The sequence below is a fragment of the Hippoglossus hippoglossus genome, chromosome 1 (assembly GCF_009819705.1).
Source record: "Hippoglossus hippoglossus isolate fHipHip1 chromosome 1, fHipHip1.pri, whole genome shotgun sequence".
Lineage (NCBI taxonomy): Eukaryota > Metazoa > Chordata > Actinopteri > Pleuronectiformes > Pleuronectidae > Hippoglossus > Hippoglossus hippoglossus.
Window position 1 is genome coordinate 18678743 of NC_047151.1, and position 68664 is coordinate 18747406.

At 41.5% G+C, this 68664-nt stretch overlaps 8 protein-coding genes and 2 long non-coding RNA genes across 12 annotated transcripts in view; 1 reads left to right on the forward strand and 9 right to left on the reverse strand.

The window, feature by feature from the left end:
* Nucleotides 1-10950, reverse strand: part of tacr3a (tachykinin receptor 3a) — a 20950-nt gene extending 10000 nt beyond the window's left edge. Inside the window, exons 1-3 of the mRNA XM_034595777.1 lie at nucleotides 10281-10950; nucleotides 3524-3712; nucleotides 2704-2854 (exon numbers count right to left, since the gene is read on the reverse strand). Of these exons, the coding sequence (XP_034451668.1) occupies nucleotides 2704-2854; nucleotides 3524-3712; nucleotides 10281-10648 (708 nt within the window). The 5' untranslated portion in view covers nucleotides 10649-10950. The remainder of the gene's footprint in view (nucleotides 1-2703; nucleotides 2855-3523; nucleotides 3713-10280) is intronic.
* Nucleotides 10951-26830: 15880 nt separating this feature from the next.
* Nucleotides 26831-31151, reverse strand: cnga1a (cyclic nucleotide gated channel subunit alpha 1a). Its single transcript, XM_034587285.1, has 7 exons — nucleotides 31066-31151; nucleotides 30878-30940; nucleotides 30481-30620; nucleotides 30215-30317; nucleotides 29823-29929; nucleotides 27930-28540; nucleotides 26831-27845 (listed from the first exon to the last, which is right to left on the reverse strand). The coding sequence occupies exons 1-7, from the start codon at nucleotides 31149-31151 to the stop codon at nucleotides 26919-26921; spliced, it is 2037 nt and encodes a 678-aa protein (XP_034443176.1). The 3' UTR covers nucleotides 26831-26918.
* Nucleotides 31152-33050: 1899 nt separating this feature from the next.
* On the reverse strand, nucleotides 33051-36564 carry enam (enamelin). 3 transcript variants are annotated; one of them, XM_034595436.1, is made up of 7 exons: nucleotides 36475-36564; nucleotides 36165-36232; nucleotides 36001-36024; nucleotides 35751-35813; nucleotides 35573-35614; nucleotides 35361-35444; nucleotides 33051-33792 (listed from the first exon to the last, which is right to left on the reverse strand). In XM_034595436.1, exons 2-7 carry the CDS (start codon nucleotides 36219-36221, stop codon nucleotides 33319-33321), a joined length of 744 nt encoding a protein of 247 aa, XP_034451327.1. In that variant the 5' UTR covers nucleotides 36222-36232; nucleotides 36475-36564; the 3' UTR covers nucleotides 33051-33318. The 3 variants fall into 3 exon arrangements, with proteins under 3 accessions (XP_034451327.1, XP_034451322.1, XP_034451332.1); XM_034595431.1 differs by having other exon boundaries at nucleotides 35751-35816; XM_034595441.1 differs by lacking the exons at nucleotides 35573-35614; nucleotides 35751-35813.
* Nucleotides 36565-40375: 3811 nt separating this feature from the next.
* On the reverse strand, nucleotides 40376-42969 carry scpp5 (secretory calcium-binding phosphoprotein 5). The gene is made up of 11 exons (XM_034586920.1): nucleotides 42888-42969; nucleotides 42707-42780; nucleotides 42546-42605; nucleotides 41942-42010; nucleotides 41768-41818; nucleotides 41613-41675; nucleotides 41473-41502; nucleotides 41345-41383; nucleotides 41169-41228; nucleotides 41004-41084; nucleotides 40376-40866 (listed from the first exon to the last, which is right to left on the reverse strand). Exons 2-11 carry the CDS (start codon nucleotides 42758-42760, stop codon nucleotides 40849-40851), a joined length of 525 nt encoding a protein of 174 aa, XP_034442811.1. The 5' UTR covers nucleotides 42761-42780; nucleotides 42888-42969; the 3' UTR covers nucleotides 40376-40848.
* Nucleotides 42970-44315: 1346 nt separating this feature from the next.
* On the reverse strand, nucleotides 44316-46487 carry scpp7 (secretory calcium-binding phosphoprotein 7). The gene is made up of 7 exons (XM_034595853.1): nucleotides 46431-46487; nucleotides 46269-46333; nucleotides 45925-45969; nucleotides 45700-45747; nucleotides 45218-45259; nucleotides 44933-44992; nucleotides 44316-44841 (listed from the first exon to the last, which is right to left on the reverse strand). Exons 2-7 carry the CDS (start codon nucleotides 46320-46322, stop codon nucleotides 44563-44565), a joined length of 528 nt encoding a protein of 175 aa, XP_034451744.1. The 5' UTR covers nucleotides 46323-46333; nucleotides 46431-46487; the 3' UTR covers nucleotides 44316-44562.
* A 1610-nt stretch (nucleotides 46488-48097) lies between these two features.
* LOC117762761 (pollen-specific leucine-rich repeat extensin-like protein 2) lies at nucleotides 48098-50497 on the reverse strand. The gene is made up of 7 exons (XM_034587357.1): nucleotides 50254-50497; nucleotides 49879-50163; nucleotides 49694-49750; nucleotides 49086-49244; nucleotides 48916-48951; nucleotides 48777-48815; nucleotides 48098-48654 (listed from the first exon to the last, which is right to left on the reverse strand). Exons 1-7 carry the CDS (start codon nucleotides 50305-50307, stop codon nucleotides 48331-48333), a joined length of 954 nt encoding a protein of 317 aa, XP_034443248.1. The 5' UTR covers nucleotides 50308-50497; the 3' UTR covers nucleotides 48098-48330.
* An 828-nt stretch (nucleotides 50498-51325) lies between these two features.
* LOC117762667 (sulfated surface glycoprotein 185-like) lies at nucleotides 51326-53222 on the reverse strand. Its single transcript, XM_034587173.1, has 3 exons — nucleotides 52961-53222; nucleotides 52788-52868; nucleotides 51326-52671 (listed from the first exon to the last, which is right to left on the reverse strand). The coding sequence occupies exons 1-3, from the start codon at nucleotides 53006-53008 to the stop codon at nucleotides 52438-52440; spliced, it is 363 nt and encodes a 120-aa protein (XP_034443064.1). The 5' UTR covers nucleotides 53009-53222; the 3' UTR covers nucleotides 51326-52437.
* Nucleotides 53223-56201: 2979 nt separating this feature from the next.
* On the reverse strand, nucleotides 56202-56922 carry LOC117768295. The gene is made up of 4 exons (XR_004615039.1): nucleotides 56794-56922; nucleotides 56653-56718; nucleotides 56526-56567; nucleotides 56202-56383 (listed from the first exon to the last, which is right to left on the reverse strand). It is a non-coding gene; the product is annotated as an uncharacterized LOC117768295 (long non-coding RNA).
* A 3068-nt stretch (nucleotides 56923-59990) lies between these two features.
* On the reverse strand, nucleotides 59991-62334 carry LOC117768302 (integumentary mucin C.1-like). The gene is made up of 5 exons (XM_034596541.1): nucleotides 62224-62334; nucleotides 60726-60807; nucleotides 60543-60616; nucleotides 60407-60460; nucleotides 59991-60311 (listed from the first exon to the last, which is right to left on the reverse strand). The coding sequence occupies exons 3-5, from the start codon at nucleotides 60612-60614 to the stop codon at nucleotides 60123-60125; spliced, it is 315 nt and encodes a 104-aa protein (XP_034452432.1). The 5' UTR covers nucleotides 60615-60616; nucleotides 60726-60807; nucleotides 62224-62334; the 3' UTR covers nucleotides 59991-60122.
* Nucleotides 62335-67939: 5605 nt separating this feature from the next.
* LOC117768324 overlaps nucleotides 67940-68664 on the forward strand; it is a 1478-nt gene continuing 753 nt past the window's right edge. The window contains exons 1-2 of the long non-coding RNA XR_004615041.1: nucleotides 67940-68034; nucleotides 68161-68228. This is a non-coding gene — a long non-coding RNA (uncharacterized LOC117768324). The remainder of the gene's footprint in view (nucleotides 68035-68160; nucleotides 68229-68664) is intronic.

Sequence of the window (68664 nt, forward strand, 5' to 3'; positions counted from 1 at the left end):
AGAGCATACGAGCACTCAACTCTCCACCCTCATGACATTCATCCCCAGGACAGACACACTGCACGATGCAACCACAACACGACATACTCAAACAAACATATACACAAAATGTAAACTACTTTTTTTTATCAAGGGACTAAAATATAGAAAATAACACTGAAAATAAAGAGAAGAATAAAAACATGGGTTCTCCTGTGCACAGAGAGCAGCACACAAACATATATATTCACTTACTGATCTGTGCAGCTGCTCTGGATCTCACCTCCCCAAAGGTTCACTTTCCAGCTGGAAGACTCAGAAATAACAACCCGAGGCGTGTGAAGCCGATACTGATGCTCAGGAAAGGTAGAGCTCAAGCAGAGACAAGCGAAGGAGACGTGGACCCTGTGGTTGCTCTGGAGCATTCGGCAGTTGTGGAGCACTCACAACATTACACGAATGACGAGATTAGAAGCAAAGTAATGTTTTCCAGTGAAGATATGTAGTGAAAAGGAAAGAATGTCAACGCAGAGTTTTGTCTGGGAGCTGCACTTGTGTCTGTTCCTATTTTTATGATTTTTTTAGTGATGCAGAAAAGTACCTTACAGCTTTTGACCACTCACTGGTTTGATACTGTAGAAGATGTAGCAGTGATTGGTCAGTGGACACCTGAGGTGCGTGAGCGTCTGGATACAATCTGTTTATAAATGCTTCACTTTCTCACTTGTTTAAATAACTGTCAGCCTGCAAGTGTTTGTTCATTAAATGTTTTCTTTGGTATTGACTCCCCTCAGCTTTTCACATTTGGTTATCTTTTCTTATTATGGTGATGTTGTGGCTTTTGAGTGGTTTATGGGGTTTATACACAGTATGCGTTTCATATCAGTCGGGTGTTTATTGCTACGTTCATTCATCACATAGTTGACCAAACAGGGGGAGTTGTACGAGAGCAGCGGGCGTCTGGGGATGCCTGCGGTATCTGTAAAGACTGAGTAGATGTGCAACTCATTTCAGAAAATAGAAAATGTAAATTGGTTCAATAAACTAAGCCACTCTCGTAGATACCAGTCCCTCAAAAGATTACTTTTTTTTTCATTCTGATGTATGAATTATTCCCTGAGAAATTGATAAAAAAAATGTAGGAAGAAATAAACAATGGGGTGTTAAAGAAAGTGATTAAATAAATTACCGGGGTGAAAATATAACTTCATTGGTGGAGGTATAATTAAAGTAAAATAAAAACCAAATTTCCTCTTGTTCGCTTGAAAATTACCATGGCTGCTTGAGGTTGCCTAGCAATAAAAGCCGAATGAAGATTTCTTGCGCATGCCCCCGAAGCTACGTGCACGATTCCAGCCTTCTCTAAGCTCCAGCAGCCTGATCTCTCTTTTCATCCAATCACAACCAGACACCTCCATCCCTGCACCACCTCAACTGTGGATACCAGGTCAAATCCCTTTAACCTTCCAATCAGAAGCCCTCCATCAGACGTTTCAACTTCCTGCTTCAGTCCTCATCATCACCACCAGCTTCCAGGCTCCGGGGGAAGTCTCCTTCATATCCTACAAAGCTTCCCCCTTGGGACTTAGTACCAAAGTCTATTCCTCTGTTCACAATTGAATTGATGTTTCTAACATAAGAAAGTCAATAATATTTCCATAAAACATACAGTAGAGTATTATTTGTCTTAAGCCGTTTTCAGGCTTGACCTGCGGGTGAAATCTGGAGAATTGGCTACGGAGTTTATCCAGAGTTTTCCTTTCACACATGCACACGTTTTCTGCACAGACGTGTTCACAACAGCAACAAATTAATCAGGGGAGAGGTGGAGCAGCCGGGTGCAGCAGTCAGAGGCAGGAAGTGACGCGTTAACTCCGCTGCGGAGATCACATTATCATGTTTACATCACGATGACACCGGTAAGAAGTGTCATCAACGCCCCCACTCGCTAGCGGTGACTCAAGCGGGGGCGGGGGGGGGGGATCCCCTGCTGTGTTCACACAACGAATTATCCTATATTTACACAGACTTCATACTAGGAGGCCAGGCAGAGAAAGTCCACAGAAACTGGGGAGCATCTCAGTTAATATGGAGGAACTTTTTATTTTAATTCTTAATCTGCTACAAAAAGTGGGTTTCTCTTATTTGTCCATTCATCACAGCACCAGAACACATTGTTTAAAAAAAACTTTCTTGAATATGCTCCAGACTCCTGGGACATAAAGGGCATGGGTTCAGATGTTTCGACAAACAACGCCTCAAGACAGGGTTGGTTTTCAGAACTGCAGTCTGTCGGGACACATGGACAAGCAGCTGACTAAAGACAAGTGACAACCTCAAAGGTTGTGTTGAGTGGAATCAAGGTTTTCTCTGCTGAAATGTTCTCGGCGCAGCACGTCTACCTGCCGCACACGCTCGACAAACAAATTAACGTTAACAGAGGAATTAGGCTGAAGTCCTGAAGGTAAAGTGGATCAATGAGTTAAAACCACCACTTTACAGGCAAATACGCTTCATCTTCCCTCAAATTTCTCCTATTTAAATTCCGATCATGAAAAAGATGAAGCGAGGTGATAACTACGTGGAGCTGCTCACAGGCAGAAAATGACAGATATTCCCGGGTCTTTGACCTTTGGCGTGTTGACAGTTACTAATTAGACCGCCCCGAGTCATATCTGCATCCTCGAAGGTATGGATCTCTATTTGCACCTGGAGCGCTCTTACCTTCCTTTTAGCCCGAAGCTGCCCGTGATAGTTATCACACGAGTCTCCTGGGATCTCCCCTCCCCACAGCGTCACCCCCACGATGGTGTAAGTGATGGCCATCACCACTAAGGGCAGCACGTAGACCAGAACTGTCACTATGATGTGATACCTGGGAAGAAGAAGGAGGAAAAAGAAGTCAGTGTTTAGGAAATATTCACATGATGATATTTCCTTACACAGATTGTATCTTCTGTTTGCGCCTCATGCTCTGTGGCACCAAATGAAAGTTGATTGGAACTGTCATGTTTAATATACTGTTATTTGAACACAGTTTTACCAAGGACGAGGAGGATGATGCTGCACCACACGTCACACTGTTTGGTGATAAGCTACAAAAACACTGACTCAAGGTCTCTGGGAAAAAAACTCCATCTGTGAATTTCCCATCACACGCAGGTCATATCCTCCTTTATTAGAAATAGCAGTCACAGTCCAGCTAAGTACAGAGTGTGAATGTCACCGTCAAAGTAAATGGAAGGGCTTATTGTGAGTCACACACAATGTGCTTAAAGTGGAAATATATAAAACAAAACATTTCTTTAGCTCTTTCAACATGAGTTCCTTTCCTTTTCTGAATGAACCTACTGTGACAACAGTTAACATGCAATGACTCAATGTTTGCACTGAAATGTAGATTGTAACTTTAAAACAGTAATTCAATTCTAATTAACCTACATGGAGCGACGAGTTCAAACAAGAGGCAGTGGTTGTGGAGCGCTGGTATCAAAGGAAACTGAAATGTTTCTTGTTAAAGAGAGTTTATCTAAGTATTCCTCACATGAAGGGGTCGTCGGCCATGTGGGGCCAGGCCACGTAGCAGAGCGTCCTGCGGGGCAGCGTTCGGACTCTGGAGAAGTAGCAGAGGGGGAAGGCGAGGACCACGGCCAGACTCCAGATACAGACGATGACTCCTGTGGTGGCCTTGGCTGAGAGACGAGGCTTCAGAGGGTGGATGATGGCCATGTACCTGCAGGTCAAAGGTCATGAGGTTAAAAATACACAACTGACTCAACAACATGGCAATCATTGACTGATTATCGATTTAATAATTAAATGTGTCATTCTTCATTTTCTGGAACAAATCCTGTAAACCTGGGGTTCTGGTGGATTACTCATTTCAAAAACACCGTGAGGAGATTTTGTTTGAACGACACCGTGATACACTCCAAACCGACAGGAGATCGTAGCTCTGATCCTGAAGGACGCTACATGACTTTCAATGGCTGATCACAAAGGCTGGAGCTTATCCTGTCACCTCAGTGACTGGAACCCTCCGAGGGACATCAACAAAGATGCCCCGTCTATTCACTAATTGATTGGCTTTTATTCTGAGAGGCACGCTGGCCCTTATGGACGTCAGCATGTCAGAGGAGCTGGCCAATCAAGTATAAGCCAGTGGATTCACGGTTATTTGAGCTTCAACAAGCTTGCACAAAAGTGGCTGATCTACAGGACACCAAACCAATGAACAATAAGAGGGCAACGTCAGTAACACACTTCGATTTTAGTAAGGACATTCATTGGCATTATGCTTTGCCTTGCCTGTTACCCTAACCTTCATCATCACTAATTTTAAGATTTACCATAACCTGAATTTAATGCTTATCGTCAGCCTAAACCTAATTCTGATCTTCACCCTAGACCTGACATCATTGTAATCTTCACCCAAATCTTAATTTAAACCTATATCAAATCCTTACCCCAAACCTAATTCTAATCTTATTTGTAATGTTCACCATAACCCTCATTCTTATCTTCACCCTAATCATAATCTTCACCCTAATCATAATTCTAATATTCACCCTAATCATAATTCTCATCCTCATCCTCATCCTCATCCTCATCCTCACCCCAATCCCAACCTAACTCCAATCTTCACCTTAGTCATAAACACACACACACACACACACACACACACACACACACACACACACACACACACACACACACACACACACACACACACACACTCGCAGAGGCATTAGCATCCAGGGGGCTCAATCACAGAGACATTACAGCAACAGAATAATAAATCATGTCATGTTTTTGTTCCACCTGGGAGTCTGTCATAACTTCAGCTGCACAGGGAAGCTCTCCTACAACGTACTGTTTGGAAGCCGTGTCACTGTGGTTTGACAATACCAAGTAAACACACCATTTATCAACGTCTGGTGTTTAACTGGCAGAGAAGACTCAAGGCAAGTAGCCAAATATTATGCACACAACTAAATGTCAAGTGTCCTGAGATGAGAGAGAGATGTTTAATGTTCTGCCACCCTCACTGAGCAGTGTCACAAAAATACTTAAGAACGCTTAACGATAGAGGCATCTGGCCATGCAGACTGTTTGCTTTGGTACCTCCAACAAAGAGGTTTATGTTTTCATCCCTGTCTGGAAGGCTACATAAAAACTACTGAACAGATTGATTTCGAAACTAGGTGGAAGGATCAATGTTTTTTCTCCCCATCTTTATTCAAAGGCATGGCCTTTAACTTACTTATTGACTTTCAACGTCACTCAAAAATCTGCACTCAAACTCAAATAGCCCATCCTTGAGATTAGATTTTCTCTTTTCTTTCAAACTGTGTACTTGCACTCATATTTTTTGCGATCCAGCTCTTCTCTTCTGTTTCTATGCTCCTACGAAACCTCTGCTACTCCACTTTTTTTTTCTGCACACTTTGTGCATTACAAGTCTGTCAAAATTCCCAAACCAATAGAATGCCAGGTTTAGTGTTGACAAAAGAAAAGGTTGCGCCCTTATTGTGGATGAACTTTACTTGAAATTTACTTTGAAATTTAATTCAAGGGGCAACAAAATATCTGAGTGCAAGCACACAGTTTGCGCACAAGCAGAGCAAATTAGAGCACAAACGGAGCTGAATGTGAAATCAATAGGTCCTGCTCTCATGAATAAACTGAAAGACCACGCTCTTGAATAAAGAGAGGAAGAAACCCATAGGAGGACGCCACATCATGTTCAAGAAAAATATTAACATACTTCGTGAAGACTCCTTGACCTTGACCTTTGCAACCAAAATCAAATCAGAGTCCAAGTGAAGGTTTGTGCTCTATTGAGTGCCAGTTTCTCCCAGTTTGGACATATAACCTTTTACGATTTCTGCTGTCACCACAACACAATAAAGGTGACTGGATTTTGTTTGTGGTGATGGCAGCATTGACACATTATTCATTAATAATTCAGTGACAACAACAACATTGTGACCTAATACACTGGATAGACCACTGACCTTACTGTCAAGAGTTTTCAATGAGACTTTTCTTCTAGCCCTTTACAGAGTCAGGCTAAGACCTCAGAATATTATATGAAGAGAGTGGCGACAGTGGAGAAAGAAAAAAACTCCCTTTATAACTAAAGAAACATCTCAGAGTGGGCGGCCATCTGCCTGCACCGGTTGATCACTGCTGGTGATTTTCCAACGCTGTTTGGGCAACAAACAAAATTCCATTAAGCCTCATTATATTCAGTGGAGGTAGAAATCTCACAGATCGATATCTAGAGACCTGGACAAATGAAATCTCAAAGTAAACGCACAAGTTTAGTTAAATGACTTTTTTAAGAAACTGTGATGTTACCCAGGTGAGAATACATCAGGAAAATGTCGAGTGGGCGTGTTGATGTTTCTAACAAACGACACACACTAAAGTGAACATGTTTTAATACAAATATCTCAGGATGAAGAAGAGGTGTCACACACTTCAAAGATGCCGACAAAGATTTGTCAACTTGGAGAGACAGAGATTTGAGAGCTTTTGGTGATTAGGATTATGTGATGGTTGTATTCACGGCTATTAATTAAGATAAATGGTAAAATTCGCTGCCTCGCCTCACTCATTACATGGATTCTATTTAAGTTTATTGCTTCACCCTGCACACTGACATCATTATCACCGGTTTTGTTATTTTATCTCCGGTAACGTTAAGCTAACGAAACACAACCAGTCTTTTAAGTTGTGAAATCTCATTGATTGCTACCTTTTTGACACTGCAATGTATTCTACAAGAGGCGCGGACATTTAGTTTACTTCGTTTAGTCCTAATTAGTTGTATTCATTCATTTTTCATTGCTGTTGAGTTACTTTGTGTTTGCGACATTAGACCTCCTTCCTGGTTTGGCCGAAAGGTGAGGCTGAGGGTGGAGCCTGCGTAAATGCAAAGGCCTGGTAAATGGACCAGACCAAGTGCTGCATCAGTAAAAGGGGGATAAAAATAAATGTCAAGAAAAGTAATTATGCGCTTGTATGTCCTTAATGAGGGGAACCTTTGCCTCAATCAGTGAGGAGGCGAATAAAACATCCACTTCCTGTGTCAGGCAATCTGAAGGATGGCTTTGTGTGTAGTTCAACTTCGGTGAACTTTAACCCCGGATATTGGCTTCACATTCACATATGTGTGACCGTGTCCTTTCAGCTGCTCGGCCCTTGACCGTCCGACGCTGGTGTCGATGTACACACAAAAAAAGAAAGTGATTTCCCCAGCTGAATGTCATGTCCTGCCTCCTGCTGGTCTACACAGGCACCACTCCTCACCTTAATGTTCCGCACATTGTCCTGTGGTCATGAACACATCTGACCTGGACACCCTCCTGCTGCGTTCTTCATATATGACTCACAAACTATAGAAAATATTTTGAAAACAGTATTGTTGGTAGGGCTGTTTAGTTGCCAATTGTTGCAGTAAAGCAATAGTAGCACACACAGTAGCTTCATATGTTATGAATGGTCAACAAAAGATATTACGTGCATATGAAATGTTCATATACGAGATGTACTTGAAAGAAAAATACAGATTGTAAATATATTCAGTGCATAATGTGAATGTTTTACTGGTTGTTTTGCGGGGCGGCTGTGGCTGAGGGGTAGAGTGGTCGTCCTCCAACCAGAAGGTTGGCAGTTCAGTCTTCCCCATCTGCATGCCAAAGTGTCCTTGGGCAAGATACTGAAGATACTAATAGATGTTGAATGCACTAATTGTAAGTAGCTTTGGATAAAAGCGTCTGCCAAAGGACATGTAATGTAATGTAATGTAATGGTTGTGGCCCTAATGAGTGACTCCAGACAGTGATTGTGTGACAGTGACAGTGTCAGTGTGTAGGGATGTATTCTCATTATCACATGCAGTACACAATTGCACGTGCAGTAACACTGTACATAAGTTGTTTAACACAATGCTGCTGCAACCACACATCCTGAAACAAATATATATCATGAACTGTAGAAGTTTATACGCTACTACTTCACTGTTTTCAGTCGTAATGATGTGACTTCATTCTACACATTCAGCAGTGTGACAAATGAAAAAGTCACAAGCTGTGATACTATGAAAAGCTTTAAGGCTTCGCCAGTTACCTTTCACACACACACACACACACACACACAGACACACACAAACATGCACTGGACCGGAGTTTATCTTTTGCTGCAGTGCCCAAAGAAAAACGGCACAGGGAGTCAGCAGGAAGGACAAATTCACAGATGATCACGAACTGTGGCCTCATGCCATTTCAAGACATCAGGGGAGAGACAGCACCATACTGGGGTTACGAAAAGCATGACCAGGGGGTTGCAGCTACGTCGCGTGGGTCACGGTGATGTTCTGTTTCTCAGCGCACACTTGACAGAATGGAAAGGACACAGCGAACCAAAAATACAAACGCATGGAAGTTGCTGTGGAAGAGCTCGGCCTGAGGAAACACACTGTTCCCTGTGTCAAGGAGAAGTACCGGAGGAGAAAAACACCTCGCACAATATTACAACACACTGTGACACTTGCACACAAGCCGCACACACACACAGACACTCAGCGTGTGTGTGTGAGAGTGTGTGTCTACAGCTTCTACATGATCTTTGTTTTCATTACACTGAGCCTGTGGCCGCTTCCTTCATCGGCCTAATCCCTTTATTCAAACATTATGACGTCTGACGGTCCACTGATCAGTGTCAAAGCCCGGCTGATAGTGACGACTGCATGGCCACATTTACTGGAAAACTACAGGGGGAAAGAAAAGAGAGAGTGATGGAGGGAACAAAGAAGGAAGGAGAGACGGAAAGGGTGTGGGAAAGCAAAAGGAGATGAATAATATGAGTGCATGTGACGGAAAGGATGAGAGTCAGGGAGCATGAAAGCATGGAAGGGTGATCTTCTCAAGGGTGTTAGTGCACACGCACACACGCACACACACACACACACACACACACACACACACACACACACACACACACACACACACACACACACCCGTGGAGACTCTTCTCGAGACAACAGCCACAGTCTGTGATTGAGTGGCTGTGAAACATAAAAATAAATGTTTGGAAAAGACCCTACGGAGTGAGAGAGAGCAGCCCCCTCTGCTATGCAGCCGCCTTTCCACTACAATAATGCAAAGCACAAATAAATAATAACCCACTTCCCCACTGGGGACTGAAATAAATGTTTGCGTAAGTCAGCAGGGAGCATGTACTCTGATTAAATAATGGGGGGTCACGAGGCCATCAGAGGAATTTTCAATTGAACCAATGGAGACTCCATATGCATGAGCTCTTCTTTTTTTTTTAAGCATGAGGGCACAAGTTAGGATATGAATTAATTCCATTGTAGGGCTCATTGCAGCGTGGAGGGCATCGCGTCCTCAAAAAAGACTTAACATGAATCTGAGTTGTTTTTCTTTTTCTTGTCATAAGCACAGGATTCAATTTTCCACCACTGCTGGTCGAAGGGATCATAGTCAAGTGGAATAATGGGAAAGGAGATGTCGAACAATCATGCGTGAAACCCTCGAGATGAAAGTGTTGGGGTGACGAGGATATTCTTTCATCCTGTGTAGCTTTAATTCTGTTGCCGCATGTGCTCGGGACATTTCATTGCTCATGTAATGATTTGATGGTGCACTGGGCATATAGGTATATTCTACACCCTTGGCTGGAGATGCACTTCCATATATACATCATTACCTTATATTGTGTATCTCTTCAATACGTACACTGATATTTTCTGTTCATCTATTCCAGTGCACATACGATTTACAGAGACACCCATCAAATTATTTAGATGTTAATATATAATAAATATATTTAAATCTTATTATTCTCACTTTATATTGTATTGTACACATGTGCTGTATGTGTGACTGTGGTTGTATTGGTGGGGAGCATCGATATGTATTTTCTATCTTGTTGTATTGAATGTTTTATATGTTTTACTGTAAAGCACGTTAAGTCTATACCACTGTATGAAATGTGGTGTACAGATTAAATTTTAGTGATTGATTAATTACTGTGGACTACGACACTATATCTAATTCTTTTTAAATCTTTATTGTTTTTAACTGTGATATTTTGTTTTAACTGTATTTATGTATTATTGGATTTTTACGCACCAACCAGGAGTAGCGTGCTTTGTACAATATACGATAATAAAGGATTTCTATTCTATTCTATTCCTCTCCCTCTTCTATAAAAAAGAGAGAGAGAGAGAGAGCATCAGTCATTCATGACATATTGTGCCTCCATCTCACCTGTCCACAGCTATCGCGGTCATGGAGTAGATGCTGGCGAACACGGACGTGACGGGGAAGAAGTTGTGGAATTTGCAGTACGCTTCTCCAAAGTACCACTCCCCGTGCGCGGCGTAGATAAAGTTTATCAAAGTGTTGAACGCGGCCATGGACGCGTCCGAAAACGCCAAGTTGAGCAGAAAGTAGTTGGTCACGGTCCTCATGCGTTTGTGCGCCAGGATGATCCAGATCACGATCAGGTTCCCGAACACGGCCACGGCCAGCACCACGCTGTAGGCGATGGACCAGAGCGCGACGCGCCACGGCGGCTGCACGAACTGGTTGGTGTAGTTGGACGTGATGTTGGATCCGTTGTGCGGAGCCGCCATCCTCTCCTCTCGTCTCCTTCCCTCTGAATGCTTGTTTCACTCGGATCTACCTAATGAGGTGCGGAGCTGTGGAGTGTCGTGGGAGAGGGTTTGAGTACCAGCAGGCACCATTGCGCGCGAAGCATCACCACTCGCTAAAAAGCAGACAACTCCCAACAAAGGTTCCCTCAGTGTGGTCTCCACACGTCATAAAGTAACCCAAATGAAACGCGGTGAAAGTGAAAACCTAAAGTGTCCCTCAGTGCCTGTTGAATGTGAGTGAGCGCACAGCCTCTCGTCCTCCAGCAGCAGCAGCGGGCAGGGCGCAGTGCGCACTCAGTGACGCACAAGTGGCACAAGCGGTGAAAGAGATTGATTGATACTTGTAGCTGCTGGTTTAAACTTCATGAATAACAGATGGGCCAGGCTCTCTCTCTCTCTCTCTCGCTCTCTCTCTCTGTAAGATGTAATCATTCAGTGTACAGAGTGTATACCTTTATCTTCCCTGACCCCTCAGATGATCTGCAGCATGTCACAAACAGGATATTAGAATATTGCAGAAAGTGTTTCTGTGCTAGTCCAATTATGCAGAAGTGCTATATGTCCCTGACACCAATATGCAGTCAAATTGATTTCATCTTTATTATAATACAACATTTTTTTAAATATAGTTATTACCTGGCTTGGCCTGCATTGTCAATGCGGATTGTTCATAAAGTCCTGTAGCCCTATATCTGTTTTTAGAGGACTACTCCTTGTAAGGGTGTAGGTGGCAGTGACTCAATTCAGTGGTCGCATTTAAAGATCGATTGTGTCACAGCGGCTTGACATTTCGAAGGTTCTGTCAAATGTGGCCGACAAAAGTGTCCTTTCATCCCCGATTAACAAAGGCTCCAACGAATGGATCCTTCCCGGCTTCAGTGACAAACTGTTTTTCAAAGAGGTAATGGGGCAAGCAAGCAACGAGATGTCCAACGCTTGAGTATCACATTTCAACTCCACCTAACAGCTAACGGTATACACATGTTAAGAAAAAACATGGGGCTTTAGAACTTTCTCATCATGTCAAACTTCAGCTCTGTTGCTAGGCAACAGCAATAAGGGCAGGACATGCTGGTGATGTCGAAGTGGAAAGCCTCTGTAGACGAGAACGTTACATTTCGGTTCGGCCTTTGCGGTCTACATGTCTACATGTCTCTGCATCCTTTAAGGTTTTACTGATGGGAGAGGTACATGAGTCATTCCAGTTTTTCTATATTAGCCTCCCTGTCATTAAGTTTGTTGCTAGCTTGTTAAAAGTGATGATTTTGTCTAAATAAATGGAGATCGCCTCCAAAGACATTCAGGGTCTGACCTATTCAGCAAATAACTCACAATGCAGACATTGCTAGACGTTACACTGTGCTCTTAAAATATTTGATGCAGTTCCACATGTTGAACTCTCCACTGCTGTAAAATGTTGACTCCTGATCTTCAGCTGGATCAGCCACCGCCTTTTTGCTTCTCTTATTGTCCTGGATCATCCTCGTTCTTTCCCAGAGAGAAAAGAAATGTTCAGTGCTGAGCCAATGTGCTCGGGTGGTCGTGGCTCTCTCCTTTTCTGTCACACCAACATTCACAGCTAACAGGCTGAAGTCCCCTCCAGTCATCCAACTGTTCACATCGGATAAACCTCCTTCATCTGCTCGCATAGCCTTTAGTGCTATGGTAACCTCTGCATGGGTTACAGTGTCTTCTTCCATGGATGATCAACTCCAATCAATTCAGTGAACATTTCCAACAAACAGCCACCATGACTCATTTTTTATCATCTGAAGCAACACATCTCCAGTTGATATGGAAAGACTCCAGTTTAGAGTCAAGTGGATTTTCCCCAAAACTTATATTTTCACCTCGTTTTTCATCAGCACTCTAAACTTAAAGGGAGTTTAAATGAAAACATGAGCGATGGTACATATACATTTAGATATGAGAGTTCAGTTCATACCCCAATCGGTGTGTTGGTGGTTTGTGTTGTTGGTTTGTCAGCAGGATCATGCAAAAACTACTGAACTGATTTCTGTGAGACATTGGTAAAGACAGAAACCGTGACATTTTGGCAGAGATTTGGATAAAGGGACAACTAAGAGATTTCTTTACTTTCATTAACATTGCAAGTATATTTCCCAAGTTCTGTTAAAGTACTGTATGTTTGAAAATTCAATGTGATGATGTTGCTGAAAAGTTTGTACGAGTAAACCCTCATTAAGAACTGAATCATTACAAGATGACATAAAAAAAAGCAATGTAAACGTACCATATGTAACTGCAGCCACTATGGGTCCCTCAATCCAAACAATAATAAAAGACCTAGTTTGATGACATCTTGAAGTTTTGTGGGATCATGGGATGTGTTGTCTTCACTACTACTGCCAATGAAAATCTCTGTCGCTCAGGCATGAATCATTTTCACGAATGAGGTCATGTGTTAAAGCTTTTTTCGTGTTGCAGCAGCTAAAACCAATGGAATCCTGTTACCCTGGATAAAACTGGATTTCTCTGGGTATAAACATTGTCAGAAACATTTTAATGGTGTGAGTGCACAAGTCAACAAAATATATGACACTGGTCTCGACATTTAAATGAAGAATTGATACATATATCTTTAAAAGGTCTATGGCTCTAGTCCCTGCTGCCCATATATCTTATATTCTTACTTTCATTACATCATATGTATGTGTTTGAATATGTACAGAACTGTTTATTTTATTTTGATATACACTTTGTCATGCAAAACACATGGAGGTGATTGTGTATGAAATGTGCTGGACAAATACAAAATAAATCATATGACTTTTTATTCTGCCCTATTGTCCTGCATGTTGATGCAGATTGAAATTCAGATCTTGATTTTGAAGTTTTTTCCCCAGGGATATGTAAATGCTGCCAAAAGTGTCATGGAGCAATTCACAATAAATTGATTAGATAATTTAATAATATCAATTTAATAATAAGACAATGTTTGCTGTATGAACATAGGGCATACATATTCATTAATTCATTAATTGATATGAATTCATGGATATTCGTATGAATATGAGTATTGATGTTATGTAAAAATGGTGTTTTTCCTATGAGAAAACCTAAGAGAGTTCCTACATTCACAGAAAAGGGCAGAATCTCTATATATAAGGTGCCATTTATATTGAGGTAACCACTGACAGAGAGCATGGAAATCATCTCTGTGGCTTTCACACAAGTCTTTGATCACTATTAAAAACCCTGAGGGGCTCTCCAGGCGTCCACTGTACGATCTGAGCAACCTTTATTTAAGAGAAGTGGAAGCCAGGCTTTTATGTTGTGATTGAAATAATGCACACGACGATATGTGATATATATTCAAAGATTAACTTGTGGGAAACTAGATCCACCCAAATGTACATTTTAGATTGCAGGTGTACGGTTGTAGCATCGGGGAGTTGCATGCAAACCATTCACAGATGAATAAATTATTTTAAAAGCTTCCTTTGGTTTTCATAAAAGGATTAGAAAAATTAAAGACCACATTTTCAGGTCTTTCAAGTCGTTTTGTATGTCCCATGTTTTGTAGCTCCTGAGCTGTACAGCTCCCAGGAATCGATGGAGGTGCTCTGATGGGAATAGTAAGCTCTGCTCTCTGAGGAACACTGTGGAAATATATTTACAGTTTGATAAATACTCAAGGGAATGAAGAGAATTTGACTGTTTATGATGACCAAGACTGATATTGACAAGAACAGGTCGAGTATGAATTAATTTTGAAAAGCTTATTTAATGTATAATGGTTACAACAACAGAGGAAATTTGAATTTTATGATCTGTATTGACAGACTAGAAACTACAGAATACACAAATACATATATATATATATATATACATATGTGTTGTTGATATATAAATATATATATATATATAAACTCTCAACACAAAAACCCCTTTGCATGTGTTGCACAGAGTCCAGCTGTGACCCTGATCTGTTCTTTACCTAATGAGCTGCTGTGAGCTCATTGTCTGCCTGTAGCTTTGTCATGTGCATGTTGCAAAAGAGAGACTTGATTGTCATTAGGTAACAACATGTTTTGACATGAACGCTCGTCTCTTTCTATACCTTGTTAAATAAATATCAGGGCAGCAGTCACATAGCTTCAGTTGTCACGTTTGGCAGCTCTTTTCATAGCTGCCTCTGTGTGTGTGATTCAGAACCTGTGTCAGGGCTCGGGGCTATTTTCTCTAATCAATTCAAAATGTATAACCAGGGACAGCAGTTTCTTTGCTAATGAAAGAGAATGGCTCCTCAATTATTTCCTGATTAGTCTTCACCTCAGTCATTAACAGCTGAACATTACGTTCCTGAGAAAAGGATCATCACGTGAGAGCTTCATGCTTTTAGTGTTTGTGTGCAAAGCAAGTGGGACTGTGACCAACAACAGACTCTCACACACTAATCAATTAGAGGATATGAGAGGTCATGTTTGTGCTGCTACAACATGTTGACACAGATTCAGAATCGTAGTTTTATCAAGGAAGCCTCGCTTAACATGAGCAGTGATATATTTTACTTGCAGAAGGACAAGCTTTTTGTTCAGCTCCTTAATGTGCATGCAAAACAACACTACAGAGAAATTGTCATTGAATATTGACTGTTCCTCTGAAAATCTTTCTTGGTCCAGATAATGATCTTACTGATAACTACAACGGTAAATCTTAGAGTTCATACCTCCACCAAGGCCCAGCAGGTCCTTCAAATTCACTAGATCCGGAGTTTTATCTGGATCTGCACTAAATTGCACAGACTCATATTCCATGAAGTTCCATGAATTATTTCTCACAATATAAAAAAAAATCTTTGGAACTGACCCCTGATCTACACCAAAATGTAATAGGTTCTTCCCTGACCCATACTGCATCCTTCCACCAGGTTTATGGTAATCTGTTCAGTAGTTTCATTATAATCCTGTAAACTGCCAAACAAACTTCTTAATGCAAGAACCTCCTTTGTGGAGGTAATTATAGATTTAGTATGTGTTAAATTTTACACAAGTGATAAATGTTCTTTCCCTTTGTTCACTAATTTCTAAAACTCTGTGCCTCTGCTGTACAGACATGTGCTGCACTTTCACACTGTGAAACCATGACTTCCACCACACAATACTTGTGCTCCCCACATGTCACATTAGTGTGACCTGAAAGGCCTGAGGGAAAGCATGCTCAGCAGGGTATTGGCAGAATAAGTCAATATTGCTCCATTAAACGAGGGACAGGACTGAAGCTTTAAGGTTATGGCTGTAGTTTTAAACACTGGGTGGACAATATGTTTTAAAATAACTTTAAGCCCTCAGAGACGAACAGTGGTGGAGGAAGGACTGAAGTAGATCCTTTATCCCCATGCACATGTTCCTCAGTTATGTCTCATACTTTTACTGATTCATAAACATATCAGCAGCAGTTAAATTTAGCAGCGTGAACTATTTAAGTAATTCCATATTCCAACATATCCTTGTTAGGATCGGAGCTAAAAGTAGATGTCACTTAGAACAATACCAAAGCAGAAGACACTTTAGATCTCAGAGCTTTCTGTCCATAGACTGTTTATAAAGATGGCCGACTTCCTCCCTCTATGCAGGAATGAATCTGAAATATCATGGATCCGTGTACTGCCATCCTGCGCTGATGACGCCATTTGGAGCCAGAGTTTGCACAAAGAGATCGGGGGATGGAAACGCAGTAGCGAGGGCCTACCAATATACCGAAAATGACAGAAAACATAATTGAGAAAAATGTATTCGTCGTCCATCTTTATATACAGTCTTTGGTTCGGACCCTTGAAGCATCTGAAGTTGCATGTTTCCATTCATCTTTTAATTACTGCACTGCTGTGGCGGCAGCAGTTTCTGGAAGCTCAGTTGATAACCAGTAGAAACAACACATTTAGGCTCATTGTGGGCAATTCTAGAATCTAACGAAACACGAGTACACTCGGACTGTGCTTGACTCATCTTCTACTAAGGGTCGTAATTGCACATTATTCAAATGCACAGTGTTTTTAACATTTCTTCTGGGTAAAAAAACGATGATCTTTGAAGGTTTCCCGAGCTGCAAAAAACATGAGTGGACACAACTGGTCTAGGTTTGGCAACAGAGAGAGCAGAGGCTGGCAAACAGAGCAGTGTCGATGTGAATATCTGTGCACTGCAGGCTGCATCTTGTGTTAATGAGCCAGGAAGTGATAGAAATTCAGAGCCATTAAAATTCAGGATTTTGTATCCTCACTGGAATGTGTGAGTGGCTGTGGCTCAGGGGGTAGAGAGGGTCATCCACTAACCAGAAGGTCGGTGGTACATCCCTCCTTCTACATTCAAAAGTGATGCTGAACCTCACATTGCCCCTGGTAACAATCTGCAATAATCCCCAATAAATCTAATTCTTTTTTAGTAATTTTCCCAAAGAACTGGAGCATCTATAAAGCGAAATTAATTACAGCCAGGGTTTATCTTGAAGTTGTAGGCTTATAGGTGGAAGTAGTTTCACTTCTGCTTCATGTCATTACCAGTAGTTAATGTAATAAATAACCCTTTTACTCCAGTGTGGATGATTATTCTGCTAATGCGGCTGAATACAGGTGAGCCCCTCGGGCTCCGAATCCCACAGAGACCCGTCTCCTTTGGGAAATCAGCCTTATAGGTGGCAATTTCCCCGGGATAAACGACGTGCGCTCCATCACTCCTCCGTGCCCGGTCTGTGAAGACATTTTCACTGGCTATCACTACTAAGCTCCTGACAACACGTTGTGTGTGACATCAATATTTATACAGAGCTGGTGTGCTGTTCTGTGTCGGTCCAGAGAAATGAACGGGTTTGAAGGATCAAGTCTGGTGAAGAGGAAAACTGATGCAGAATAGAAGCAGTCTCTACAATTCTAAATAATTTTGTATATATATGTAATTTAATAGACAAAAAAATGGTCTGAAATAGGGACAGAAAAAGTCATTTTGGAAATTATAAATGAGAGGCAAATATTGCACAGGATGATCATCGTAATATTGCACATTATATTAATATAATTCTGTCCACGATAATAATGCATGGGGTATTTTACATGAAGTAATACAAGTAATATTGCACTTAGTTGGATGTACAGGACAGCTTAATTAAAAGAGTGATATTGAACATCATATAAAAAAATTGTAAAATTGTGTCACAGATCCCTGGCTTTGATTGTATGTTTTATAATTTTATTAGATAATGTTCTTTTAGTAACTCTGACATTCGTAGACATGAATGCATGTAATATGCCCAAAAAAAAAATAGAACGTAAAGACAGTGGAGGAAAAGTCACATTGTGTCATTTCTCCCACAGTCGACAAATTTTCTCTAAATCAAACTAGTGTCTGTGTAACGGATTTGAATTGGCCACAAGGATGAATGACTCAGGGGGTTGGTTTCCAGCTTTTTATTCACCTGTAAAAACACATTGCTTTGCTGTGGTTATTTTACACCTCCTGCTGCATCTCCGTTCTTAAACCCTCAGTAATGTAAAACAACACTGAGGGGGGGAGGGGTTGACAGGAAGTATAAGCTTTCGGAGGAACACAAAAGGTGACGCACAGCAAGGTCACTTCCGCAGGTAATCGTTAATAAAGTAAAATAACTAATAAAATTCACAAATACAAATTCTAAATAAAAATAAATAAAGTACATTTCTAACTCTGTTACACCCACCCCCACTGAATTTTATCAAAGTGAAGCACCAACTACACAGTACATATCCAACAAAACACTACAAGTTGACAAATTACAGAGGGACATCTTCAAGAAAGCCAACATTGAATGTATCCCATAAGGATGAAGTGGAATGAGGGCAGCGCTTATCCCTCAACCCATCAACTGGCAACAGGGTGCCTTGTACACCCCACAAGACCCTAACACATTGTCTAGTGCAAGCTCGTGGCATAGATAAAAGTTAAAACAACTGAACATTAAACCAAAACAAAACATTTAGACCTATTAAGGCCTAGGCTAGCTGATTAAAGCTCTAGTCAGCAAAAGCCTGGAACATAGATTTGTATACAGCCTTAACATTGAACTTGTCCTGAACAAAATCCTGCCTGCACATGGTTTGTAGGAACCTGTTTACAGGTTTGACTAGGCGACCAAATCTTGACCTGACCTGTGTCTGCGCATTAGAATGACCACAGTGTGTTGGAGAGGTCTGAACAACAGTGTGTAGAGTGTCTGATGTATTGTCTGGCTGTGTCATGTAGTCGAGAGCACAATCTTGGTTTCTCACTCGTACTGAAGCGTCCACAGCAGTCAAAGGGCTAGAAACACAAGTCACAGACTGATTTGTCATTTGATCCTCAGGCGAAACTGAAGCACCCTGGGGGTCAGAAGTCAAACTTGTTATTTCAGAAACGTCCGCCTCTGATGGAGTTAGCACAGACAACTGCGTGAGCCATTCCATGGTTCGCTTCCCGGAGTCCACAGGCTCCGGATCAGTCAAGGGGCCCTGTCTCTCTTCCACAGTTACAGGTGAGTTCCTGTCACTTTCAGCACCAACGTTTTTACCAACTGTGCAAAAAGTCTCACTCTCTCTTTCGAACAAGGTCTCTCCTGCTTCTCCCACGTCACTAGTTCCTGAGGCTGAGGGATCTGTAACAGGTGGGGATGAGACAAGATCAGACAGCACAAATGAGTCCCTCACAGGGAGGAAACCTACTGGCATCAGCAGGTTCCTGTGAACCACCTTCTCACGTCCAGTGATTGTGTCGCAGATCCTGTATGTGTACGTCTCTGTGTTCACATCTATCACGGTGTAGATGGTTGAGTCCCACCGGTCAGCGAGCTTCATTTTACCTCTTTCCTTCCTATTGGCCAAGAGCACTCTGTCACCGATCTCAATCTTGGATCCTTTCACCCTCTCGTTGTAAAGCCGAGCATGCCTTTTTTGCTCTTTTGCAGCATGACCCTGGGCAATCACCATTGCTTCTTTCAGATCAACGGCGAGACGCGCCACATACTTATCATAGCTTGTCACATCAGAGTCATGTAAGACTGTACGGAAGAGGACGTCGACCGGTAGGCGAGGAACCCTGCCAAACATGAGATAAAAGGGGGGGTAGCCTGTCGTCTCATGGGCCGTTGAGTTGTACATGAATGTAAGAGTCTGCAACCGTCGTGGCCAGTCAGCCTTCTCTTCAGGGGGCAAAGCACGGATCATGCCACCCAAGGTCCGATTGAATCGTTCCACACTCCCGTTTCCCATTGGATGGTAAGGGGTAGTGTGTGATTTCCTGACACCTGAGACCCTGAGGAGCTCACTTATCAGCTGACTTTCAAAGTTCACCCCTTGGTCACTATGGATCCTTTCCGGGAATCCAAAGACACAGAAATACTTGTCCCAGAGCACCCTTGCCACCTGCTTAGCTGTCACGTCTTTACACGTGAACGCCTGAGCCATCCTCGTGAAATGGTCAGTTATCACCAAAACATCAACAGACTTATTTCTGGAGTCTTCGGCCGACCAAAAGTCAATACAGACCAGCTCCAGTGGCCTGGTCGATGTTATACTATGCAGGGGGGCCCTACCCTCAGGTTCAACTGTCTTGCTGACAATACATCGCTGACAATGACGAACATAGTCTCTTACATCCCTGTCGTGGTTAGGCCAGAAAAACCTCTGTCTTGTCAAGTTGAGGGTCCTGAACTGAGCTTGATGTCCGGCTCTGTCGTGAACTCCTTGCAGAACCTCAGTCTTGAGTGAGTCAGGGACAACATATTGGAAACGTTTTGCCTTGGTTTTCTGGTCCCTTGAAACCCTGTACAGCACTCCACTGCTCACAGTGAGCCTATCCCAGTGCTTCAAGTATCTTGTGACAGAAACAGACTCTTTGAATCTTTCTCTTCTAGAAGGCCTCCGACGTCTCTCAACATAGAACAGAACACGAGAGAGGGTTCTATCCTCCACTTGCTTATCACGAAGGTCCTTCTCAGTGTAAGCAGGCAAGGCGTCCTGTCCAGGTGGAACCAATTGAGGTAGATACTGCAACACTTCAACAGCACGGGCCCTCGGGCCAGCATCCCACTCAATGTGCGACTGCAGTACAGCAGATACATCCTCCATCGCCACAGACTGCAAACTATACGTGGACTGTGCAATGACACTTAGTGGAGAGGGTTTCTTGTGACCACTTGAAGACAGGAAGGCATTCTGGACAGAGGCACTTGACATATCTTTGACCTCTGTGAGAAGACCTGCATAGGATTCAGCGAGCAGCCTGTGGCCAACACTCTCTTTGACAAACGGCACACGGCTTAGGGTGTCAGCTACAATGTTCTGCCGACCTGGTACATACTTGATGTCAAAGTCGTAACTCGCCAACTTGGCTACCCAGCGTTGTTCACAACAGTCGAGCTTTGGCTTTGTCAAGATGTGAGTCAAAGGGTTGTTGTCCGTCCAGACTGTGAATTTGTGGCCCTTTAGCCAGTGACTGAACTTGTCGCAGACTGACCATTTCAAAGCCAGAAACTCCAAACGGTGGGCTGGGTAGTTCTTCTGGGACTGAGATAGCGACTTGCTGGCGAAAGCAATAGGTCTGGCTCGTGCCTCACCCTCCTGCATTTGAGACAGAACTGCACCTATGCCATCCAAGGATGCATCAGTTGACAGCATGCAGGACGCGTAAAGTCAGGATGAGCTAGGACGACACTGTGAACTAGTGAAGCTTTCAGGCTTTCAAAAGCCTGATCCTGTTCCTGCGTCCAATCCGATGCACACAACCTCCTGCTTGACAACGTGTTTTTATGTCGTTTGCCTTTTTCTTTTCTTTTCACACCCTTCAACAAATCAAAGAGCGGCTTGGCAATGGCAGAGTATCTGGGCACAAAGTGTTGATAGTAATTAACCATCCCCAAAAAGGATCTCAGCCGCTTCAGGGACGGGGTCACACCATCAGGCTCCATGAGGTCAGTGCTAATCATGTTTGTGATGTTCTCAACCTTACTGGAGTCTGTTGAAACACCATTTGCATCTATTATGTGCCCAAGAAACTTCACAGACCTCCTGAGGAAGAAGCACTTTTTGGGGGCCAACTTCAAGTTGTGGTCACGCAACCTCCCAAACACCATTTCCAGGCGCCGCAATGCAGTTTCTTCATCAGGTGCAAACACCAACAAATCATCTAAGTAGCACAGCAGACTCAGATAGTTTTGGTCCCCAAAAATGCTGGTCATCATGCGCATAAAGCTTCCAGGGCTGTTGCAGAGGCCTTGCGGCAGGCGGTTATACTCATACAGGCCCATGGGAGTGGTAAAGGCGGAGTACTTCCTGTCGTCCTCGTGAAGTGGCATGTTATAAAACCCGGAGGTCAAGTCCATAGTACTGAAAAGGCAGTTGCCTCCCAGGGCTGCCAAACAATCACCCTGATGGGGCAAGGGGTGAGCGTCCTTCAGGGTTCTTTTATTTAACCAGCGAAAGTCTGTGCAGATGCGGAGATCTCCGTTTTTCTTCCACACAAGCACCAGTGGCGATGCATATTCACTGGTTGATTTCCTGATGATTTCCTTTTCCTCCATCTCGCTCAGTACTTGGCGCAGCTTCTGGTACTGGCCAGGGGGTACCCTTCTGTAGGGGAGCCTGAAAGGTCTGCTGTCTGACAGGTGTATGCGGTGTACAAAACCCTTCGCCTCCCCACAATCAAGACTGTGACGCGAAAAGACATCCTCGTACTGCAAAACAAGGTCAGCCATCCTCTTCTTACAGTCCACTGACACTTCGCATGACTCAATGTCAACAGTACTGAGACCAAATGACCTGAGCTTGTCTTTTACAGAACTTTTCACATCAGCAGTGGGTGGCATAGCTGATTGGGTATAGCTGACAAGGGGAACACCCGAAGGTTCAGCAACATCCATGTCTTCAAGCGCTACACAGGGGTAGACATCAGCCAACTTTGCATTGCGCCTCAGCCGTACAGGCTTGTCAGATGTATTGATGAGCTTTAGTGGGACCCACCTGTCTCCCCACAGCTGAGTTACCATCTTTGCGACCAAAACACCTCTAGGAGCTGAGCGGGATGATGTAAGTTCTGTTATGACGGTGCTGCCTAGGGAAACAGCAGTGTTCTTTGGTAGTTTTCCCCAGAGAAGATATTCACGCCCAGGCTCAAGGCAGGTAGCTGAGTTACACCTGACTGTACCGACCTTGTCAGGAATAGTTTCACCTTTCCAGGGATTCAGACCAGAGAGCATAGACAGGAAATGTTCAGTCTCTGGGTCTCTTGTTGAGCAGGGGCTGGACACCGTACTCCAGTAAGACTCACAGTGTTTAGACTGGTGCAGGATATGTTTTATGACATTGGTCCCTAGTATCAGCTCATCATGCTGTCCTGGGACAACAAGTGTAGGAACCAACATTTTGCAGCCATACACTTCCATCTCCACATCGAAGGCACACTTGGGCTTAACACGAAGTCCCCCACATCCAACAAGGACTACATTCGCATCAATCTGATTGTGGTCAGTTATCACTCCGGCCTCCCTCAGCTTCATCTCGGCTGATTCACTGATACTGCATGCCATTGAACCGCTGTCCAACATGCCACCCATTGTCACTGTCCCACCCATCGTCACAGGCGTGTAGAAAAGACTGTCACTACTGCCCACTCTGTGAATATTCTGAAACACAACAACTTCAGAGTCATTACATGAGCCTTTCACAGACGTGTAAACTGTCTCAGCATCAGACACGTCAACTGTTTGGGAGTCTGTGGTGCGACCTGTACTGCCTCCCTCAGAATACAGGTCAACTAGTTTTCCTCAGCCTGGAATTCAGAGGATTTGTTGGCAGGGCAATTCAGTTTATTGTGGCCAGGGGCGAAGCAGGCAAAACACAGTCTCTCTGACATGCAGTGTGAAATGGTTGTGTGGCTGACGTCATTACAGACTTTACAAGCCGCCTCTCTGGAGCGCCGGTCACGAGAAGTACGCTGGAACCTCCCACCTTGAAACTGATGAGAATTACTCCGCTGCTGCATCTTGTCCATCATCTCCTGAAACATGTTGGCCATTTGAATGAGAAGTCTCTCCTCTGACTGTTGGAGATTCTGTGCCACAGCTGGTACAGAGGCATGACCTGAAGCATGGCGGGATTCACATATAACTTGGGGAGACGCTGGAGAGGGACAAGGAACATGACACACATGATGCTGGGCTTGGAGAGGGAAAGGAGGGGAACCCGGAGTGTGGCACTGCTCAGCTACTGCCAGACTTGCCGGTGATGGGCTGGGCTGCTCAGAATCAACAGTGGTTAAATGGCTTTTTAGCTGCACAGCCCCAGTGGCTCTAGCACTAGCTCTTAGTTCTCTTTGATGATCATCAATCCTCAGCTGAACATCACGCGGGGTCCACTCATGGATTGGCTTACATTTCAGGGCAAAGGATAACTCTGGGTCAGGGCAGTGTTTGACGAACATGAGAGCCACTTCATCATTCATGTTCTCTGTCCGCTTCCCTTGTCTGCGCAGGCCCTCAAGTGCTAGGTCTGCTGCCTTGTTGAGCCTTATCCAGTAGTCGACTGGGTTTTCCCTGTGTTTGGGCAGAGTGGAGTAAAAATCTGCGAGAGGGAGACACGAGGGAGCATCACTGAAATATTGGAGAAGAACATCGTACATTATTTCAGGTTTTTGTTCACCATGAATTGTAGGATCACTACGCAAAGCAATCTTCACAACATCTCTTGCCTTGCCCATCAAATGGCACATTATTTCTTCTGCTTGGTCACAAACAGGAATCTCTTGCTTTCTGAGGTGAGTTTTAGTCAAGTCAATCCAGTCGTCGACCGAGTATTTGTCAGTGCCGTCACCTCTGAATGTCTGTAGTCCTTTATCCGACTTAACATGGACTGTCACACGTGGGAGGTCATGTCTGGTAACGTCACTGTGTGTGTTCTGGGTGTTAGTAGTTGTCTGGCCGTCACTATTCAAGTTAACAACACCAGCTGACATTAACTTTGCAACAATGGACTCACCAATCTGAGCGCCTAACTGCCCCACCATGTCTGTGAGATTTTGCATTGCATCAACATTACTGTTAGGAGTGGAAGTCTGGGGTCCCTCCCTCATTAACCCACTAACGGGAGTGCAACCTGGGCTCTGACCTAACCCTGTATCAGCACAACTATCAGTTAAGAACTTTGAATGACCCACATTCCTACTGCCAGCAATGTCACTGAGCCACACACCCCTACCTTTTGGCAGACGAGGACTAGCGAATTCATCCATTGTTATTTCAGCGGCTGCTTTCAACCATTAAATGTACTTGCGTTGTATATATTAAACCAGAACCAAAATAGAGCATAAAAGTAGGTAAATAAAAAGTACACAAATTATTTAACAACAAAAACAGTTGTCAACTCACTGGAGGAGAGAAAAAAAAAAAATATTTAAATCACATGCCCTAAACAATAGTCTTTTCTAGATCTGACCACACTGTAATCTTGAAACGTAGATCAGGACGGCAGCACAGCATCCGCGGCGATGAGCATCAAGCTGATCTGTAGATCCAAAAAGGTCACGGCACCAGTGTAACGGATTTGAATTGGCCACAAGGATGAATGACTCAGGGGGTTGGTTTCCAGCTTTTTATTCACCTGTAAAAACACATTGCTTTGCTGTGGTTATTTTACACCTCCTGCTGCATCTCCGTTCTTAAACCCTCAGTAATGTAAAACAACACTGAGGGGGGGAGGGGTTGACAGGAAGTATAAGCTTTCGGAGGAACACAAAAGGTGACGCACAGCAAGGTCACTTCCGCAGGTAATCGTTAATAAAGTAAAATAACTAATAAAATTCACAAATACAAATTCTAAATAAAAATAAATAAAGTACATTTCTAACTCTGTTACACCTGAACAATTCATTGACTGACAGAAAAGATCATTTATCAAGCAACAAAATGCCACATTTTCTTTTCTTAGCTGCTCTAATGTGAAGATGTGTTACTGTTAATTGTTTTGTATGCACTGCAGCAAAACACACCATCTGCTCTCATACTCTCCTCGTTAATTAAGACATTGTTTTACTTGCAGAATGAGACACACAGTCACTGTTAATTCAGAGAATGACAGAAAGTTGAAGCACGAGAGCCAACAAATCACCTCCACCTCTGTGTCAGGTATTCAGACGAGCAGATATCAATTCCTTGATTAACGAATCAGGGCTGGTGAACGTGGACCTGCTGGTGCCACTTGGTTATCAGTGGCCAAAGCAACACAAGAGATGATAAATGGTCACGTGCATGGCGGCTGAGAGGATAAAAGCGTGTGGCGGTAATGTATGTGTCCAACCTACTGGATGTGAAACACCCACACATTTGAATGGAAGAAATCTTCAGCGGTGTCTCTCTACAGAATAAATAAGTAGGAACTCTTCCCTTTGGTTTGAGTTTCATACTCTCAGTTTAGTGGAAAACCGACAATCATGTGATCTCCCTGTGAGAAAAATAAATGTGTTATATCCGTTCTCAAGTCTCTTTTGGACAACCAACGTGCAACTGGTGCGTGACAAATATTGAGGAAGGACCAAATTGTGCGTTGTTGTGGGTCAAAACAAGACATAGTGGTACACAGTGCTACACTACAACTTGGAGCATCCTTCCCAATGACCATAGGCAAAATCTGACCTAGGTCAAATTTGAGCTAACCACCTCCCTACTCACTTACCCCCAAGTTTTTTACTTTTCTTGCTTTTATCCTTCAATCTGCTTTTTTTTCACCCCATTACAATTGATTGATTGATTATTGATTAGTTATTCTCAGAGTGTGCAGCAGCCGCAGAGCCTCTGAAGTTCTTTTCAAGGCTTCCATGACTCCTAACACACACTACAGAGTGACAGTGTGTCATGTGTTCACCTGCTAATCCTTTACTATCCCCGTGTGGCCAGCAGTGATTACTGCAGGCCTGGGAACAGCAGTAGCTTTGTCAGCACATGACTTGTGCATATCTCGTAAACTACCATTCAACATAAAGGACAAATGACGCCAAAACTTTATTTGAACTCAATGTCAGTTATTGTCATTGGCAATACTTTAATTTCACAATATACATATGCATTCAATGGAAAAGCCCTTTAAGTCCCAGCAAGTATTTCAGTCCATCTCTAGAGTTTGTTTTAATAATCAGTCTTAAATAGCAAGTTCAGTAAGAAAGAATCATTTGTGGCTACATGATATATTTTTTTGAGAATTGTCGGTTATTATTTCTCTGCTGTAAAGGCTTTATCACTCTTCTTTTGCCTCGTCACCCTTTCCATCTTCATCTTTAGCTTCCCCTGTTTTTTCCTCTTCACTTTTTTGTTCGTCTTCCTTTTTCTCCCCCTCTTCTGCTTTTTCCTCTTCCTTCGTCTCCCCTTCCACCGCCTTCTCGTCTTTTCTTACCTCCTCTTCCTCGTCATCCTCATCCTCCACCTCCTCTCCCGTCAGGCGCTCCAGGTCTGTGATGCGGTATCTCAGAGCTTTGTCGGCGCTCATGTAATTTCCCAGAATCTTTTTCAGCTTGGTCTGCATCAAATCCATAGTGTTATACAATCTGTTGACCTTCTCCTCCAGCTCTTGCACCTCAGGCAAAATGTTAGCGGGGTCCAGCTCGATCAGACCGTCTTTCATCAGGATCTGCCGGCCTTTGTCTTCCAGCATGCCTTTAGCGTCCGGATACTCGGTCAGAGACTCCATCAGGTCGTCCTTGGACAGGCAGAAGAGGTCTGAGTATCCGATACTGCGGATGTTGGCTGTCCGCCTGTTCCCTGCTTTGCTGCCTTTGATATTGAGGATGCTGATCTCACCGAAATAGCTGCCACTTCCCAAGACAACAAACTGCGTGACGCCATCGTCTGCAACGACTGCCAGTTTCCCGTCTTTGATGATATACATCTCGCGCCCGATGTCGCCCTTCTTGCAGATATAGTCTCCGGGGCTGAAGACTTGAGGCCGCAGCTTGAGCACCAGCTCGATCAGCAGGCCAGCCTCGCAGTCGGCAAAAATACGAACTTTTTTTAGCGTCGCCATGTGGACCTGGATGGCAATTTCAGCCTTTAGTTTGTCTGGAAGGTACCGCAGCACCTCATTTTCATCCTGCGCCTTACCATTGTTCCACAGATAGTCAAACCACTTGATGACTCGCAGCTCAAGCTCCTTGCTGACTTTTCGAACCTTTCGATGAAAAGAAAGCACATTAAAAACACAGTTAACATGATTCTGTTTCAAAATGTGAATGGAAAAAAGAAGGCCATTTACCCGCATATATTGCTTGATGTTGTCGATTCGGGACTGAAACTGGGCTTGGGCAGCGTTCATGTTGGAGATCATGGTGGCGATGTTTCCTACAATTGTGGCAAAAATCAAGACTCCAACTAAGAAGTCGGCCACATGGAAGAAAAACTCTGAGTCCAGAGCTGGTGGTGGCATTTCTCCGATGGTGGTCAGGGTCAGTGTGGACCAGTAGAGGCAGAACGCATACTTCCTCATGGGCAGTCCAAACGCAGGCCGCTCTGGATCATCCAGAGCCGGGTAAACCCAGTCGTCGGCCCCGAAACCAATAGACTTGGAGAAGGAGAAGTAGAAGCAGGCGTTCCAGTGGATGATAATGAGGATGTACATGATCAAGTTTCCGATGCGGAAGATGTTGGGGTAATTGGTTTTGGTCTCTGTCCTCGTGAAGAACTCCAACATGCGCCCGATTCTCAGCAGCTTGTTGAGGCGGATCTCCGGGTAGCTGAAGCCCAGGAAGAGATAGAAGACGTCTGTGGGCAGCACGGAGACAACATCGAGGCGAAACTGGAAGCTGCTCATGTAGCGATCCCGCAGCAGCTTCTCATCTTTCACCATCAGACCTTGTTCCAGGTAACCTGCATGTAAAGAGGTGCAAATTCGTAGACACACCATAAGTTTTATACAAGTTAAAGTTCCAGAGAAAGTAAAAGTTCCTCCCAAAAGTATTCCCTAGTACTGCTGTAAACGCCCCCTGATTGCACGCAGATAATCACCCTTTCAAACTCATGCTGCGTGAGTGATGATTAAGGTATCTCAAAGAATGTCAGCACTCATATAATTTAGTGTTTTATTTTTTATCACATTTTAGTCAAATTAGTCTGAGCTGTAATCAGTCCTTATTTTCTGATGATCAGTGTCTCATTGTAATTCAAATGTAAAAATGCAACGATGCGATAAATCCAAGATGGGAGATGTTGTCAGTTCTGTAAAACAAAATGTTTCAAGTGCTCAAAGGTTGGGTTTGCATATTTAAAGTGCATTTTATTACAACACTACATGAAAACAGATCTGAATGCTGTTTTTGTGAAACCTTGCTGTGAAACGATCAGTTTCAGTTTATAACCTATGACACTGGACTCACACATATGGGTTGGAGGCCTCCATTGTAATGCTGCTCATTCACTTTGAACGTGGTGAAGTCATGTGTTGCATTGGGGCTCTGTTGTAAGGTCATCTTTTCATGCAACAGTGGACGCACCAGCCAATCACATAGGGCTTAAAGAAATTAGACACTAGCCAATCAAATCAAACATTATTGCGAAAAACAAGGAGACAGAGACAAATAGTGAACCGGCTGTGGTTTCATCTGGCTGAGATTTGTATTTCCTGTGTACTTCTGTAGCATTGATAGCAAGGCTGGCACATTGTGTCCCACGCATGGAACAGTGATTGCTGTGTCAGCACCAAGTGTTGGGCACGCTCACCATCAAGGGTCAATGCGATGCATTTACTTAAGTGCAGTGTAAGCAATGTGTGACACAATTCATGGTTCTTGTTCACGACAAACTGTGCACAATACATTTGGCTTCAGCTGTCTGAGTTTCTTTTCTCCTTGAAAGTGTTTCCTTGCTGAGCTGCAGTGACAGTCACACAAAGAGGTACATTTATAAACTTACTTTAAATTCCAGGGCTCATATTTACTTCTGCTGAACTTTAGAGTGCATTTTTGCAGAGGCCAAGAACTGTGGACTTAATCCTCCATCACTTACACTGAAATTATGTTTGGGGGGGGGGGGGGGGGGGGGGGGGGGGTATCTTTTTTCTTTGTAGACTTAACATGACGAACAAGCACAGCAGCCAGAAACTTCATCAGTTGAGCTTTCTATACTTTGAGCCTGTGTCAGTTTGTTTTTTTACCTGTTCTGATCCTGAAGAACATATCAGCCAGGTAGACCAGGTCGGAGGTGTAGTCCAAAACAATCCAGTAAATGAAGTAGTTGTCCTGCAGCTCCTCAAAGCAAGCCCTGGAGAGGAGAAGGCCACCAGCAGTGTGTTTGGTTGAATTCATAATGTTGAGCACCTACTCCATTTTGTCCTGTTACAGCTGGTGTGAAGCCAATCTTACTAGTCTGAACCAACACAAAGAGAAGATAATTTCCTGCACTAAGCCAGCTCACTGCTAAAATCACAATGATATGTATCAGCCTCCCATATAGATTTTATATGAATAACACTCAATGAGGCTGAAACTATGAACATTTAACCTGCAGGGAAAGTGTATAACTGGAATCACTGATTATAGATGTTACCTGGCTATGATCGTGGTCCAGTTGTACATGACTGGCAGTGTGATGATGAACAGCCAATGGTAATAGAGATTCCCAGCAGGATTAATGACAAACAGTTCTTTGGGTCTAAAGAGGAAAAGACAAAGTTAATTAAATAGTTGAGAGCATGAAGTACTTGAAAGGTTGTTCTAAATTATGCACTTACTTGTCTTTGTCCTTGTCCTTGTCTTTGTCCTTTTCCTTTTCCTTTTCCTTTTCTTTTTCTTTTTCTTTTTCCTCTTCTTTTTCTTTTTCCTTTTCTTTTTCTTCTTCTTCTTCTTTTTCCTTTTCTTCATCTTTTTCCTTTTCCTTTTCCTCCTCTTTGTCTTCCTCCTGCTCTTCTTCTTCTTCTTCTTCTTCTTTTTCCTTTTCCTCATTCTCCTTCTTTCTGTAATGACAATTGGTGCATTGATGAAAACAGGACATTAAACATCCTTCACCCCGCGAAAAGCTTTTCATCAGGACATAATTACTCTTTATTCCCTTTTATTTCCTTTTCCTTTTTTTCTTTTTCTCCCTGGAACAGGAACAATTAGCACATTAATTAAAGTCACTTCAGTAATGGGCCTCACTGAAGTGACTTTAAAACATCAAATAGAAACCAGGGCTTCACTTATCACCGTTTGACCCCATTATTGTACTTACTCCTCGCTGTTGTTGCTGTTGTTCACATTGAGCAGACAGTGAGCGTTTGGTTGAAGCGCAGGTCTGGAACAAACACAGAGAGTTAATTAATGACCAGCCGTACTTTGTTGTATCTCATTAATGAACCGTGCGTCCTCTCTTTGAATGAGGGAGACAGCTGAGTCTGAGGCTTTGAAGGTTCCGCTTACATCTCGTCCTCTTTGCTGTTAGAGGTGATTTGCTTCGCAGGGTGAGGCGGCACGGGGAGGTGGTGATGGGTTGCTGGGGTGGTCATGGCAGCAGATCTGATGGAAATAAGGTGGAGACTTCACTCACATCCAGAAGTCAGTCTATTGTCCTTCCATCATCCATCCACCCATCATCGACACAGTTTAACCTATGAGGGCTGCAGGGGAGCCACAGTTTATTATACATATTTATATATATGTATATAGATAGATAGATCAAAAAAAGACATTTGAAAAGATTGTTGGTCTCTAGAAACTTGTGTTAGCATAACATTTTCTGACTTAACCATTTGAGAAAAAACCTGCAGGAGTCAATGATTGAAAAAAATCACTGTATTACAGAGTTTGTCAGACAGAATTTTTTAAGACCATATTTCCAGTGTCATAAGAAACGTAGCAAATAAAATTCTCGTCTTGTAAAATTGTACCGCGTCAAATATCTCATTGCAGATTGGAACAAAAGTTAAAATATAAATATATATATATATATATATATATATATATATATATATATATCCTCCCTTAAAACTGTACTGAAATACATCTGCAGTCTGATATTACAGAAGCCCAAAATAAAATCAACAAAATATATAGATTCATTTATCACTCCACATCTGTCCTGCCTTTCAGCTCATAGATCTTCATGCACGTCACATCTGCTGTAATGTCCCCCTCTGTAAAACCCCTTAAATAATGTAAAATAGTTTGTTTGACACATCTGGTTCTGTGTGTGTGTTTGTTTAAAGACAGCTGTGTGAAAGTAACCAGACATCATGAGAGGTTACGTTCAACAAATCAGTTCAGAACAATTGTATTATAAACATGTGGGGCTACAAAGATTCCTTCTCAAAAATGTCGTTCCCTCTGACTGAACTTACCTTTTCCTCTCGTTAATGTGACGTAAAGCACATTTTTCTTTGCTCCTCCTGTAGTTTTCTTTTAGGATCTGGAAACTGGCCTCTCACCGCAGCAGAAGATGTATAGCATCAATTATCAGATGCTAATTAAAATAACATCAACATGTTGCCAGACACCTACAAGCATTGAGTCTGACTAACTGTGCCATAGAGTCTCAGTGACCCTGATAAGGATTTGTGGATTAGACTTGGCTGAGAAGAGGTGAAGCAAAGTCACTCATCCAGCTTTATTTGTCCACTGCAGTGAGAGATAAACTGTCAACTGTAGTTTGGACGAACCTCAATAAACTGGTTAGTGCGGATCCACAACACTGGAAACCATTCAGCGTTCACTTTTTCTTTTTAAACTGCAACACGCTTGAATTTTCCTGACTGGCAGAGAGTGGAACAGCAGAGGATTTGATCTGCTCTCACAAACACACACACACACACACACACACACACACACACACACACACACACACACACACACACACACACACACACACATACACACACACACACACACACACACACACACTAGCATCTCCTGCTCACTCAGCACTCTCAGCCATATCCAGCCCTGATCCTATTAGATGCTGCCGGGTGTTACAGATTTCAGATCAGCTGCACCGGTTCCTTTTGTTTGAATAAGAATCACGACAGGTGAGATTAAATCCAACCCTCTGTCAGTGTTGAGTGCTGTAGCTTAATACCAGGAGATCCTTCTCGACTCACGTCCTGTGGTTGTGTGGCTCTCCCTGTTGGCTGATGTGGTGTTTGTAGTTTTGTGAAAACACAGCGTCTACTTGAACTGAGCATCAGTTCAGAATCACGCTGCTGCTTCAGTGTCAGTGTCCTGGTATTTTATTGAAATTCATTGTGATGCCTGTGCTTTCCTTGCATGAGCCCCACAAATGAATAAAGACAGTCGGCTACAGAGAGACATAAGAAATATAGGAAGAGACATGTGGATGACTTAAACTGAGAATGCTACAGTTGTATGATCCTCATCTAAATGTTTCCAGGTTTAATTAATCACAACTGAAGCACAGTATTGCAAAAAGTATTTTAATAAAAGAAAGACAAAAGATTACAAAGACAATCTTTAATTGTCCAATTCTGAAGTGAAAACACTTGTTTTGCCTCACAAAGCGCATATACTGTATGCTAGATAGTCTCTTTTAAGCATGTCACAGCTTTTCTCTGCTGCCTGCCAGCTTCTGTCTTAGCTGCTAAAAGAGGAGCACTTAGGCTGGAGATGAGGTGAAGGTAACGACACTGCAGCAGGATCTGCTTCCATTCCAGCTGTGGCAACCTAAGCTGCCACCGGGGCAGCGCCGGCATCAGCGGCACCAGCGTCAGCAGGGACGTCGGCTGCGGCAGGAGAGGCCACATCTGCAGCCACCTCAGGGGCAACGTCAACAGGGGCCACGTCGACTGGAGGCACATCCACAGCTGCAGCATCCACAGCTGCAACATCAACAGCAGCAGCATCAACCGTTGCAGCATCAACCGCAGCGGCATCAACCGCAGCGGCATCAACCGCAGCAGCATCAACCGCAGCAGCATCAACGGCAGCAGCATCAACTGGTGCAGCCTCTACAGGGACATCAACCACAGCTGGCTCAGCAGCAGCTGCAGGGTCCACTGCTTCCGGCTCTGCTGGTGCTGCCTCAACCACAGCTGGCTCAGCCTCAGCTGCCTCCACCTCCTCAGCCTCCTCTTCCTCGTCAGAGTTCAGAGGGGCAGCACCAGCGGGTGCACCAGCTTTGGGAGCAAGGTCCCCTTCCTGAGCATGAGAAATAGAAAGGAAATGACTCAGAGTTGATACATAGACAGTCCACATAGTTTTGTCTATTTACAGAACCATCCATCCATTATCTGCCACTTATCCTTTCACTGGGGGGCTGGAGCCAATCCAAGCTGATATTGGCTGAAGGACATTTGGATTGGAAAAGCACAACACGGCCTGTGAGCACAAATGTATAAAGTCTTTTGTGGCTCCAGAGGAGCTTTGAAAAGTGTGAGAAAACTATTCAAGTGACACCTCCAAGCTTTTGCTCGGAGATCACAGAGGCCCTGTATGAAAACAGTTGGCATAAAGTTTAGAAGACATTTACCAGGGGTCAGAGAGGTCAAACGAGAAATCCCACTAGTTCCAGTAAAGGAAAAGTAGGGTCCAGCATTACTGAAAGATCACTGGAGAGTCATGAGATCCTTATTCAACTTCAAATCCTTCTCCTGTGTGTTTCCCATTTTTATCAACGTGCAGTACACTGCTACTATAAAAGTGAAAAGAGCATGAAAACTTTTGTTTCCCCAGATAAGACTTGATCATTTTGATGCAATAAGTTTCAACTTAAGTGAATCAGCTCTCTTTTTAAAGGACAAATACAATCAACAAGAAGTACAGGTAAAAGCAGTCAAATAAATTTTGCTTCAGTTTCAGGGTCCTGGTATTGTGGATATACATCATCATTATTTTGTGAGACATTTGATCGTAACAGAGCCATTATTAATGTTATTATCACCTGTGCTTCCCCTACATGCAAAAAATAAAATTGTTTACCAAGTAAAATATATACTTCAATTGATATCACAAAAAAATATTATTATACTGTCAGTTTATCATTTTGATTTGACAAATCTCCAGTCCTTTGTGTGTTACCAAGTGAAGTCATCTTTTTTAGTTCTTTCCCCGGGTTCCATGATAAATCATAACGTCTGCAGTCAGAATTCAGTTGAAAATAAAATTCAGGTAAAATGATCAAGATAAGAGATAATTGCGTTTTTCACACTTTTTTGTTGTAGCAGAAACAAACACATTGATTCTAAGGCAGAGCTCCCAGATTGAATACAGTGAAGCAGGAGGACGTGTGTTTTTGATCCACAAGTAGCCTCAACCGCACATTTAGCGAGAGTGAATATAACACAAAGTGGACCGAAGAAAATTGTATTTCTCCCTCCAGACACAGTTAATCTCTGTTAAGAGTGAAAGAACAATATTCTCTTCAGTGTGATATTGTAAAATTAGATTTTTGTTTTGTTTTACTTTATAGATTACCTTCATTCTCCTCAGCATTATGTTTGAAAATGTACATGATTTAATTAATGCTAGTTACAAATGGTAAACACGCTCCTTGGTTTAGATCTGGAACTATGTGGTGCACCTTACATGCATGCAATGTGAGCGACGTTTAACATTGGCGGTTTAACATTGGCGGTGCTAGTTTCAGGTGTCCCACGTTATTGGGTTTGGACAATAAACATGGATGGTGTCCATGCTCTTGCTTTACCCACAGCCCTACAGTAGGTAGAGTTAAAACTCTGCCCTACAATACAAAGGTGCCTTCTCACCTCTGTCTCCTCCTCTGATGCATCTTCAGCCGCCACAGGAGCCACAGGGGCAACGTCAGCTGGGGAAGCTGGTGCAGCAGCAGCCTGCATCAGTAAAACTCATTTAGCTCTTTTTGAATTGGCTGCTGTAATGTAAAGTAGTGTTGTGCTGTATGTGTGATCACCACTTCAAACATTTTTATTCCTGATTCTCACAACATTAATAGACTTACAGGAGCATCAGCAGCAGGAAGGAAGGGGTTTCCAACTACTCCCTGGAAAATACAGATTAATGATTAATGCCAAACTAACTAGATTGATAAGCAGATGATTTATTTTATTTTCTACTTCTATCTTTTCTCAATTTAATTTTTCTTTTTTCTTTTGGTGATACTGCTGAATCCCTTCTACCTGCTGCTGGTACAGCCTGTACATCTCCATCCACCTGAGGGCCTCATTAGCATGCGCTGCAACCTGCTGAAGAAATACCAGACGTCTCCAGGCATGCTCGTGCAATTAAGAAAATTATTTGCTCTCTGTCAGACTCCCATCACACCGCGCATTCGATGACATGACAAAAACATGGCACGACATGCCGAGGCAGACAGAAGCATCCACAGACACAGACTTCACAGAAAAACAAACACAGATGACCTCTTACCTCATTGCTTTCACTCCCTGGGACCTGTGGATTAAGAGAGGACGGAGAGAAAACAGTGTTGTGTGATAATCCAAAAGAGAAAAGTGTTGTTGGATGTAGTGTTGTGTGTAGGTTAGATATTTAAAAATGGATTATTCAGCGGAGAGAAAGGAGGAAAGACTTACAGGGGCTGCCAAGCTAGTGGCCAGCAGGCACAACATGATCACCAGCAGCTTCATCATGAATCAGTCTAGACAAAAACATATCATATGACATATTGAAATAATTACAAATGTTTGAAATAATTAAAAAGAATGAAAGAAGCAATGAGAATAAGGAAAAGATGCAATAAAAATATGAAAAAATAAATGAAATAATATTGTAAAAAATGACTAAATTAAAGGACAACAATATTACTACAGAAGCTTTTAATATATGCAGGATAAAGTTTCTAGCTACAATTCGGAAATTCCTTATATCTGACGATCCATTACCTTTTCTTCCTGGTGCAGACAGCGGTTGAAAATGTTTCTCCTCAGGGATGGAAGGTAATCTACTTCTTCTTCACAACATGGAAGCCATTTATATACTGGAACATCCCGTGACAGCCAATCACCTCCAGTGAAACGCACAGACCTGTGTGTTGGAAGAAATATCCTTACACTTCAAAACTGGAAAAGGCATGCAGGGTTAAGGCCCCTCTTATAGTTAATTACACAGTGTGCAAGTCGGTTTCGCACACATACCCTTGTCTTTTATTGCCCTGCAACCAAAAAAAGAAAACACAATATGGCTTGAAGCTGACATAAGCATGTGAAGTAATGACAGTGACTGAGTATAGCACAACTTAGTTTGACTTGATAATAATAATATCAAGGTATATATATATACGACATCTGAAAAAGACTCCCTACGGCCTAAATCATGTCATGAATATATTTACTTCTCCAAACTTATGGTATATAAAGAAAGAAGACACATCTCCACTTCCTGTACCTGTACCACCTCTTGTATAAGAATGTAGAATGGGCATCGCCATCTTGTCCTTTAGATAAAATTTGGAGCCAGAGTCTGCGCAGTAGTGATCACTGTGTGGCTGACAGAAACCATCTTTGTATTTAATGTGTATTTTGACTTTTAAGTGAGCTCCATGTCCTAGTCATTAACATGGAGGAGGCAGGGTTTATAACCTATACTGCAGCCAGCCACTAGTTAGCGATCAAGATGATTTGGCTTCACTTTTGGAGAGCTGTCATGTTGTCCATCTTTAGTGTGATGAATACCTTATACATTTCATTGTTAAACCAGGGGATACTAAAGCTTTTGCTTTTGTCATTTTGCCTTTGAATGGTACAATTTAAAAAAAATAATAATCTAAAATATAAATAAATCGTGATCTAACAATAGATTAGAGACAAAACCTCAGGTGAATACATTTATGTAGCAGATCCTACTTTTTTCTTTCCTCATCTTGATCATCTCATGATCCACTGGATTTACAATGTGACCCTTAAGAGGAGGCCTGACCCGACAGCTAGGAACTACAACATTAAATCTAACTGTAAATAAAACTAGCACTGACTTCACTCTCTGAAATAGTCGTGCTAACAACGATATCATATATAAATCACTGACAGGACACTTTTTCATGCTGATATTACTTGAACTTATATAACTTGATTTCACTTGTAGGTAAGAATTTTACACTTGATACTTCACTCAAATATAATATGAACTGCATTTGAGTATTTGAAATAGCAGGACATTTAAGTAATTACCTCAACACTGAAATGTACAGTATGTGTGTGTGGTGGAAACACAAACACACACTTTCAATGGGAAGTACCTTTTTTGTGGTGTCTGACCTGAACTGATCCTTGTTTGCTTTAGCTGGTGTGGCCGCTCATCACAGCAATTTGGAACATTGTAGGTTTGTTTTGTGATTCTAAGTAAGATAATCAGACTTACTGAGTAATCTGCAAAACTGTATTCTAGACATTCTTGCCTCAAACCTGCTGAGCTAATGAGTTTCACTGGGATAACAATTTCTTTAATGGTCCTGTAAAACTTGTACTTATCTTGGCACACAATGAGATCGCTTTTTTCTACTGCCTGAAAAAATGTTGAATAATAAACTAATTATTATGTACCAACAGGAATCCTCTGGGCAAATTAAATAAACTCTCTTCTCAAGCAAAGCATTTCCCCTACATTTCCTACCCTGCTTCCTGCTGTGCCCTTGGTTGGACCACAATCCTCTCAATTGTCTTCTGCCTTCTTTTGATCTAAAATACAATTTCTGATTGCCAATGTACTGAAACCTCCTCTGTGGTAATTCTGTGGTAATTCCAACTACTGAACACTTTTCCATGATGATGATTTTTTCCATTCATTGTGAAGAACCGTACCATTAACCTTAACCAGGACCTCAGAAATTATGTTTGGTCTCATTAGGATGCAGCTTTGTGCCCCATGAGGTCTAATGCTCCTGATAAGGTTTGTGTTAAAGGGATAGTTCACCCAAAAATGAAGATTCACTCATCTACTCACCACTATGTCTCCCTAAAGCCTAAATCATATATATATAGCTCTCATATGTCATACATGTGTCATATATATATATATAGGTATATATATATATATATATACCTTGATATTATTATTCTCAAGTCAAACTAGGTGCTACTCAGTCACTGTCATTACTTCACATGCATATGTCAGCTTCAAGCCATCTTCTGTTTTTGTTGTTTTAAGTTTGGTTCCAGGGCAATAAAAGACAGGGGTGTGTTTAAAGAATCTGTCACCATTTACTTCAACTGTATTTGATTTGGCTGCAACTCTGTTTACCAATGAAACTCCAAAAGTGTTTTGTGGACTCAAAACACTTCAACCACCACCGCCATCGGCACAGTGGTGAGTAGATAATCAGTGAATTAAAAATGTTGATTAAACTATCCCTTTAATGCTCGCAAAGGTCCTAAAGAGGCAACAAAAAACGTGTACACACACGCGCGCACACACACACAGACTCAGGGTGAATACAACAAGATCCCTGCTGTCATTGCTTGTAATTAAAGCTTTTAAATCTGCTGTCAACATGTCCTCCGCTGTGAGTGATAGAAGTTACGAATGTATATGATCTAAAGTTCCAGAGATGGAAACTTCTGAAGAGGAGACATAGCGTGACAGGACGGCGCCTGTGCCTCTGTTTTATCCTCTATGAAGAGACGAAGGTTAAGTCATGTCGTGACAGGCTTTCGTCCCCAGGGGAGTCAGGATCAGAAAGATAGCTTTCCTTCATGGTATTTACTCTTTAAAGACACCGTGGGGAAATTTACTCAACCACATATGTATGCTGGGTTTTATTTATGATGAACTGCACCTGCATTTTATATGCTGGGCTCTGACTGTTTTAATCTTATACCCGAGAAGAGACCTGTGGTATTCACCCCGATAATGTATCTGATAGCTTTCCAACTGAAACAGTTATTTTTGTTCTATAGTCCCTCTTCTTCCCTTGCTCTCTGACCTGTGGTATTCCACAGGGGTCAAACAGAGGCCCTCAGTTGTTTTCATTTTATCCGTATACAGGTTTCATGAACGCAAGTTATTTCAAATGCTTTTTGCGGATGTCGTGGTTCAGTTGGGTTCACCAGACTGTGACCTCCAGTGCACACAGGGACAGTTTCCAGCAGATAGTGAAGGATGAGATGAGACTCAGCTAGGCCATAGTTCTCTGCCAGAAAAGAATAGCTGTCTCTGGGTTGGGGGTTAGTGGCTGCCCCAACTGAAGGAGTTTAAGTATCTTGGGTTCTTGTTCAGAGTGGGTGAAGGATAGATGGGTTGGTGGGGCATCAGTGACTGTTATACTGGACTTTTGTGGCGAAGAGCGAGCGGTGGAGGTTTTTGCTGGGCACACCCAACTGGGAGGAGACTCCAAGGTAAAACCAAGACTCACTAAAAGGATCACATATCCTGTCTGGCCTGGAAACATATTTGGATCGCCCTGGAGGAACTAGACAGACTAGCAAGGGAGAGTGATGTCTGAAACATCAAACTTAGCCTTATAGAAAACGATGGATGGGTAGATGGATTTTATTTTATGCTGATGATACTCAAGTTTATTTTCTACTAAACCCCTCCTGATACAAATGTCCTTGTATCAAATTGTGACAAATGATTTCTTACGTCCAAATGGATCTTATTAAACATTAAAATAATATCACACTATCCAAGGGTATGGATGATAACCTTTTTGGGCTGGATGGCTTCATGAGATATAACCATAAAAGATAATGTACATCTAGCAAGTGTCTCCAAGTTGATTTAAAAAAAAAAAAAGAATGTAAACAACACATTAGAACAACACATTTTAGAAAGACAGCATAACAAAAGATTGCTTGGAAAATGTGACTTTATTTCTTAAAAGAAAATTACATTGAAGAAAAGCTTGTTGCTAAACATATGCAGCATAATTCTTAAATAGTGTGAAAATGCAGCGTTTTAAAGATGCCTCATTTCCACAATACTAGTGAAAACTAATCCTGCAGTTGACAGTGGACAGAGGAAGGTGGCTGCTGAAGGTTTACACAAGTCTACAATAAGTTATTGTTAATCTTGACAACTACAAAATGAAGCAGATCATTCCTCAGAACTGTTTCATTCTATGCAGATGATCGTATCATAATGTGGTTCACTATTTCAACGGTTTTCTTAGTAAAAAGCTATTTTATGATCATCATAGCATTTTTATGTTAACTTAAGTAAGAATATATAAAAAAGATATTCAGTCCTAATCAGGTAAAGGTCATGTCTGGATGTTAAGGTGGAAGGAAAAGTCGTGCTTCCTTTTCGTTTCCTTCATCGACTTTACACCTTCGCTGGCATCTGCAAAGATAAATGAGGAATTTAAAGCAAATCTTCTATTTTCTATATATTCAAATCATGTGACATTTTCAGTATACACATTCATTGGCAGTACAGCTTTGAGTAGAATGCATTGTGATATATAGATTGATAATTACCTGGCTTGTCTGTGGGGGCTGGTCCTGGAGAGGCTGCAGAGGATCCTGGGATGGCATAGGGTTGGCATCAAATGATGGAATCTGAAAAAAAGAAAATACGTTTTTATTTAATGGGAGAGAAGTTGAGAAAGACTCGCAATTAATCTACTGAACATTTTCTCTCACATTCAGGTTTTGCTGGGGAATGTTTGGAATATTCTGAGGAGGATAATCAAAGGGAACAGTCTGTGGGAAAAAACAAACGAATTCAGGATGTGAATAAAACATTTTTCCGGAGCGAAACAAAAAGCATTAAAGGGCATCATGGATAATTAGAGTCGATAGTTTGTCTTTTTTTTTACCTGAGGGACGTTTGTCATCGGTGGGAGGTTTGTGATTATCTGAAACAAAAATACTCATTTAGTACTGTAAAAGTATTTCATATTTATGCTATGTAGTGTGTAATATCTCAAAAGTTTGAAATGTTTACCCTCTGCTGAGCAAAGTCATAGGGGTAGTACTGCAAAAACACAAACATATAAATTTATCTAGTTGTTGTTTATTGTACCGGACATATGAGAAGAAAAGTTTTTTCAATCATAATTCTGAATGAAAAAAGAAAAAACTTACAACTTCCACACTCTGCCTGCCAGGTGGCTGAGGAATGGAGTACTTGATGAAACCATGGTAGGACTGTAGTACAATATGCAAGAAAAACGAACAGTTGATGTTTTACTGCATTATTCAATATGATATAGTTCAGTAAAATGTGTGGGTTTACTCACCTGGCCTGGATTCGATCCACCTAAACCACCAGGGAATCTGTGTGGATAAATCTTTAAAAGAAGAAACTACAATAAGATACTGTACCACCGAAGCAATATTTCATTTAAAAAGAACAAATAAATATTGAAGTGAGACAAAAAGCTGTATATGCAGTAGTAGATAATGGATCATACCAGTTCCACACTGTAGGCACCAGGAAGTCCAGCTGGTGGGAGAGGCTGACCACCTGCGAAGGGATGGATCTGGATGGATGTAAAATGATCAAAATGGTCAAAACACAATTGATTCCACATAGAAAATGTTCTGCTTGGTCATGTGTGTTTCTATACTGGACCTTTCTCAACAGTCCATCCATGCATCCATGCATCCATGCATCCATGCATCCAAGCATCTATCCATTATAATACCGCTTATCCTTTGCGGGTCACAGCTGAGGGAAGCCCAGCTGACACGTGGCGAGACGCAGGGTACAACCTGGTCACCAGTCCATCACAGGGCCAACATACAGACACTCACATTCACACCTACTACCAGTTTAGAGTCTGCAGGTAACCTAATCCCCAATCTGCATGTCTTTGGACCGTGGTAGGAAGCTGCAGTACACTGAGAAAACCCACACAAACATGGGGAGAACATGCTAACCCCAAACAGGAAGACACCCCCCCCCCCGCCGACTAGTACTCGAACCAGGAGCCTCCTTTGCTTGCTTAACAGTACCTAATGTGATTTATTTTATACTTTATAGAAATGTAACAACTCTTAATGTATATACATTACCTGAGAGGGTGGTAACTGAGGTCTGGATCCTGTGTAATGATTCAGGTAATGAAAAGCTGACTGAAAATAGATAGAGAGGCAGAAAATACAATTTAGATAATAGTGAAATCAAACAGAACTTGGTCTGAAGCAAATAAAAAAAGCATTTTCTTCAAACTCACTGGTGCAGCTGAGACTGTGCTAGCCAGACAGAGGAAGATGATGGCCAGGTTCATATTTGCAGATTGTCCAAGTCCTTCAGAGATAAAATGCATCATTACAATTTACAGAAATCCAATCAAAATCTCACTGGAAGGCTGCTTCCTAGTGGAGGAGCAATCCATGAACTTGTGTTCAACTCACCTTTTGCAAAAAGTGAAAAGATGAATAAACAGATGAACAGCACAGGAGAGGTGGATGGATGTTGGAAGTGATGCCAGTCGTATCCTCCACAGAGTTTCTCTGCCCTTTTATACGGTGCCAGTTGGCCGGAGAGCCAATCACAGTGGATGGGAGTGATGTTGTTCAATGAGTAGGTGCAGGTGTCTAGTCTTCAGCTTTACTAAATGACCAGTGGTCAAATCCACTTTCTGTGTAATAGCAGACTCTGTTTGATTACACTGTCTGAAGCAGAGCACGCCTTCGCACTGTTTGCTCCTCGCTCTGCCGCCACTTGCATCAGACTTGTGCATCACTATGCCCTGTTATGTCTATTACACACATACATGCTATATTAATGTAATAATGCAAGTTTTACATCATTTACTTGAAAGTTAATTGTGTTTCAAAGTAATGAGAAAAGCAGGAGAGAGGAACACACAATCAAGGTATTCACAGGGGAGATCATTAGAAATGATTCACGTATGAGCTAGAATAATCCACTGTGGATGTGTTTTTCTTTAGTTGTAATAAATTCAGTAGAGAAGCCAAAGCCGATTTACCGAGGTATACATCACAGAAAAGTAAGCTTATTACAAAACATGCCTGTTACAAACATTTGAAACTAATAAATGACGATTCTAAGGTGAACTAAGAATATAGGCATGTTTTTTTCCCCCATGTTTTTTAATGCTGCATCCTCATGCTAAGATAAATAAAAAACCAATATCTTTGCAACAACAATCCACATTCTGATTTGTCATTAACATAAAGCTGCAACATAACAAGAAGTGAAAAAGGGAACAGGTCTGGTGTTTGTCTGAGTGGTGTTTGTGTGCTCTCCCTCTGCCTGTGTGGGTTTTCTCTGAGTACTCCGGCTTCCTCCCACAGTCTAAACAGTTACAATAATGTGAGACTCTAAATTGCTCGTAGGTGTGAAAGGAAGTGTGTTGTTTTCTCTGTTTTGTCTACGATACACTAAACTGTCTCTCGCCCAATGTCTGCTGGGATTTGCTCCAGTCCCCCACGACCGATAAGCGGTATGGAAAATAAACGGATGGATGAGAACGGACCTGACTACTTTCTGAAAGCACTGGATATACAGAAGAGGATGTGAATGAGGAAAGATGTTTCATGTTGTTATTTCCAACAGCTTATCTCAGAGAAGAGGGAGTTAACTGAGGTCAAATAAAATACACACTCATATTTCCTCTAGTAAGGCATTTATATTTATTGATCACAAGAAATATCATTTGTTCTCCTTTTTCTTCCATAGAAAACACAGCACCATCTTTTCATAAAACAGCAGAGCACCACCTTGCACTGAATTAAAAAGTAACCCCACGTGTCTTCAGAGTATGTGAGTGTGTGCTTTGTGTGTATGTGCACCTGTGTGTGCACAAACATGCACATCCTGCTGACTCCAATTTTTCTAGTCGTCGTCATCATCATCATCATCATCCCCACTGGGTTTGGGAGCCTGAAACGACAGAGGTTTCTGATGAGCCAATCAGGAGTGAGGACAGTCTGCTGAGGAGTCGATGTGTCTCAACATCTCAGCAGAAAACAGTGTTCAGACTGTGTCTCTGACGCAACACTTGCATGAACCCGTTGTCCTCACCCGCTGCTTCAGTTTCTTACCTGCTGCTGTCTGCTGAGATTATTGTTCTTTCAAATCAATCAAAGCATTTACATGATTGCTCTGCCGCTGGCTGCGACCGAGTCTTACTGCTTCGAGAAACCTAAATGGCTTAAAATGCAAATCAATAAATATTCTCACGGGAGCATGAGCAGCAGCGATGGGTTTGACGGGTGCAGCCGGTGCAGCGGGAGCGGCAGGAGCTGCAGGCACTGCAGGAGCTGCAAGTACAACAGGGTTGATGGGGGCGACAGGGGCAGCAGCAGCAACCTTCGGCAGGTCAAATCCAAACGGGTAGAACTAAATGAAGAGGTGAGAAAGAGGAGAGGAGACAGTTCAGTAAAACCTCCCAGGTCTTCTGTCGCAGAAACTACAACCTGCAGACACTCACAATTTCTACGGTGTCTCTGCCATTTGGCTCGAGAATCTCTTGCTTGATGAAACCACGGACCTTGCAGTGAAATCACACATGTGGTTAAAAGTGTAATGCTTCACATATAATCCAGCTTTACTCTGTGGTTTACATGTGGTCTGTAAAGGTGCATTTTGTCAAACCCAGATAGTCTAAACATTGTCGTTGATTCTGACGGTATTGTAGGTTTTCATTGTGTTAAATTCTGATTAAAGCTGCAAATACTGGACTTTTATATAGATATCAAGCCACTGTGTCACCCACCGGTCTTCTAACAAGCTTTCTCTGGGCATCAACTGGGAGCAGCTGGAAATGAGAACAGTCAAGGTTAGATCATGGTTAGATCATGGTTAGATAATGGTTAGATCATAGTTAGATCATGGTTAGATCATGGTTAGATCATGGTTAGATCATGGTTAGGTCGTGGCCAAAGACCACATTTACGTTGACTTTATTATTATTGTAGCTATGCATAGAATACTGCACAAACCTTTGCGCATACACAATAACTGTTGAATCATCCTCTATCTTATTTTTATCCATGAGATAGATAATAACTGTGCTATAAACCGTGAGGAAAGTTCATTTTATGTCATTTTCAATTCACAACAATCAACAAAACAATCTGCATACAATTGTAATATTTAGCTGTATTTGTTGAGTCCTGGTGTTTTAAAACATGACTTGATGCGACTTGATATATGTGTAAAATAGGCTGTAAAACAATAAACTTTACTTTCACTTACAACGTCCAGAGTTTCAAGTGGGACTCCAGCAGGGATGGCCTTGACTGCCTGTGAATATAACATTCAATTAAACCTTCACATGAGAGAAGGTCACAAGTCATCAACTTCAAGTAAAAGTGCCATTAAGGCTCAGCTATATGGACTCTACCATCAGTGGTGACCAGATAATTGCAGACCTGTGCACAGAGCCTATTCAGTGATATTTGAAAATGTGTCTTTCTGTACCTGAGCCGGAGCGTGACGGATGTCAAACTCCATGAACATCTGCGGCTGTGGAGAGATTTACAGGAGAAAATGCTGCAGCTTCATTGGATCCAAGGTCAGTGTGAAAATGATTCTCACAAACTATTTATTTCTTTACAATTGAGTCAGTAAATTACAAGGGAAATAAATATTGACAGTGCTCAGGCAAAAAAATGGAAAATAGAACATCTACAAGTGCATGACCAGCCATTTATATCTGTCAGTTATTGCATTGGACATGCAGTGCTCAAAACTAGTATGTATGAGAGAAATAAGATACATATTTTAGAGATGAAATATTTAGAAATAAACAGTGTTTTCCTTACAGGGGCACATAAAGCCATCCCCAGGACGCAGGCAGCGAGGAGGAGGAATTTCATTTTGAATTAAGCTGCAAAAAACAAGTTTTTATTTTAAGTTATGCTTCATAGCATTCACTGCAACACTTTATATTTAACATGAGACATGATATTATTGGTCTACATTACCTTTCCTTCCTGGCAGCACACCAGCACCGGAGGATTGTTGAGGAGGAGTGTGATCAGTGCAGAGAGATCTACTCCTATTTATTTGCTGGGAAAACCGAGGATGAGCAAACCATTGACATATGACAGGTATTGGTTTTACGCCAAGAAGTGTCAAATTTGGCAGCTGACATTTAGTGAGAGTTCTCATAATCCGTCCTCAAAAAATGCACATAAATCACATTTATTCTCTCGATGATGTGTTTAATGAAACGGCTCCTTGCAACATCTTTTAAACTGAAATAGGTCAACGGGGTTATTCATTATCACTGACGTTTTACCCAGGGAAGTGACATTTAACACAACAGCTGTAAAAGATCATCGTAAAGCATCACATCTCATCATAGACCTGGAGTATACCTCAGGTGATATACTGTATTATAGCTGACGATGATGAATATGATTATATTACTGTTTCTGCATCGCTTTACAACATATCCTGTTCATTCCAGTTCAAACTTTAGACATTTTAAGGGTTGAATAGCTGAACATTGAATAGGTAGCAGCTTGAAAATACCTGACTCAAATTCTCTGTATCTGAGCCTGTGGCGATACTGAAGTGCTGCACTTCCCATTAACCGGAGAGAAAATGTCTCACACTGATGATTGGGCGACCGATGGTTCCACTTCCCTTACTTTAAAGTGTTACTGGGAAAGAAAGTAAAAGCAGGAACCATCTCTGCCATTCGACTTGAATCGACCTGAAACAGTTTCAGGTTCACACATACAGCATTTCTGAAATATACGTCTCTTGTTTTTAGAGACGACTGCTGTAGGGCTGTTTTAAATGTGTCTCATTGTACGGACACGATCGGGATGTCGTGAAGAAAATCATGTGCAGGTCAGAGAAGCAATTACGAAGTTCCACCCACCACTTTGGAGCCTTTTCTCAACTTTTGTTTTGGTTTTATGTCCCAGTCTGTTTACCTGTTTCTACCCAGTATTAAACAGCAGCAGAGCAGTTTGCAGAACCAGCCATTTCCCTCAGGAGATGATAGAGACCAAAACAGAAAATGCCAGGAAATATGACAGTACATCAGGTGGCCAGAAAACATGATTCCCAATCAATCTACTAATTCCTGATATAACTGTAAATGTCTGTCTGTCTGTATATGTCAGGCATATCTCGAGGACCCTTCATCTTGTCAGCTTCACACTTTTCAATGCGTATTTTAAATGACCTAATGAAGTGCAGAGCTCTGTAACAGCGGCAGCTGGGACAGGTGCATTCACATTCACAACAACTGGTTCTCCAGTGCAGGGTTCATGTGAGTTCTCCTGAATGTTTATTAAACAGGTGAACAGCTCTTTGTGCAGCAGCTGTGGCTTCTGAGTCCTGCAGTCGGTCTTTACTTGTCACGCCTCAATTTCTGTACGTCACTTTTACAGTTTCAGAAAGAACCGCTGCAACATGCATCACCACAGGTCAAACAAACAGCCCATTCCAAACAGGCGTGTTTAGGATTAGCTCCGCAGTTCTAATGCTGCTGGATGTTCAGCATGTTCATCATATCAACTACATGTGATGTCAGTGTTACTCGCTGCTTGTTTCTGCTGAAGCTGAACTTAATAAACTGAGCCATGGAATAAAATAAAGAATACACGGGGTTTAAAAAGGGGAACCCATTCAAGTTTGATCTATTTCTGTTCATTTTTATTAAATATTTATTAAAAAGCAAATAAACAATGACGTTAAATAACTAAAACAATTATCACAGTTAGTAAAAGGCAGAGGTTAAATATGACAAAGTTCATTGTTAGCTTTCATTAGTAATAATAATAATAATAGCATGGATTCATATAGAGCCTTTCAAGAGACCCAAGGAAAGGAGCATCACTAATACATTAGTGATGTATTTGATCTTTATGAGTTATGTGGACATGGGTTCAGACTTGGTTTTGCCTGTGAAGGCTGGACTTCAGGTTGAACAGATGTCGGGGCAGTGGCCACCTCCTGCGCTTCTCTCTGCAAACCCACAGGGCCACCGGTAGCGTTCGGCTGCGGTCCAGTGCCGGCCAGCCCCTGTGTCTGCGGGGCTCCGGCTGATGCCATAACCACAGTTGGTGCGACACCTGCCTGTCCCAGGTTTGTGAGCCCGGCGGTGGCCTGGCTTTGCACAGCTCCTGCAGGCAGGTTTGCGAACATGGTGGGCACGTACATACCCAGCTGGCTCATTCGAGCTGCCATCTGAAACAGAGGAGAGGGGAACGATACAGTTGGATCGTCAGTAGGATCACTGAGTTCACCGAGCAGATTGTTTGAACAAGCTGAAGCACTGATAAAAAATCTTGGCTGATGTGTTACTGTACCTCAAGCTCCTCTGAGCTGAGAGCGCCAAGTGGAGAGCTCTATAAAGAATAGTAGCACACGTCAAATAAGACATCAGCAAGAAAACTGTGGAAATACATAAGATCATAAACTATTTTTAAAATATCATTTTGTATTTACCATGGGTTGGTGGAGCATGTAGACGATTTGGTGATTCTGTGGATGAAATGTAGCCTGAGTATCATGCAACTTCTACTTTTCTTTAAGTTTGACCATATTTTCAAGAAGAAACTCTTATTCTCATATGAGCGGTGCTGTTAGATTCAGGTTTATAAAGGTATAGTAGACACCTGTTGTTGTAGCTGCTGCACCGGCTGAGCTGCACCTCCTGGAAGAGCAGCTTCAGAGGGAGTCTGTGCAGGTAAGACCTGGCCGATCGGAGGTTGGTTTGCGGGCCTTTGAGGTGGAGGTGCCTCAAGAATCATGGGGAATCCATACGGGGAGGACGGCTGGAGGAGAAAAACATAACATTCTAATTTCTGTTTTTGTCAATATTCCTGCATCGGCTAAAGACTGAAACGAAGTCTTGAGTCTTTTAAACACTCAACACCAGTCATTAAAACACAGAGGATCACAACTGCAATACCACCTGTGGCAGAAAATCACATGCAAGACAAAACAGGATTAGATGTTTTCATCTCAGAGTCATAAATCAGACGTCTGCAAGTCTTCATTTCCCCAACATGGTTATGAAAGAGTTTCAGGTTGTGTCTGTTTCCCTATATGTTGACAGCAGGTGTCGGGGGAGAAAAAATCCTGCCCCACACCCTGTCATCCCCACCACCCCGACCTCCTCTTGAAAGCTTTCAGGCCGGGTTGTGGTTGGAAAATATTGTTTTGGTTTTACAGTCTATAGCACGACACAGCGCAGATGGTGTGTTTCCTAATAATACATTACCAGCTGATTCCTGTACTGCGGTGAGAACATAGGGAAGTATCCGTAAGAGGGGAAAACCTGAAAACAGCAAGAAAACAAAATTAATTATTTAAGAAAATGACGATAAAGTGTAAAATATTTATAATAATAGTATAAATGTAATAACAATATATATCTTGCTGTAATTTTTTTTCTTTATGTCCTACCCCCTGCTGGAATGTGGGCTGGTTGGCAAGCTGAGGCCCATGGAGGCTGTGCTGCAGGGGGATCGTCATCAGTCTGTTCCCCTGTGGAGACCAGGTGTGATACGGCATTGAGGGAACGGGCTGGGGGCCACTCTGAGGACCCAGCTGCTGGGGAACCCCAGGCTGAGGTTGCTCCACAATGAGGGGCTGAGTCTGAGCCTCAGGTTTCTGGTTTGCGGCTTCAACAGGCTGAAGTCGTCGGGCTCCTCCTCGTGACTGAATCGACGGAAGGACATTAGAGTAGACCTGAAAACACAAAAAATATAATGTCAGATAATAAAGATACAGAAAAATAAAACATCTCAAATACTGTGTTAAAAGTACGAGTGCACTCACTGGTACTGCAGACACAATTATGGTGAAACATGACAGTAACATCACAGAAATCATTTCCAGAAACAAAACGAAATCAATATGGTTTTTAATTCGATTTTACAAGATCAATGAAAGTAGATAAGAAAAACGTCCTCTGAGAGCACTTATAGTAAAACCAATGAAACTGCGGCGGAGGGAACACCGACTTATGCCCTTCTCCCAGAGCCAAACAACCAATCACACGTCAGAAAAAATAACAGACAAATTCATCCTAATCCTTTTGTGTGAATGTCGCAGTCAGAAACCAAAGAAAAGCCACCGACTGCCCTGAACTGTCTGTTTTCCTCCAATTATAATGCTGTAACGTCTACAGAGGTGAATAAACAGACAGAGAAACCCAGGCCGTGTGGTTTTCCTGTTGCTCAGATCTACCTGTGGGTGCGGCTGGTGTGTCAGGAGTCTCACTGTTGTAATTATGGTCACAGCAAATGTATGTAATGTGAAATTTAACTTAGAAAAAAAGAGGAATAGGGAAACTGAAGAAAATGTAGTACTTCAGTCAGCTATCACATTCACAATATAAAACACCAGTGATATAGTAGAGTGATCGATTGTAGTACATAGATATTTTACATTGTGAATTTTATAATATATTAATATTTTATATTACATTTTATATGCAATGATATTTGTATAATGTTTACATTTAATATATATGGAATATTATGGAGTATCTTCCTACCATACCGTATATAAAGATGGACGACACACTCCCAGTCTATCACAATATTGCATCTGTCTTATCACAAAAAGACACAGATGCTGCAGATAAGTAACATAAAGGGTCAATAATTTAATATTTTATGGAAAGTAATCAATTAAACTCATCGTATTGCTTGTGATTAATATGTTTATCATCATATTTTATTTTATATATAAGTTTTATGTTATGCTTGTAGAGACCAATGGCCTTGTCACATAGTAGTATGTTTGAACATCTTCTGCACCTGCACAACAAGTTGGAGACTGCAAGTCAACAACATTGCACAAATGGTCAGGTAAACGTTATTCAAGGTTAAAAAAAACGTTTGTTTGTTTGTGAGTCCAGGATCTAAATCTCTGTAAAAGCTGAAGGTTTGAATGTGGTGGATAGAAAAGAACGAGACATATGTCCATGAAATGCATGGTGACAATTCATTAGATAACAATATTTGTGGTTTTTACTTTTTAATGATTTTTTTTTACTCAGAAGGCTGATTACATGTGTTGAAATAACTCAGGAACACTCATTTCTTTACTCGTGTTGCTCTCAGAAAAGGACTGATGCATTGCAGTGCAGTATTTATATGGAATATATTGGAATACACAGTATATTTATACATTCTTTCATGTGATACAGTAGCAATGACGTTACAAACACAGAACATAGAAATGGAATTACATTCATAATGATTAGTTGTGCAAAAACAGAAACATAAGACATGAAATGATTGAGTTGTATATTAAGAAACAGGTGACAGTGAGAATGCAAATGTTGTGGTGCAGAAGTTTCGGTGGATAAATGCGGCAAAGAGTCGATGGTGCAGTGAATAAAACTATTGGTCAAGAGGCTGAGTCATGATGAAAAAACACTGTGTGGCAGACTTTAGTGATGAAGCTGAGAATTGGGTATTATAGGCTCAGCACTCATCCCTTTCTTAATCTGTCTTGATCCAGGGATGCTGATGTGTGAGCCCACTGAATGCATATTACAGCAGCATGTCGTCAGCATCCGCCCACAGGTCTCCAACGCCAGCCTCCTGCAAAACTCATAATTACACCCTGACTAAACACACGTCTCTACTTCGTGTGCATATCCTCCAAATCACAAAATATCACTGCATTCTTTCTATTTTTATATGGACTGAGGAATGATATGAAATGAAAGATGTTTCGACAGGATATTGTTCTGATTACAAAATGTGAAAAGTGACAAACATGAAACCCGTTAACAGAGTGATACATAAGAATGTGGAGAAGTTACTGAGGAAATACTGAAATGTAAAAATATGCCAACAGGTTAATTTGTATGTCTGTATAAGTCAATAAAATCTGATTCAAACATGCAGGGCATTGAAATCACAATGTATCAAAATCATATGAAAATGCAAAAAACAAACATACAAAGCATGAATATGATATGTTTATATATCCCAGGAGTGAATTTTAACCATTGTCCCCTCGTGGAGTCTCTGTGGTGGGAACACCAGTGGTCTTGGGGGTCTGCGTTGTTGTGGTCGTGGTTGGGTTTGTCTTCGGTGTTGGGGGTGGGGGTGGAGGAGGAGGAGGAGGAGGTGGCACGGGAGCGGGTGGCGGCTTTGGCCACAGACCAGGAAACAGAGGCCAATAAGGGAAGGAAGGCCAGGGAGGAAGTGGAATGGGCCGAAAGTGATTGCCCCTCTGCAGCAAGACAAAATAAATATGTTAAAATACTTTTAGAAATCATTTATAACCGAGATCGTCTCGTTATAATCAGATGAATCGTTAATAGATGATAAGATGAAATCAATTCTTACCTCATCGCTGTCAGACTCACTGCTAGAGTGATCAGAATTCATGCTTCCCTCATCACTGTCAGACTCACTGCTGTGACAATTCTGCAACAACAACAACAAAATCAAATACAAACGTTTTTTGATCATTCTTAAATCTTCAATGATGAAAAGAGTATTGATTGTTTTGTACTTACAGCAACAGGGGAATGGATCAAGACGAAAATCATCAGTAGAAGAAACATCTCGCGCTTTGAACCTCAATTCAAATCCCATGAAAAGTTAGAGCCGCCTTGGCACCGCTGTCGAGCAACAGCTTATTAATGAATTAAGTATCGAGCCTGCGCCCTCTACCTTCACTCTGATCCCTTTGGAAAACTCCATTAGCTTTTAAACAGCCTTTTTAAACAGCCTCCATGCGCCCACGCTGGTCTGGCGCTGCAGAGGTGTGGAACTTCGCCTCAGATGTGGTCGCTCTCATGGCAGCCTCCGCAGACAAAAGCAAAATAGGCGTGAACACCGTTTCATTACCTAAGTCGACTGTGTTTGTGTAACACTGAAGTCCGCATCCTGTTTTTAATCCCAACGGACTTAAAGTATTTTCAGAAACATGCTGGGCTTAATGAAACACGCAGCCCGCTCACACTTCACTCCCTTTGCATTTTACATATTTCAATCCTGAGCAAGATATCAACATGATACAATACAACAATATTTAATAGACAATTTCAAATATTTCCTGTTAAATTCAGGGTACACCGCTGTTTTCTTTTTAGCTCTCGATAGTTGCGAAACAGTCGCCCTGGGGCTGTATTTCCACCTGCAAAACAATACTTGCTCAATCCTTTCGAAATACTGTAATCATCTTGTTTGCTCAAGGTGGACCTCATTTATGTCCTCGCCGGCATCAGTCATTACATTTTTTACGACCTGATGCAAGTGTCGTCCTGAGATTTCTTTCCTCTGTGGATGTACAGATTTAAAAAGCTCTTACTTCCCACTGATGGGTGTGAAGTGAGACGACCACTGGTGGGAAAGCAGAGGAGGGAGAGTTCAGTGTTTTTTACAGAGCCAAGCCAATGTTATCTTATCGTTGTTTTTGTCTTTTGAGATTTCACACTTCTAAGTCAATCCTTTCTTCTTTACATTCATGTATGTATTAAATATAACATAGAGCAAAATTTGATACTGAATACTCTCACACCTTATGAAGCAAATAAGCACAAAGACTAGAAATAGAGAGCAGCTACCCTCCCTCTGTCCGAAGTTCTTATTCAGTTCAGTAGTTGTTATGTTCAATTTGTTTGTTCAACGTAAAAGTATAAAAGTGTAAAAACAAAAGTTTGTGTGAAGGGGGGTTGTGAGGATCTCTTAAGCGGCTTTCAGACATGCACTTAGCTCGTGAAAAACTCCGGAAATTACCCAGAGGGACTGTGAACGCTACAATCTGACTTCTCTTCCCGCTTTAGCCCCCCAGTAAAAACTTAGATAATGTCTGAGTGAACCCATGTGGCATCACAGTAGGAGATTATACGAATGATTCACCATGAGTGAGTGGGCACGTTGATGACGTTTTTTTTTGTGTTGGGACGCAAAACTGAAAAAGAAACAAATACATACAAATTTCTCAAGATGAAATAGAAGTGTCATACACGTAGAAGATGCTAACGAAGATGCCAACTTGGAAAGTCAATGAGATTCGAGAGCTTTTGGTGATAATGTGTCAATGTGCTGTTAACAAAAACATTGCATTGTGGTTGTGTCCTGCCTCCTGTATGCTGCTCCACGCCTCGCCTCAACGCTCCGGGGACTTTTCCGTTGTTGTTAACGTGCCTGATTCCTTTTGCCTTCTATGTGAAAGACAAACCTCAAAGGAGATCGTGTGTGAAAACTGCTTCAATGAGGTGTAGTAACTTTCTTGCAACCTTGTCATGACAAAAAGGCCCCAAATTATTGTACCTCGCAAAGAAATAGACGAGGCAAGAAAGTTAAATGTTTCCTTCACTAAAACCGTTTTTGTTCCTTGAACCTGACCACAAATACGCAGAGTGGTTCCTTCCTTATTATATTATACCAAAGAAGTTGTGTGCAAGATGAAGAATGACAAGGTGAAGCAAGATGTCCCATAAATAACAACACTTATAGCAGCATTTCGTTTTCTGTTGGAACAAAACTGCAACCGAACCACAGGATCTAACAACTACACTGAGGCTCTAAAGACTATACATAAAACATGAAAGCTGTGCCCTCAGGGACGAAGAAAGGAATCAGAGAAAAATGTGATCCGCACAGCTCTGACAAGCAGTTCTCAAAAAGACCTTCTTGGCAACAGGTTTTATGATTTGTCTTTCCCTGACATGCTCTCAATAATGCAGGGGGCCCACCATGTTCGACATATGAATCATAAAACACAGCCAAGCTCGGCAGAAACTCACAAAACTTGATTTTAACTGTGGAAAGCCACAAAAATTGAGGGGTAATTTGTATAAAATCATATTTATGACGTATACACTTTTCCATTTGGAGTGATTTTGCAGAATTAAGATAGCCTTGTTTTAAGATTCAAGATTCAAGAAAAATGTTTGTTATTCCAAAAGATTAAGGTACATGAGAGGAAACAAAACTAAGTACTGAGGTCCCGGTAAGCAGCAACGAAGTAGAACACGAATCTAAAAACTAAGCGGAAGCAACAATGAAATAAAACAATAAAACAACCTGTAAAAAATATTTTTAATTTAAGATCTTTTCTCCCCTGGTGAGATGAAGATCAAGATGAAGATGCATCACTGGAGGACTCCCAAACAAATATCAGTACAGAGAAAAAGCAACATATAAAAAAAGCAAGAGAACAACTGTGCAAAAGTCTCCATGGAGTGGGAGATGGAATAAATCATCAGTGTTTTACTGTGTCAAATTGCAACAGAGACTATCAATGTTTGTGTGATGATTTGCATGAAGTTTTCACATTCATCTCCTAAATTGTACACAAAAATAAATTGACATTTATAAACAATGCGTGTTTTATCCGAGAAATCAAAGAGAAATGTCTGGAGGACGACAAATTCAACAGAGCCACTTGTTCCTTTGGGCATTTTATTGGTGTTCTCCTCTCTGAGTGTCCAGATAGATTCTCACAGGCTCAGAAACACACCAGAGTTGTTCCTGGGATGTGGCACCTTTGTAATTTCTATGTTTTCTAAAAGTGGGGTTGCTATGGCAATTGTTGTCTGGGCCTGAACCCTGTGTGGTGCCAACTCACTGAACAGTTCCTGTGTCATAGAAGAAAACATATATCTATTGTCTTTTTTTTTCTCAACAGCAATGAAATGTGTTATAAAATGATTTGGGTCCACAACAGAGAACACGTCTTTCGAGACTAGGTATGATCCAGGCATATCTGAGACCCTCAGCAAATCAAGACCATGACGAAAAGGAATTACATTTGAAATGTTCTTTATTGCTTTAATTTACATTAAACCAATCGGTTATTCAATCACAGGATGAACACATCATTGAGCTTGAATGAGACCTCTGAGGGTCTGCAATAACTGGAGCAGCTGAGTTAGCTGAAGGAGAGATTGGGTGTTGGTGTTGGTGTTGGTGGTGGAAGGTCGCCGATTCTGTTGGGGAAAAATGAAAAAGAAGAAAAAAATAAGCTATTTAAGCAGTTTATCCTCATATGTATTTGCATGTATTACTCTGTTCAAGTGAATAAAGTTATTGCAAAGTTTTTGTAGGATTGTAAATAAACTAAATACTGACCTCTTCACTTGAGCGTTTTTCAATCACATGGGCAGGTTTAGCCTTGAAAAGTAAGAGAAAAACATTTTGGTGAATTAACGCTGCGATCAAAGAGTTAAACTCCCAAAAGACGAAGAGCGTTTCTTACCAAAGAGCTGGAGACCAGCACCATGATGACAGCAAGAGCCACAATCTTCATTCCGAATGCCTGCATCTGAAAAAATAAAATCAGTTTGGCACGTGAAATGCAAAGATCCTACGTATTACCAATCATTGAAATGATCCTTACCTTTCTGAATGTTGGGTTCTCAGAGTTATTGAAAACAAGCAGTGCTGCGATGTTTGCTGACGGTGCAGAAGCAATATTTCAGAGTGGCCTATATAGTGTCCATCAGCCAATCACAGATGATGTGACAACAGGCCATTTGTTTTGCAATGTGATGAAGCAGACAAACCAAAAAGTGTCCTCACATTTCCCTGAAACACGTTGTGTCGTCATCTCAAAATGATTTAAAGATTTAACATGTGTTTGTCTGCTCTTCTGGTTACATGCAACAACTAATGAATCATTCAAACAGCTGCAACCAAAGGAAGTCAAGTGTTTCCAGTTCTCAAGGGATTGAATGATGCACAAACAGATTGGATATCCATCATACGGATAATATTGACCCTAACCCCTGGGGTATGAAACAGACCCTACTACTACTAATACTACTACTACTACTACTACTACTACTACGACTACTACTACTACTATTCTCATTCTAATAGCTTCCTTCTATTGCTATTAGAGATCTGGGCTACCAGTTTCTTCTGGGTGTTTTCTCATTAGAAAGACCGAGCCATGGTCTAAACCAGGTTTCAAATTGTTTACGCTTGATTGTATTCACATTGTTATTAAGGGAGCGACCCAAAGAGGTTTGTGTAGCTGCCTTCAGGCTCTGCTTGGACTCAGCAGTTCCTCCATATTTTCTCCAGAGGAGGTGCATGTGTAAACTGAAATGTCCAAGTGACACGCTCCACAGTTTTTACAGGCTTTATACCAGGAGACCAGGCAGATAAATCCAGGCGAAGTCGAAGTGTGAACACAGCAGGGGATCCCCCCCTTGATTCACCGCGAGCGAGTGGGGGGGTTGATGACGCTTGATGAAAAAACCAAAAGAAAACAAATATCAAATACTTACTTGATTCGGCTGCAACACTGTTTACCCCTGTAACTCCAAAAGGGTTTTGTTGAGTCAAACACTTCACCCACCACCTCCATCTGCATAGTGGTGAGTAGATAATAAGGGAATTTTCCTTTTTGGGTGAACTTTCCCTTCAAGGCACGTTCAGTGAACTGCTGTTCCCTGAAATGTCTACAAGGATTCTCGTGTTAACAGGACAAGACATCCTGTTGGTGCCTCGCACACAGTCCAAGACAGTTTCCCCGTGTGAAGATACATTTCAAATTTAAATAACATTAAAATATATTCAGTTCCTTTTGTTTACTTTCCGTGCCCTGGAATCTCGTGTTAAATCCCTGAAGGAGTTTTGCAAACTGCCGTATTCAGATGTCATCAGAGGCTTTTTGTATCAAAGAGTTTGACCTCTTCCCAGTTGCTCTTGCAACAGCATGAGTGGCTTGAAATCCAAACAATTTCTTCCTCATATCAAACTCAGCAGTAATCCCACAAACTAAAACTGAGTTGTGCAGAATTTGTCTGTTGTTTCATTGCAGGCCACAGAGAAAGACGGGGATATTCAACCTATGTTGGTGTTTTTCAGTAAAATCCTTTTTGTGCCATATCAATTATCCTCTCTGCGACTGTTTGTTGAGACAAACTGACACCTTGGAACTATTTTACTTTGTCTGGTGCTAACAGCTCTGCAGCAACAACAGGGCACCATATTAATGACTCTTGAGACTGGTCTATTCGATCGCTGTGTCTCTCTCTGCTCTGCTTCAACTACAGAGTAATCATTTGTCCATTTCTCTTGTAAAGCACGAGACACCAGGTCCTCTTCTCTTGACAGCTTGTCAACAATGACACTTAAGAGTAACTGTGAGGTTTAAAGGTTAAAATCACAAATCATCTGTGACAAGCGTCAAGCAACTGTCACAAAAAGAAAAGGAGATTCGCTGTATTGTCTTCCGAGAGAAATGGACGTTGTAGTAAAATCCAGCCAGTGTGACTTGATTGCAGGGTTAGAATCACAGGGATGAAACAGACCAACATCAATGTGTCATGCTGCTGAATTGGATGAAATGCAAACTGTGAGTATAAGAAGCAGAGAAAGTGAAATAGTCCTGAACTTTTATCTCAAAGAACCGTTGCAAAGAAACAAGTACACAGCAAACAATTTTACCTGTGAAACAACAGACCCAACAAAAACAACAACAACCAGCTGTATTTGTGAGGGATCACTGTTTCACATGAGGGAAGAATTTCTGTCTTCAAGTCAATGCTGCAGCAAGGGCAACTGGAAAAGGGCTTACATTGAGTACATGAGAACAAAATGACTTCTGAATATTGTTTTTCAAAACTCCTGCAGGCCTGAGGCAAGATGTTTGAAAACAGGAACAGTAAACATTAGAACAGGAACATATTTGCATGTTGTTGTTAATGTTTAACCACAACGTGACCTAATTAAGATCCAAAACAGGGACAAGATCGAACCCAAGTACAACCTCCCTGTCGTTTAAAAAGCTCCCAAAGCTCAGTTCTGACACTGACCTCAACCTGAAGAAGTCGTCGTCACTTCCAGTCATCGCATCAGAGAGGTTTTGTATTGTGTTACTTTTACCACTTGAGACTGTTACTAGTGATGAATGATAAATGTACAACAGGAAAAATTATCAAACACAACATTTGAATCAAATCATTTGATAATTTATGACTTTTTTACATTTCACTTCCATTTTTATTGACCGATTTGTGTACTTGATGTACTTTTATTCCCTATTTGTATCTATTTATACTTTTCTTTACCTCCACCCCTCATAGTAACCTGCACTTGTAATCCAGTTCCCAAAGATGAAAATATTACTTTGAAAGTCAAGAGTTTTCACAATGGTCCAATGCAGTTGCCAGTTTCTAAATCTGGTTTGAAATACTTGCATATTCATGAGTACTTTTTAAAGAAGAATTCTGCTTCTAGGTGTCCAATGTTTGCTGTTTTTTGATTTAGTCTGTAAACTCATGTGTTGTTTTGCAGACTTAATTTTTTCCTCAGCTCCTTCCTCCGACTGCAGCCTTCAGCTAAAGCTGGTGACAACTCGTCACAGTCGTACTTATGGGTGAAGATGAAATTAAAAAGACTTTCAAGTGAAATAGCTGCTTGCAACAATATTCAAACTATGACTTTACTGTTTTCGTACTGTAACTTAAAATTAAGTGTTAAGTTACCACTTTTTGTTAATGTTCAAAATGTTTAGAGGTTTCCTTAATGTTTCTAAAACAGTTTTTTCAGAAAAACATAACACATTAAGTCATCATCTTTTCCATGTATGAACTTTATTCAGCAGATTCTACACAGAAAACAGGGATTTGGATCCAGTTGTTTTCTTGCGCTCAGTTTGGAAACACCTCAGAAATCACTGGACTTCCTTCACTGATCGATCTCTGCTGATCAGATCTATGTAGTGGGAGCAACAGTTGTAGTTGTAGGTGTAGTGGTTGTTGGAGTTGTAGTAGTGGTGGTGGCTGCAGTTGTAGTTGTAGTTGCAGCTGTAGTTGCAGCTGTAGTTTGCTGCTGGAGGATGGCGAGGATGAGCTTGACCCACTCGGCTGAAGTCATCGTGGAGCCGGCTCCAGGCTGATTCCGCTTGAGGAAAATGAGAAACATTCATGGTCAGTTATGAAGCTGGGGATTTTCCAGACTGTTACATGAACGGTCCAGAGGACGGAGAGGACACTCACCTCGTCGGAGTCTGAGGAAGAGGACGAATCAGAGCGGGCGACTCGTATGGGGTTCTGTAAAAATTCAACAGTTAAACGTTGGATCGTAGCATAAAAATAGGAATAATTGATATTAAATATAAGATCGTTCTCTCACCGGTTTAGCCAGAGTGAGACTCAGGAGGCACCCGAGAACAAGCACGACCTTCAGCATGGTTCCAGTGATCATATCTGTAGAAAAACAAGAAATACACTCAGACTTTCATCAGCATCCCACCGAGTTAACACAGAGAATAAAGGAAAATCATATCATCAACTTAATTAATAATAAAGTTATTACCGTCAAGTCTTCTGAACTTCAGTGGACTGTGTCTCAGTTGGTTGAGGAGGTTGTGGTAGTGATGTTGGACTGTGGAGCTTCTCTTATATACGAACACAGGAGCGGATGTTTTGTCATTTACACAAACAGAAACATTGTTGGGAAATTGTAATTATTTAGAAATCTTCGTCCACCACATTTCAAGGTGAGGCCAGTCTGGAACCACACCTGCACCATGACACATGCAACATGCATTAAATAGCTCCCATCACAAATAAATATGAATGTGTATTGCATGGATCAAATCAAATGATGACATATCACTTACAGTACATCTTTGATTATCGACCCATTTTTCAACTCGTATGTTCTTTCATCAACCCCATTTTTAGTAACTTCCACACTTGTATAATTCCCAGAGATACAAATCTGAAGTTGTCAAAAGTATATTGATTTTGTCTTTGTCCAAAAAATATAATAAAATAATGTATTTCGGGGATAATCTTTAAAACTGGTCCATTGCTTGTTCTAGACTTGGAGCTGATCTCAGTAGAGGTTAGACACTTGATTGAAATTCCAGAGCTCCTGACTCTAGTGTTCATTTTAAAACTACAACAGTTTTGATTTATCAACAACTGGAAGCTCTTGTATTGATATAATGACATTTTGTTTCTCAGCTCCTTCCTCGATCCCCCGTCAGCTTCACAGTCACACTAATGGGGGAAAAGAAATCTTTACTACTACTACTACTATTCTCATTCTAATAGCTTCCTTCTATTACTATTAGAGATCTGGGCTACCAGTATCTTCTGGGTGTTTTCTCATTAGAAAGGCCGAGCCATGGTCTAAACCAGGGTTCATGTCTTTGTTAATTGTTTACATGTGGGTTCACATTGTAATTAAGGGAGCGACCCAAAGAGGTTTGTGTAGCTGCTTTCAGACATGCATGGACTCTGCCGTTCCTCCGTATTTTCTCCAGAGGAGGTGCATGTGTAAACTCAAATGTCCAAGTGAGACGCTCCACAGTTTGTCCAGACTTTATACCAGGAGACCAGGCAGATAAATCCAGGCAAGGTCGAGGTGTGAACACAGCAGGGGATCCCCCCCTTGATTCACTGCGAGCGAGTGGGGGGGGGTTGATGATGCTTCTAACACGCGACAGACACAAAAATGAAAAAGACAAAAGAAAACAAATATCAAAGCAGTGACGCACACGTAGAACACACCGACAAAGATGTCAGGAGAGTTTGTGGTGATAAGAGCTGACGACGGTCTCACGGTTCTGTAAAAAAAATCACATTATCTCCGCAGCGGGTGTGTGTCTGATGTCGAGGTGTTGACAGTTCGGCTATTGTTTCCCCGTGTGAAGATACATTTCCACTTTAAATAACATTAAAATATATTCAGTTCCTTTTGTTTACTTTCCGTGCCCTGGAATCTCGTGTTAAATCCCTGAAGGAGTTTTGCAAACTGCCGTATTCAGATGTCATAAGAGGCTTTTTGTATCAAAGAGTTTGACCTCTTCCCAGTTGCTCTTGCAACAGCATGAGTGGCTTGAAATCCAAACAATTTCTTCCTCATATCAAACTCAGCAGTAATCCCACAAACTAAAACTGAGTTGTGCAGAATTTGTCTGTTGTTTCATTGCAGGCCACAGAGAAAGACGGGGATATTCAACGTATGTTGGTGTTTTTCAGTAAAATCATTTTTGTGCAATATCAATTATCCTCTCTGCGACTGTTTGTTGAGACAAACTGACGCCTTGGAACTATTTTACTTTGTCTGGTGCTAACAGCTCTGCAGCAACACCAGGGCACCATATTAATGACTCTTGAGACTGGTCTATTCGATCGCTGTGTCTCTCTCTGCTCTGCTTCAACTACAGAGTAATCATTTGTCCATTTCTCTTGTAAAGCACGAGACACCAGGTCCTCTTCGCTTGACAGCTTGTCAACAATGACACTTAAGAGTAACTGTGAGGTTTAAAGGTTAAAATCACAAATCATCTGTGACAAGCGTCAAGCAACTGTCACAAAAAGAAAAGGAGATTCGTTGTATTGTCTTCCGAGAGAAATGGACGAATGATTATTTTGTTGTAGTAAAATCCAGCCAGTGTGACTTGATTGCAGGGTTAGAATCACAGGGATGAAACAGACCAACATCAAAGTGTCATGCTGCTGAATTGGATGAAATGCAAACTGTGAGTATAAGAAGCAGAGAAAGTGAAATAGTCCTGAACTTTTATCTCAAAGAACCGTTGCAAAGAATGAAGTACACATTTGTGAACTTGTTTAAATTTTTTGTTTTGATGTACTTTTATTACCTATTTGTATCTATTTATACTTTTCTTTACATCCACCCCTCATAGTAACCTGCACTTGTAATCCAGTTTCAATAGATAAAAATATTACTTTGAAAGTTTGTTGAAGTTGCCAGTTTCTAAATCTGGTTTGAAATACTTGCATATTCATGAGTACCTTTTAAAGAAGAATTCTGCTTCTAGGTGTCCAATGTTTGCTGTTTTTGATTTAGTTTGTAAACTCATGTGTTGATTTGCAGACTTAATTTTTTCCTCAGCTCCTTCCTCCGACTGCAGCCTTCAGCTAAAGCTGGTGACAACTCGTCACAGTCGTACTTATGGGTGGAGATGAAATTAAAAAGACTTTCAAGTGAAATAGCTGCTTGCAACAATATTCAAACTTAAGTTAACACTTTTTGTTAATGTTCAAAATGTTCAGAGGTTTCCTTAATGTTTCTAAAACTGTTTTTTCAGAAAAACAAAACACATTAAATCATCATCTTTTCCATGTATGAACTTTATTCAGCAGATTCTACACAGAAAACAGGGATTTGGATCCAGTTGTTTTTTCTTGCGCTCAGTGTGGAAACACATCAGAAATCATTGGACTTCCTTCACTGATCGATCTCTGCTGATCAGATCTATGTAGTGGGAGCAACAGTTGTAGTTGTAGGTGTAGTGGTTGTTGGAGTTGTAGTAGTGGTGGTGGCTGCAGTTGTAGTTGTAGTTGCAGCTGTAGTTGCAGCTGTAGTTTGCTGCTGGAGGATGGCGAGGATGAGCTTGACCCACTCGGCTGAAGACATCGTGGAGCCGGCTCCAGGCTGATTCCGCTTGAGGAAAATGAGAAACATTCATGGTCAGTTATGAAGCTGGGGATTTTCCAGACTTTTACATGAACGGTCCAGAGGACGGAGAGGACACTCACCTCGTCGGAGTCTGAGGAAGAGGACGAATCAGAGCGGGCGACTCGTATGGGGTTCTGTAAAAATTCAACAGTTAAACGTTGGATCGTAGCATAAAAATAGGAATAATTGATATTAAATATAAGATCGTTCTCTCACCGGTTTAGCCAGAGTGAGACTCAGGAGGCACCCGAGAACAAGCACGACCTTCAGCATGGTTCCAGTGATCATATCTGTAGGAAAACAAGAAATACACTCAAACTTTCATCAGCATTCCACCGAGTTAACACAGAGAATAAAGGAAAATCATATCATCAACTTAATTAATAATAAAGTTATTACCGTCAAGTCTTCTGAACTTCGGTGGACTGTGTCTCAGTTGGTTGAGGAGGTTGTGGTAGTGATGTTGGACTGTGGAGCTTCTCTTATATACGAACACAGGAGCGGATGTTTTGTCATTCACACAAACAGAAACATTGTTGGGAAATTGCAATTATTAAGACATTTTCCTCCCCCGCATTTCAAGGTGAGGCCAGTCTGGAACCACACCTGCACCATGACACATGCAACATGCATTAAATAGCTCCCATCACAAATAAATATTAATGTGTATTGCATGGATCAAATCAAATGATGATATATCACTTACAGTACATCCATGATTATCGACCCATTTTTTAACTCATATGTTCTTTCATCAACCCCATTTTTAGTTAGTTACACCCTTTTATTGCAGGCTGCACTGATTATATAAGTTAGTATATTGATTTTGTCTTTTTCCCAAAAATATGATGAAATAATGTATTTCGGGGATAATCTTTCAACTGGCTTGTTCTAGACTTGGAGCTGATCTCAGTAGAGGTTAGACACTTGATTGAAATTCTAGAGCTCCTGACTCTAGTGTTCATTTTAAAACTACAACAGTTTTGATTTTCAACAACTGGAAGCTCGTGTATTGATATGCTGACATTTTGTTTCTCAGCTCCTTCCTTGATCCCCCGTCAGCTGGGACGAGTGAAAAGTCTTCACAGTCACACTAATGGTTGAAAATAAATCTTTAAAGTGAAAAACAAAACACAAAGAAGTCGATCACTCATCCACACATTTCGTTATTGATCATTTATCGCAGTTGGACAATGTTTATAGTAAATGTTAGGGGAAAAAAATGTCATAGTAAATGCGTTTATAGTAAAGCTGCAGGTTTTCCTCAGTCACTCAGGTGCTCGTCTCATTTCCCCAGTGTGGGCAGTGGGAGGACGACTGGTGGAGGGACAGGTGGGACTGGGAATGGCACTGGAATGGGGAAAGGAAAAGGCTGGAACTGAGCCTGCATTTTAGTTCTGGTTCATTTGAAAAAAGTGATAAAAACAAAAGCTGAAGACATACGGCGGAATATTTAGTCAAATTCCCGCGGTTGTCCTGACTCTGGGTTACTGCACATGTTCCGATACTGACCTCATCACTGTCGTCTGAGCGCTAAACTCGTTTCTTCAGCTCGGAGACCTTCAAACAAACGATTTCACAACAGAAACTCTTTCAACTAAGCTCAGTTGAATTGACAGAAACACCACCGTCGCGATGACAAAGCACGTGACTTTTGGGCGGATCTGATGATTCATGTTATTAGATACTCACAGCGACGGAGGAGCTCAACACGATGAAGAACAGAGTTAACAGTTTCATCGATGAGAACATCTGCGAATCCTTTGTTGAGCAACACAAAATGACAAGATCAGCTTTTAATTGCACAGTGAGCATTATTTCAGAAAATATACATAATCCTGAGAGGAAAGAAACCCTTACCTCGAACCAGAGAATTTAAAGACAGACTAAAACTTTTATTATTAGCCACGTGATGTGTCTAATGCTGAAGATTATTTTAGTGATTCTTCATCTCTCCTAGTCCACTTTTCAAAGATATTCCCCCCCGTCACTCATCCAATCAGCTGTCAGAGTGGGCTGTGATTTTGTATTTCTATTATTGGCGTGAAATGTGATGAAACCACATCTGTGGTGTGTCCATGACCACAGACAGAAATATTAGGAAACAGTAAAGGTGCTGAGACTGGATATATGGTGTGATACACTCAGAAATCAATACAAGTAAGAATTACTTTGAGAACCTTTAACGTTTCCTCCTTTTCAGCATTTAGAATCTGTGCACATTTAATATTAAATTCAATATGATGCAATGATGCAACTTTTCAAACGTTTTCACTTAAAAATAGCTCCTCACAATAATGTGAAACCATTCGTCACTACAGCTACACAATGGAACTTCAATGACCACTTTTCAGGTTCAGAGGGACAAGAGGTTTCATTTATGTTTCTTAAACTGGATTTTAATAACATTGAGTCAACGTCTTTTCCATTGATGAACTTTATTCTGCAGATTCAACCAAGTGATTTTGATCCATTTGTTAACTTGAACTAGAAGGCCACTTAAACTGCCACTTTGGACAGCTGTGGCTCAGGAGGAAGATTGTACAGTATCTTCCAAAATTGGAAACTCATGGCTTTGTTATGTCAGTGATGTGTGATAGAGAAAGTGCTGCATGTAGATGTATGGCATGAATGTGTGTGTGAATGGGTGAATAGCAAAACTGTACTGTAAAGCACTGTATATATATATATATATATATATATATATATGTATATTATACATTAACTTTATTTGTTCGTTTCATTACTATTTCTGAAACTGGATTTTAAGAAAAACTATACATTTAGTCAACATCTTTTCCATGTATCAACTTTATTCAGCAGATTTCACACAGAAAACAGTGATTTTGATCCATTTGTTAACTTGAACAAGTGTGGAAACACATCAGATATCACTGGACTTCCTTCACTACTTTTTAATGGCAGTTGTAGTTGTAGTGGTTGCTGGAGTCGTAGTAGTGGCTGCAGTTGTAGGCAAGAGGGCGCGGATGAGCTCGAGCCACTGAGCTGCAGTCAGGGTGGGCAGACCTCCGCCCGGATTGACCTTGAGGAAAATGAAAAACATTCATCGTCAGTTTTGAAGCAGAGACTTTTACATGAACGGTCCTGAGGACAGAGAGGACACTCACCTCGCCGGACTTTGAATCAGAATCAGAATCAGAGCGGGCAACTCGTTGGTGGGCCCTGTGCAACTGAAAAAAATCCAAAAGTTAAAAGTTGGATATTTCCTGCATCATACCATTAAAAATGGGAGTAATTTATATTGAGAGTAAGACTGTTTCTCTCACCGGTTCAGCCAGAGTGAGGCTCAGGAGGCATCCGAGGACAAGCACGGCCTTCAGCATGGTTCCAGTGATCATATCTGCAGAAGAACAAGAAATACACTCAGACTTCCACAGTTTAAACATTTTAACAATAATGCAATAATAATATTATTACCGTCAAGTCTTCTTAACTTCAGTGGACTGTTGCTCAGTTGGTTGAGGAGGTTGTTGTAGTGAGTGGGACTGTGGAGCTTCTCTTATATACAGGTGCAGGAGCGGATGTTTTGTCATTGACACAAAGTGACATTGTTGGGAAATTGTCGTTATTAGGAAATCTTTTTCCGTTGGACATGTCAAGGTGTGGTGACAGTTCAGAGCCTGTGACCACACCTATATTCTATATTCTATAAAATATCTCCTATTACAGATAAATACACTGTTGTGTTTTTGATTTACCAAATCTGAACGTTTTAACGTCCTGAAAGACGTTTAGTCTCTTTATTCGTGAGTCTTTGGTGTTGGCACGTAGGTCAACAGATGCAACACGTGGAAACACCTGGTCTTATGGTTACAAATGGAGGGGATCAGACAGGGAACAGACAACACCCAGTCAACGGGCTTTTCTGTCTGCTCACTCTTGTTCTCGGACAATGGTGGATATGGCGGCTTAAGTAACTCATATATGCACGTAATTCACATAATGAAATGTAACGTAATTAATCCCTGCTGCTGCTGGTCACATCATCGTCATCTCTTTCTGTTGCTAAGAAAATGAATCAAAGTAAATTAGGGGATTATTAAAAAAACGACAGGTGAAGTACGCTGCTGTTTTACAAATCCTCGAGGATTACTAAGACGTTTAGAAAAGTTTCTCAACATTGGATGTCTGATCTGCATTAATGCCTCGTACTTGCACAATGCAGGTGAGTGGACACGTAGATGCTATACTGTTAGTGACTCATGCTTTATGAAATGTCTCGTCTGTTTCAGGGAATAATACATTTACATGAGGTTTATGAGGTTTGATCGAAATAATCTTTTTTCCGCAGGTTCATCAGACGCCATGAAGCTCTTCATTGTCGCAGTGTTACTTGTGTTAGCAGCAGTGACTGCTCATGTGAGTAGATGGAGATGTTCTTCATCATATTGTTTGTTTGTAAACTAGATTACACATTGACAACTTCATGGATTTCCACAGACCTTGGTACAGGGACGAACTTCAATGTTAGTGGGGAATCAAATATTTATTTTTTTGCCTCACGTCATTTTTCAATACTGTTTTCCCAGCGACTAATTCATGGATCTTGATGGTAAAAATATATATTTAGGGGTGTGGAATCTGTGAGTGTGTGAAATATGGGGCAGCTTGATTGGATTTAAATCAACCGTTGGGCCTTGGCAGTGATATGCGTTCTACTGAGTGCCATTCTAGTGTGTCACTGTATATTAAAACAACAACATTTAGTTTAGCAGCAATCCCTGCTTAGCGGCTTGTAAATTCAAATAAACACTTGATTATGTACAGTAAATTATTATGTTTGTGTGTGTGTGTG

Coding starts and splice junctions, on each gene's coding strand:
- LOC117762761 (XM_034587357.1), bottom strand. CDS start 50,307: ATGATTTCTGTGATGTTACTGTCATGTTTCACCATAATTGTGTCTGCA. Junction 49,751..49,878: donor AGCCCACATTCCAGCAGGGG/GTAGGACATAAA, acceptor TGCTGTTTTCAG/GTTTTCCCCTCTTACGGATA. Junction 48,655..48,776: donor TCAGCTCAGAGGAGCTTGAG/GTACAGTAACAC, acceptor CCTCTGTTTCAG/ATGGCAGCTCGAATGAGCCA.
- LOC117768302 (XM_034596541.1), bottom strand. CDS start 60,614: ATGATCACTGGAACCATGCTGAAGGTCGTGCTTGTTCTCGGGTGCCTC. Junction 60,461..60,542: donor GTCTCACTCTGGCTAAACCG/GTGAGAGAACGA, acceptor GAATTTTTACAG/AACCCCATACGAGTCGCCCG. Junction 60,312..60,406: donor CTTCCTCAGACTCCGACGAG/GTGAGTGTCCTC, acceptor ATTTTCCTCAAG/CGGAATCAGCCTGGAGCCGG.
- cnga1a (XM_034587285.1), bottom strand. CDS start 31,151: ATGACCACCCCAGCAACCCATCACCACCTCCCCGTGCCGCCTCACCCT. Junction 29,930..30,214: donor TGGACCACGATCATAGCCAG/GTAACATCTATA, acceptor TCTCCTCTCCAG/GGCTTGCTTTGAGGAGCTGC. Junction 27,846..27,929: donor ACATCAAGCAATATATGCGG/GTAAATGGCCTT, acceptor TTTCATCGAAAG/GTTCGAAAAGTCAGCAAGGA.
- enam (XM_034595431.1), bottom strand. CDS start 36,221: ATGATGAAGCTGCTGGTGATCATGTTGTGCCTGCTGGCCACTAGCTTG. Junction 36,025..36,164: donor CCACTAGCTTGGCAGCCCCT/GTAAGTCTTTCC, acceptor CTTAATCCACAG/GTCCCAGGGAGTGAAAGCAA. Junction 33,793..35,360: donor CATCAGAGGAGGAGACAGAG/GTGAGAAGGCAC, acceptor TCTCATGCTCAG/GAAGGGGACCTTGCTCCCAA.
- scpp7 (XM_034595853.1), bottom strand. CDS start 46,322: ATGAAATTCCTCCTCCTCGCTGCCTGCGTCCTGGGGATGGCTTTATGT. Junction 45,748..45,924: donor TCCGTCACGCTCCGGCTCAG/GTACAGAAAGAC, acceptor TTATATTCACAG/GCAGTCAAGGCCATCCCTGC. Junction 44,842..44,932: donor GCAGAGACACCGTAGAAATT/GTGAGTGTCTGC, acceptor CTCTTCATTTAG/TTCTACCCGTTTGGATTTGA.
- scpp5 (XM_034586920.1), bottom strand. CDS start 42,760: ATGAACCTGGCCATCATCTTCCTCTGTCTGGCTAGCACAGTCTCAGCT. Junction 41,229..41,344: donor CGATGACAAACGTCCCTCAG/GTAAAAAAAAAG, acceptor TTTTTCCCACAG/ACTGTTCCCTTTGATTATCC. Junction 41,085..41,168: donor TTCCCCAGCAAAACCTGAAT/GTGAGAGAAAAT, acceptor TCTTTTTTTCAG/ATTCCATCATTTGATGCCAA.
- LOC117762667 (XM_034587173.1), bottom strand. CDS start 53,008: ATGTTTCTTCTACTGATGATTTTCGTCTTGATCCATTCCCCTGTTGCT. Junction 52,869..52,960: donor TGATCCATTCCCCTGTTGCT/GTAAGTACAAAA, acceptor TTGTTGTTGCAG/AATTGTCACAGCAGTGAGTC. Junction 52,672..52,787: donor GTGAGTCTGACAGCGATGAG/GTAAGAATTGAT, acceptor GTCTTGCTGCAG/AGGGGCAATCACTTTCGGCC.